Source organism: Macrotis lagotis, chromosome 5, assembly GCF_037893015.1.
Source record: "Macrotis lagotis isolate mMagLag1 chromosome 5, bilby.v1.9.chrom.fasta, whole genome shotgun sequence".
Lineage (NCBI taxonomy): Eukaryota > Metazoa > Chordata > Mammalia > Peramelemorphia > Peramelidae > Macrotis > Macrotis lagotis.
Window position 1 is genome coordinate 205,159,248 of NC_133662.1, and position 72,089 is coordinate 205,231,336.

Genomic DNA, 72,089 nt, shown 5'->3' on the forward strand with positions numbered 1-72,089 from the left:
CCACTTGGGAGAAAGAGTCTCATAACTCTTGAGAACTGTAACTCTATTAGAGAGAATATAGATAGCCATAAGTGATGGACACTCAAAACTTTTCTGTGACTCAGAATGATTTAAAAGCAATACCTCCTTAAAAAGGGGGGCAGCAAGGAGAAGGGAGGTTGGAAGGAGACTGAATGAGGTAAAACTAATTACATTAAGAGGTACAAAAGACCTATTGTAATTGAGGGGAATAAGGGAGGAGGTGAGAACCACCTAAATCTTCATCTCATCAGACTTGGCTTAAAGTTAGCTTAGACACACTTAATCAAGTTAAGAAACTTACCTTACCTTTCAAGCATTAAAAGTGGAAAAGAGGACGAGGAAGGGGAGAAAGGGGGGGGGGGTTACTAACAGAAGGATGGGAATAAAGGGGAAAAGGGAAGTGGGGCAAAAGAGGAGGGGGGTTGATTTAAGAGGGCAAACACACTGAAGGTGGTGGTATTCAGAAACAAAACACTGGGGAATATTGATAAAGGGACAAAAGGGGGGAAAATACAAACAGAATGAAGATAGCATGGAGGGCAATAAAGAGTTAGTAATTATAACTTTGAATGTGAATAGGATGAACTCTCACTTGAGAAGTAAGCAGATAGCAGAGCAGATTAAAAACCAGAATCCTATAATATGCTGCTTACAAGAAACTCATTTGAAACAGAGAGATACACATATATAGAGTAAAGGCAAAAGGTTGGAGCAAAATATATTTTGCTTCAGCTGAAGTGAAAAAAGCAGGGGTAGCATTCCTTATCTCAGACAAAGCAGCTGCAAAAATGGATAGTGTTAAAAGAGATAAGGAAGGGGGTGGCTAGGTGGTACAGTGGATAGAGCACCGGCCCTGGAGTCAGGAGTACCTGAGTGTAAATGCAACCTCAGACACTTAATAATTACCTAGCTGTGTGGCCTTAGGCAAGCCTTTTGCCTTGCAAAAAAAAAAAGAGAGAGAGAGAGAGAGAGAGCTAAGGAAGGAAACTATATCCTCCTTAAAGGTACCATAGACAATAAAGTAATTTTAATACTAAATATGTATGCACCCAATGGGACAGCATCCAAATTCTTAGAGGAGAAGTTGAAAGAGCTACAGAAAGACATAGACAGCAAAACTCTACTAGTGGGAGACCTCAACCTCCCACTCTCAGATTTAAATAAATTCAATTATAAAATAAACAAGATCGAAGTTAAGGAGGTAAATAGATTGCTAGAAAACCTAGTTATGATAGACCTTGGAGGAAATTGAATGTGGATAGAAAGGAATATACTTTTTTTCTGCAGTACATGGCACTTATACAAAAATTGACCATGTACTAGGGCATAAAAACCTAATAATTGCAGAAAGGCAGAAATAGTGAATACATCTTTCTCATATCATAATGCAATAAGAATCATATGCAATACTGAGACAGGGAGATATAGACCCAGAACTAATTGGAAACTAAATAAACTCATTTTAAAGAATGAGTAGATCAAGCAACAAATTATAGAAAGAATTAATTATTTATTCCTAGATAATGACAATAATGATACAACATAGCAAAACCTATGGGATACACTCAAGGTGGCTGACAGGGGATACATTATATCTTTGAATGCTTACATGAAGAAATTAGAGAAAGAAGAAATTAATGAACTAAATATGCAACTAAAAAATTATAGAAAGAACAAATTAAAATTAAATTATCAAATTAGAAATTCTAAAAATTAAAGAAGTTAATAAAATCAAAAGCATGAAAACTATTAAACTAATAAATAAAACCAAGAACTGGTTTTGTGAAAAAAAACAATAAAATTGATAGAGCTCTGGTCAATTTGATTAAAAAAACAGAAAGGAGAAAACCAAATAGCTAGTATCATAAATGAAAAAGGTTAACTCACCACCAATGAGGAAGAAACTAAAGTAATAATCTGGAATTATTTTGCCCAACTCTATGCCAATAAATTCGACAAACTAAGTGAAATGGACAAATACTTACAAAAATATAAGTTGCCCAGATTAAATGAAGAAGAAATAAAAAAGATACCCTATCTCAGAAAAAGAAATTCAACAAGCCAGTTTTGAACACTCTAAGAAAAAATTTCGAGGGTCAGATGGATTCACAAGTGAATTCTATCAAACATTTAAGGAAAAAATAGTTCCAATTCTATATAAACTCTTTGGAAAAATAGGTGAAGACGGAACTCTGCCTAACTCCTTCTATGACACCAATGTGATTCTGATACCTAAACAAGGAAGAGTTAAAACAGAGAAAGAAAATTATAGACCCATCTACTTGATGAATATAGATGCAAAAATCTTTTTTTTTAGGCTTTTGCAAGGCAAATGAAGTTAAATGGCTTACCCAAGGCCACAGAGCTAGATAATTATTAAGTGTCTGAGACCGGATTTGAACCCAGGTATTCCTGACTCCAAGGCTGGTGCTTTATCCACTGTGCCACCTAGCCTTCCTGATGCAAAAATCTTAAATAAAATCTTATCAAAATGATTACAAGTTATCACTAGGATAATACATTATGATCAAGTCGGATTTATCCCAGGAATGCAGAGTTGGTTCAATATTAGGAAAACTGTTAGTATAATTAATTATATCAATAACATACCTGTCAGACATCATATGATCATATCAATAGATGCTGAAAAATCTTTTGATAAAATACAGCACCCATTCCTACTAAAAACACTAGAGAGTGTAGGAATAAATGGTTTGCTCCTTAGAATAATAAGCAGTATGTATCTAAAGCCATCAACAAGCATTATATACAATGGGGATAGGCTTGATGCATTCACAATAAAATCAGGGATGAAACAAGGATGCCCATTATCACCACTAGTATTCAATATCATATTAGGAACTTTAGCCTCAGCAATAAGAGAAGAAAAAAGAAATTGAAGGAATTAGAATATGGAAGAAGGAGACAAAACTCTCACTCTTTGCAGATGACATGATGGCATACCTAGAGAATCCCCAAAAAGTCATCTAAAAACTACTAGAAATAATTAGCAACTTTAGCAAAGTAGCAGGATACAAAATAAGCCCTCATAAATCCTCAACATTTCTATATATGACTAGCAAGATACAGCAGAAAGGGCAAGAAAGAGAAATCCCATTCAAAGTAACCTCAGACAAAATAAAATACCTAGAAGTTTACCTGCCAAGGCAGACCCAAAAACTTTTTGAAAACAATTACAAAATTCTTCTCACATAAATAAAATCAGATTTAAATACCTGGGCAAACATCAATTGTTCATGGATAGGTCAAGCAAATATAATAAAAATGACAGTTTTACCAAACTAAACTACTTGTTTAGTGGCCTACCAATCAAAATTCCAAAAAAATTACTTTAATGAGTTAGAAAATGTTGTAAGTAAATTTATATGGAGAAATAAAAAGTCAAGAATTTCCACAGATTCAATGAAAAAAAGTGTAAGGAAGGTGGCCTAGCCTTACCAGATCTAAAATTATATTACAAAGCATCAGTCCTCAAAACTGTCTGGTATTGGCTAAGAAACAGAGTGGTGGATCAGTGGAATAGACTAGGTGCAATAGCAGAAAATGATTATAGTAATACGCTGTTTGATAAACCCAAAGAGTCCAGCTATTGGGATAAAACCTCTCTCTCTCTTTGATAAAAACTGCTGGGAAAATTGAAAGTTAGTATGGAAGAAACTTAGATTAGACCAACACCTCACACTCTATACCAAGATAGGATTGAAAAGGATACAGGATTTAGACATAAAAAACCATATTATAAGCAAACTAGAAGTTCAAGGAGTAGTTTGCCTGTCAGATCTATGGAAAGGGAAACAATTTATGACTAAGGAAGTGATAGAGAACATCACTAAAAACAAACGATAATTTTGACTACCTTAAATTAAATAGCTTTTGCACAGACAAAACCACTGTAACCAAAATCAAAAGAAATGTAGTAAATCAAGAAACAATTTTTGCAACTATTGTTTCTGACAAAGGACTCATTTCTAAAAAATATAGAGAATTGAGTCAAATTTTCAAAATAACAAGCCATTCCCCAATTGACAAATGGTCAAAGGATATGCAAAGGCAATTTACAGTTGAGCAAATCAAAGCAATCCATAGTCATTTGAAAAATTGCTCCAAATCATTACTGATTATAGAAATGCAAATTAAGGCATCTCTGAGATACCACCTCATACCTCTCAGACTGGCCAATATGACCCGAAAGGACAATGATCAGTGTTGGAAGGGATGCAGGAAATGTGGGACACTAATACATTGTTGGTGGAGCCGTGAACTCATCCAGCCTTTCTGGAGAGCAATTTGGGATTATGTCCAAAGGGCAACAAAAATGTGCATACCTTTTGGCCCAGCAATACCACTACTGGGTCTATACCCTGAAGAGATTATGAAAAAGGGCAAAAGCATCACTTGTACAAAAATATTTATAGCAGCCCTATTTGTGGTGGCAAACAATTGGAAATTAAGTGAATGCCCTTCAATTGGGGAATGGCTTAACAAACTGCGGTATATGTATGTCAAGGAACACTATTATTCTTTTAGAAACCAAGAGGTTTGGGATTTCAGGGAAGCCTGGAAAGATTTGCATGAACTGATGCTGAGTGAGATGAGCAGAACCAGGAAAACATTGTACACCCTAACAGCAACATGGGGGTGATGATAAATCCTGGGGACTTGCTCATCCCTTCAGTGAAACAACCAGGGGCAATTTTGAGCTATCTGCAATGGAAAATACCATCTGTATCCAGAGAAAGAATTATGAACTTTGAACAAAGACCAAAGACTATTACCATCAAATTAGAAAAAAAAATTATATTATTATGTAATTTTGCTATCTCATACATATTTCGTAAAATAAAATAAAATAAAAAAGTAATTAATTAAAAAAAGTAATAGGGAACCAGTACAGTTTGTTGAGTAGGGGAGATGGGATGGAAGTGCTATGATCAGATAAACAATATAAAACCATAACATTGATAGTTATTTGAATAATCTATTGAATGCAAATACTGAGAACCTCAGGCCTGTAGGCCATTTTGTTGTGATGTTGACAAGACAACCACAAAGAGAGCAGGGCTTAAAATTCAATAAATCTAGCATCCTTAGGAGTGAACTAACTAAATATTTAAGCAAATATAATCCATCAAGGTTGATCATCACCCCCATGTTGCTGTTAGGGTGTACACCTCTAGATTAGAGAAAGACAAAGTATATGGAAACCAATTAGAAGGCTACTGTAACATACTAGGCAAGAAATAATCAAGGCTGAGGACTTCTGGGCAAAGCCAACATGGCATGAAGCCAACAAGATCCTGATGCCTTTCCCTACAAAAGATACAGGGAGCCTCTACCCTGACATTCACACTACAGATCCCATCAAGAAAAAAGAGAAGATTCAAAGAAGTTTTCAATTGTGGACATCATAGAGGATCTTCAGTGAAGGTCACTTTGGGGGAAAAGGGAAAGAAAAGTCCAGGAGGTAGGAGAACAGGGAAAGCCAGCAGGAGGCTTTTAGCCACAGTGCAATCCAGGTTCTTACAGCTTAATAATAACAGAGGTCCTAGCAACTAAATATAAAGCCAACAGGGAGGATCCTAACCCTAAACAAAGTCTGAACCCTGAAACACAAAGGTAAAAGACAGAGCTGAGTTGTGAACAATCCTCTGTTAAGTCAGAATCTGGACAAAAAGAAGAGGGGAAAAAAACCTCTGCAAAGCAAAGACTTGGACTACATAGGCAATACCTTGACCAACAATGTACCAGGGATCAGACCCAGCCCCAACAAAATTAAAGCTTGTATCTATAATCCATATACCCCAGAAGCAGATTTAAAACAGCAAAGATGAACAAAAAAAGCCAAAAGGGGGTTCACTATAGAAACCTACTTTACAGACAAAGATAACAGCAATGCCATGTCTGAAGAAGAAAGCAGTGAAAAATCACTCACAGGGGAAGTATCAAAACAGTCTATAAATTGGCCTCAAATACAAAAGCTCATCAAAGAACTTAAAAAAGAATTTAAAAACCAAAGAAGAGAGGAAGAAAAATGGAAAAAAGAAATGAAAGTCATGCAGGAAAATTGTGAAAAGTTGACTAAAGAAATCAACTGGATTAAAAGTAAAAATAACCAGCTGGAAAAGGATACACAGAAGCTAATTGGAGAAAATAAAATTCTAAAAATTAGAATTGAACAATAAGAAACCAATGAATCTATGAAACTACAAGATTCCATCAAACAAAATAAAAGGCCTGAATAAAACTGAAGAAAATGTAAAGTACCTTCTAAGGAAAATGACCTGGAAAAATAGGTCCAGAGAGACAATCTATGAATCATTAGACTACTAAAAAGCCTAGACCAACAAAAGAATCTGGAAAACATCATACAGAAAATTATAAGAGAAAACTGCAGAAATCTACTACAACAAGATAACAATATAATCATTGAAAGAATCCACAGAACCCCTCCAAAAAGACACCTCAGGATAAAAACTCCAAGGCCTGTAATGACCAAATTCCAGAACTCTCAAATAAAGGAAAGAATATTGTAAGCAACAAAAAGAAAACAATTCAAATAGAAATGGAACACAATCAGACTAACACAGGACCTATCAGTCTCAACATTGAAGGATCAGAAGAACTAGAATAACATATTTTTGGAGAGCAAAGGACCTGGGATTACAATCCAGAATGTTCTACCCTGCAAAATTCAGCATATACTATCAGGGAAACAGATGGATGTTCAATGAAATAGAAGACTTCCTGACACAAAGACCAGAACTGAACAGAGAATACAATCGCCAAATACACAACTGAAGAGATGCATAAAAAACGTAAACAGAAAGGGAACTAAAAAAACAAACCTGTTTTGAAAATGTTGGTTGACTGTCAAATTGTATGTAACCCTAAAAGGGAAGATATAACACTTCTAATTCTTCAGAACTTTATTTCTCTAAGGAAAATTAGAAGGTAGAATATAATTGAAGACAATGAACCTAAAGGATATAAGTATAATTGGGTCTTGTCTCTCATTTGAATAAGTCCAAGATGATATCACTATGATTGAGACCAAAAGCCTGTAAAAATAAACAGGGGTGTTAACTTTAACTTAAGTGCCTATTTGATTAAGGATTCGGTATTTGCTCCCACAAAATGAAACGCTCACCAATTTAAATGATTGATGATGAATTTATTAAAGACACTGAAGCAAAATCATAATAACATATATGGGATAGAACACTTTCTAAAAGCACAGCATAAACACACAAATAGCAACAACTATCCCACTATGATAATTAAGGTAACTATAAACAAAGAGGAGAAAGAAAGAGAAAACATCACCATTCAGGGGAGCACCAACATCTGAATCTACAGTGGCTGGGGAATTACAGGAGCTACAGCCTTCAGAGTCCAGATTGGGAAAACATACCAGGCAAAGCGTCCTTTCCATGGGTGAAATTCCAATGAGCTACTCAATGTTAGGGACTTTTAAGGGGTCCCAGACAAAAGTGGCACACTGCCAAAAGGCTTATATAAGCTTTTTTTGGCACTTGACTAGGACATGTGGAGAGTATGTGCATGACCATGTGAAGAGTACATGCATGACCTGTGAAGACTTGTGGACAAGGTTCTGAAATTAATTAAACTTTGAACCTCTGGACAGGTAGCCAACCCTCCCAGGATTCAACCTACAGGAATGGCTAGTTCCTAGAGGGAGTATCTGGCACACGAAAAGACAACCAAGTTCATGCAAAGGAGGTGGGGTCCTTGGGTTGGGGAACCAGCATGTGGCCTTGCCCAGGATCAGAATGGGTATTAACCCTTCAGTGTCTCATTAAACATTGACTCATTTTAATCACAAGTTACTAAGCACCTTTTCTAATGAGGGCATCAAGAACTGTGAGAACCTGAGACAGCATCTTTGTTACTTACAATCAATTGTAAAGTTTTCACATGAGACCACCAGGGCCTCCCAGTACTTAGAGATCTTCAAGATTCTCTCAGTTAATTAGATCTGGGTTTGAATTTACTGGTGCTTCACTTAACAAGGGGTTAAGTACCCTGGTGGGGTGGGGGTAAAGTGAGAGAGACAATAGACCTTGATTCACTTAACACAATGTTAAATACCTTGGGAGGGGAGGTAAATTGTGAATGAAAATTGGCCTGGAGGAAGAGGCACAAATAATTCAAGAAATGATATGGCTTTGGATGATACTTTGGCATGTGAACAGGATTGTGTGTACTTGAAAGATACTTGAAAAGGGGATAAATAATAAATGATTATAATTATAATTTGATAAAATTTGAGTTAAGGTGGCTTATCAAACAATCAAGTAAACAATGTGTGACGATATCTTGATAACAATAGGAGCTTATCAAGCAATAAAATAATTGAACTGTGATTGGTGAAAGCTGATTAATTATATTAGAGAGATAAATAACACCAAGGGAAGAGGCTCAAAGATTTATAATTTTAGAGTGAAAGAAGGGAGAATGTGAATGCTGTGTAAATTCTATTAAATAGATTTAGTCCAGTGAGGGAATAAAATATATTTTTACTTGGGTTTAAAAATCTAATTTAATCTATAGGGAAGGGAGGGAACTGGGAAAAGGAAAGATGAGGGAAGAAAGGACTGATAAAAGGGAAGGGAATGTATAAGTGAAAATAAACTGAAAGAAATTTTTTAAAGAAAAATCAAAGGGGAAAGGTAGTAAAATTTTGGTGGGGAGGAATAAAAGAAAAGGAAAGAGATAAATATAAATACAGAAAGATAGTATGGAGGGAAATACAGAATTAGTAATCTTAACTGTAAATGTGAATGGGATAAACTGTCCCATAAAGTAGAAGTGGATAGCAGAATAGATTAAAAACAAGAATCCTATAATATGTTGTTTACAAGAAACACATTTGAAGTAGAGAGATACACTCTATCTGATAGATGGGAAAGGAATAAACAAGAATTAGAGTATATTATAAACTGTAAAATGAATGATTTTTGGCTATATTAAATTAAAAAGGTTTTCACTAATAAAATCAATGCTGCCAAAATTAGAAGAAAAAGCAGAAAGCTGGGAAAAACAGTCTTCACAACCAGGAGTTCTGATAAATATCTCATTTCTAAAATAAATAGAGAATTGCATCAAATTTATAAGATCACAAGTCATTCCCCATTTGATAAATGGTCAAAGGATATGAAAAGATAGTTTCAAATGAAGAAATTAAAGCTGTGTATAATCATATGGAAAATGCACCAAATCACAACTGATTAGAGAAATGCTTAAAATTAAAACAATAATGAGGTATCATCTCATACCTATTAGTTTAGCCCAGATGAGAAAAAGGGAAGATGATCAACACTGGAAAGGTTGTGGAAGGATTAGGACATTGATGCTTTGCTGGAGGAGTTTGTGAATGGATCCAACCTTTCTGGAGAGCAATATGGAACTATGCCCAAAGAGCCATAAAACTATTCATACCGTTTGACTCAGCAATTCCAATTCTAGGACCATATTCAAAAGAAATTGTAAAAATGGGGAAAAGCATACATGTTCCAAAATATTCATAGCAGCTTTTTTTGTAGTAGCAAAGAACTGGAAATTGAGGGGGTACCCTCAAATGGTTAATGACTAAACAAGTTATGGTACTATGAATACTATGGAATATTATTGTTCTATAAGAAGCCATAAATGGTTGGATTCTACAGAAGTTTGGAATGACTTACAGGATCTGATGCTGAGCAAAAGGAATAGAGCCAAGAGAACAACAAGCACGTCAACAATATGAGATGAAGAACATTGATGGAAGTAACTCCTCTTGACAGTCCAGAGAAGTAGGACAACTGTATTTGACTGATTATAGACGATATCATCCCCAGCCAGAAGAAGAAAAACAAAACAAAACACACAGAGAAAAAAAAATCCTTCCAAATCTAATGAACACTTTATGAAAATTATCTCTTATGTATGTCTTTCCCTCAATCTTAATTCCTCCTGCTAAAAATTACTAATTTGTAAATATATTTGGCAAAAAGTGTATATAATGCTAACTTGATTATTCCCTGCTGAGGGAAGAGGAGTAAGAAGGGAGGATAGAGAGAAATTGTGTAACTTGGAAATATGTATATACAAATGGTCGCTAATAAATAAACAAACAAACAAACAAACAAATAAACAAATAGATAAATGTTTTTTACAAAAAAGAAGTAATCAGGACTTGAACTAAGAGGGTGATTTGGTGAATAGAGAAAAGGAAATGTATTTAGTAGATGTTGTATAGTTAGAAAATACAAAACTAACTGAGTATGTGAGGTGAATGAAGAAACAAGAATAATACTGATATTGATAAACAGGGTAATTAGGATGATGGCATGCAAAGTAATAACATTAAATTTTAATGTCTGAAATTCTGTGATTTCATCATTTGACCCTACACGAACAGGCAAAATGAAGGAAGGAGGATCTCTAGATGATTTTCTCTAGAATTGGAATTGAATTTTAAGGATTACAAGAGTAGGGATTAGAAGTATTAATAATTTTGTCCAATTTGTTTCTAGGTTTAGAATATTCTAAAAGTTTTCAGAGAGGCATCACACAAATAGCAAAACTTAACAAAAAGAAAAAAATCTTCTGTGGCAACTCAGTATGAATTAACAGATATATTTTCAATTTTATTTTTGTGAGCTATTCTTTATTTGTTCCAGAATCATAATTTCCTTTTGATGATCAATAGAATTTTATACCAGAAAGTAAAATGCCTACAAATACAGCATATACCAAAACTATTACAAAGTAATATCTGGGGTGGCTAGGTGGCGCAGTGGATAAAGCACCAGCCCTGGAGTCAGGAGTACCTGGGTTCAAATCTGGTCTCAGACACTTAATAATTACCTAGCTGTGTGGCCTTGGGCAAGCCACTTAACCCCATTTGCCTTGCAAAAAAAACCCCTAAAAACAAAAAACAAACAAAGTAATATCTGATCATTTTCAGAATCCATTACCCAAACAGTGGGATGTTTTCTATTTGAGGAATATTTTTTAAAATGTAAAATATGTTTAATAAATGCATTGCATATATTTGTCACATGAGGATACAGTGAGATGCTATGCTGACCAATATACATTGCAAAAATCAGGGTTATTTCCATTTTACTTTTGCTAAATGTAAAAACAGATGGGGACAAGGAAGAGGAATGTGATTCAAAAGTTAGAAGTTTGTCGGCTGTTAGTTTTTCTTTGACCCTTACTCAATGCATGGCAATCAAAGAGAAAAGTAGCTTGTATCTCACCCCCATAAAGCCTCCACAGCTTTTATTGTATTGAGGTTGTTTTTTTAATTCCCTGAAATGAATTTGTGTGGGTACAGGATCCTTATAAAGAGTTAAATGAGGGGTGGCTAGGTGGCGTAGTGGATAAAACACCAACCTTGGAGTCAGGAGTGCCTGGGTTCAAATCCGGTCTCAGACACTTAATAATTACCTAACTGTGTGGCCTTGGGCAAGCCACCTAACCCCATTTGCCTTGCAAAAAAAAAAAAAAACCCTAAAAAAAAAAAAAGAGTTAAATGACAGTTAAAATAATTGTCTAGTCCTAAGTCATATAGTTGTCAGGAATCAGATACTGACATTCCAAAGAAGTAAATAAAACAGGGATAATAACAGCACCTAATTCTTTTTTTAGAAACATTTTATTTTGAGATTTACAATTTTTTTCCCATTCTTGCTTCCTTCCCCCCACTCCCCCACAGAAAGGCATTCTGTTAGTCTACATTGCTTCCATGTTATACATTGATCTCAGTTGAATATGATGACAGAGAAATCATATCCTTAAGGAAGAAAAATAAAATATGAGATGGTAAAAATTACTTAATAATATAACTTTTTTTCCTAATTTGACAGTAATAGTCTTTAGTGTTTGTTCAAAGCCCATAATTCTTTCTCTGGATACAGATGGTATTCTCCATTGCAGATGGCCCAAAATTGTCCCTTCTTGTGGCCCTGCAGGGATGAGCAAGTCCATTAAGGCTGATCATCACTGTTGGGTTTACAATGTTTTTCTGATTCTGCTTATCTCACTAAGCATCAGTTCATGAAAAATCCCTCCAGGCTTTCCTGAATTCCCATCCCTCCTGGTTTATAATAGAATAATAGTGTTCCATTACATATATATACCACAGTTTGTTAAGCCATTCCCCAACTGAAGAACATTTACTTAATCTCCAGTTCTTTGCCACCACAAATAGGACCGCTATGAATATTTTTGTACAAGTGATGTTTTTACCCTTTTTCATCATCTCTTCAGTGTATGGACCCAGTAGCGGTATTGCTGGATCAAAGGGTATGCACATTTTTGTTACCCTTTGGGCATAATCCCAAATTGCTCTCCAGAAAGGTTGGATGAGTTCACAGCTCCATCAACAATGTATTAGTGTCCCAGATTTCCTGCATCCCTTCCAACATTGATCATTGTCCTTTCTGGATATATTGGCCAGTCTGAGATGTGTGAGGTGGTACCTAAGAGAAACAGCACCTAATTCACATGGCTGTTGTCAGAATTTAGTTAGATATTTGTAAAGTGCCTACCACATAGAAGACATTGAATACATGCTTGGTGATTGATGGTGAACTCCATGCACCTTCTCAGACCACAATGAAGATACAAATATTTGTTACTTGGTCACATATATTCTTTCTCTGTACATACCCTCTCCTCTATGCACACACACAAGTGGTAGTGACCCATGAGAAAATATAATTCATGTGAAATGAGGGGATTGCTCTATCATCACCATTTGCTATGCTGCTTGACTGAACATTATTTGTTTAAAATTCATGTATTTTCTGGATAGCTGGTAAAAATAAAGATTCTTCTGGCAGTTCATAAATTGTGATGTTGAGTACACATAGAACCTCAAAAAAAAAAGACTTGAATTTAGAGTAGTTTTTCTAGTGGTCCAGTGTGAGAAGGATTGCTGACCAGAATACAGTTGCAAGAGATGTAGTTTCCTCAGTTAACTACTTCCTCCAACCAACCACAAATATTAATGATTCAGCACTAATTTTTTTTGTCATTCATTGAATTAAGAGACTATTTATCTTTCTTTGGTGGAAGCTTGATGATTTAGAAGCCAATAATACTTACAATTTTATATATGCAGACAAAATGAAACCAGCAGGTTAATATTACTTACTTAAAAGCATAAGAGTTGTAAAGTTAAAGAATTACACTTTCTGAAAGGGAATGATTATCTGCCATAAACATTCCCATTTGTTTTTTAAAATAAATATTTCTGAACAACTGAGATAATGGCTCATTTTGTATAGTGTGAAAATATAATATTATTTGCATCATAAAAGTCATCATCCAAATATGCAGGACCAAATGGAGACAGCATATGCTCTCAAACATTAAGCCATGTCTAACTCCCACATTTATTGAGTAAATGCTTGGAAAAATAAATTTCATTATTGGAAAGGGAATAGTGTGTTGAATAACAACACAGCCTTATCGCATGTAAATGACTAATCTTTTGTTTACTATAGAATGGGAAATTCAGGAGCCCAACTTCCCACCAAGAAAACCTTCAGAGCATCTGTCAGAATCTCAATTGACAGCTTCAACCCCAAGCCTTTATTTCTGGAATTCTGACACCACCAGGTCAGAGAACATAGAGCTCTCACTCTGAGGAACTTCCAAACAAAAATATATACATATACCTACACACACGCACACATGCACACACAAGTGCACACACACACACACACATACACACAAACACTCTTAATTCAACAGATTTTATTAAGTACCTACCATGTGTTATGGGGTGGGGGGCAGGGAAGATGTGCATGTACAATATAAGAAGAAAGAATTAGAACGACTTTATTAAATCTGGAGAAGTAGAAATAGTTTGTAACTGGAGTTGAGGGAATCTCCTCATTTATGAACCTTTACAGGCCTTAACCACTCACCAAAGGTAGTGGGATGCAGCGAAAAGAAACTGGCTCTGCAATCAGAAACAGAGTTTGAACCACAAGTGTGACACATAACACCTGTGTGACTTTGTACATGTGTCTTAATCATCCTCTGCTTCAGTTTCTTCATCTTTAAATAAAGGATTTGGAACAGATGATTTGAATTTTACTTTTGGGCACAGGAACCACTGAAGATTTTTTGAACTGAGGATGTATTTAGGCATAAGATTATCCTGGTAGAGATATGAAGGATGTCTTGGAAGGGAGAGTATAGAGGCAGAAAAAAAGAAAATGGGGCTATTACAAGAGTCTTAATGTAAATGATAAGAGTCTGTATTTGATTGGTGGATGCAGAAAAAGAGAGGAGAATGATTAGATTTGAAAGCTATTATACAAGTGAAGTTGATAGAACTTTAAAACTGAGAGGAAAAAGTCAAAGATAACCACAAAGAATGAAACTTGGGTGACTGAACAAAATGGTTCATCTACAGTTCAGAATAGTATGTTTAGGAGAAAAGAGTTTGGTTTGAAGTATCCGTGGATGGCTTGTAGGTATTAGGAGATCAAACATCTAGAGCTGAAAGGGACTTAGGAGGTCAACCTCCTCATTATTCAGTTGAGGATACTGAAATCCAGGGAAGTGAAATATTTTTTTTCCTCAAGGTCAGTGAGTAAATAAACATCAAATACAGGATATGAACCCAGATTTTACCACTATAGAATAATTTTGTTTTTTCAGTGTAGCATACTGTCATGCTGAAACATTTAAGAAAGATCAATCACTCCAAAAATTAATAAACATGTATTAAGAGTCTACTATGTGACATGCACTGTGATAAACACTGGGGATACCAAAGAAGGCAAAAGATAGTCCCTGCTCTCAAGGAGCTTACAATCTAATGAGGCAACAACATTCAAACAAATATATAAAAAGGCTTTATTCAAGGTAAATAGGAGATAATTGATGGAGTGAAGACACTACAAGTAAAAGATTGGATTTTGAATTTAATTGGATTTGAATTCAAAAATTTTGAATTTAAAGGAAGCCAGAGCAATCTATAGATGCAGTAGATAGAGGAGAAAGAGCATTCCAGGCATGGGAGTCAGCAGAGAAAATGCCAGGAGCTGACATTGTTCCAGAGAAGCCAGGAGATCAATATTATTGAATCATAGAGTCTATGTTGGGGAGTAAGGTGTAATTAGGCTAGAAAGGGGTAAGGAGTAGGGAGCTAAGGTTATGAAGGATTTTAAAAGCAATGGATGAAGACCAGGAGAGATAAATGGGAGTCATCTGTGTAGAACTGATAATTGATTAGCAGGCAATTTCAATAGAGGGGGGTGGGAGCAGAATTTTGATTACAAGAGTGTATTGCAATAAAGTTGCCTCAACACTATGATGACTTAAGCAGGTTTTTTTATATGTACAAAGTCATCAGTAGGTGGAGCTTGAGTTCTATCAAAAAATCTTTTCCAACTCTAAAACTGTTACCTAGAGAAATGTATCCAAATGGACTGAGTGCAGATTTAAGCATGTTTTGTTTTTATTTTTCATGGATTTTTCCCCCACAATATTTCTACTGTGAAAATATTTTGCATGATTTCATATATATATATATGAAATATATTGAAATATTGAACTGACTTCTCATTGGTCAGGGAGTAGAGAGAAGGAATAAATAGAACTGAAAATAATTTTTAAAAAGATAAAATGGGGGGGGATCTCTTCCAGTTGAGCAACTTTGTAGTGATAAGCATGACTGGTTTGTTAGGGACTTCAAACATCCACCACTTATCCTACATCAAAGCAAATATAATCGTGAGGCAGTACAAGAATGATTGATGATTTTTTAAAAAAAAGAGTTAATACATTCAAAAAGTCATTCTATCTAGAGTAGAGTGCTCCTCCATCTCTGGGATTACTGTCTCTTTTAGTTGCTGAAAAGCTGAGCTCTGCAGTTCCAACACTGTCTTTTTCCCATTAACCATAAATTTAGACATTGTCTCCTCCATTAAAACATAAGCTCCTCCAGTGTAGGGACTGTTTTTATTTATATACCCTATGTTTAACACAGTGCACACAAAGTAAGTGCTTTTATAACTTTTAAATTCATTAACTGCTACTTAGCCTTCAAATTAAGCAGTATCTTGGAAAACTGGTGATAAGTGGTAGATTGCTTCCTCTTCATACTCCAGCTAAAACTTAACAGATCCATAAAATTTAACCATTCACTGATCATCCCTTTGTCTCTGTGATTCTGGGTCCAATCAGGTAAGAAGTCTCCTTAAAAAAAAATAAAAACAACAGTCCAGGGGTTTGAGTCCTGAGAAAACTGATTTTTTGACTGACATTTGAGCATTATTTCTGAAATTAGCTAGATAACTTTGGACATAGAATCACAAAGTTAGAATTTAAAAGGTAAACAGGATAAAAAAAATCTACTTCACAAATACAGAGTATGGCTAGAAACAGATCTTGTGAAAAAGATATAGGAATTTTGATGAACTGCGAACTCATGAACATCCAAGGTTATTTGACAATCCAAAAAAGCTAGTGATGGTACTAGGCTTATTAGGAGAGACAATGAAGGGAGGGATAGGGCATAATTATGAAAAAAAGTGTCAACTTTAGAGAGGTAGATTTAGGTTTGATGTTAGAAATAGCCTTCTAATTACGATATATGAATGTGATGGAGGACTATTGTCCTGCAAAATATCATGATTGGCATACTAAGGAAAAGCAGAGACCAACCCCTCCATTCCAAATACTTTTAAACCCAAAGGACTCCAAATGTCTTTTAATAGTGACTCTAAACAAATTCTAGAGAGGCAGACGCCAAAAAGGGATGGTGTAAAATATTTTTTCCAACCCAAAACAACTTGGAAGAATGGAGGGAAAGGTCTGGGGTGAGAGCAGAGCCAGCTCTGTCATGGACCACTTCTAGAAATCCAGGAACAGGAAGTGGGCAAACAGGGCATCAGGGCAGTGATGGTTTCCAGAACTCTCAGTCCAGATATTGCCATGGACTACTTGAAAAGTCAGCAGAAAAAGTCTGTCTCACCATAGTGAGAGTGGAGCACGATCCAGTGCAGACCTCAGCAGCACAGACCTGGACCCACAGATCAGGAACAGTCCTTGGGAGACACTGAATCAGGAATGGTGACTATTGCTTTAGGAGATCTTGGTCCACAGATGGTAAGGGGGGGTTAGAAAGAAATTACAAGGACTTTTTGCTGTCACTGAGACAGGACTCTGTTGATTTGCCCATACTTGGATCTGAATCTCAGTTGTGGCTCACAGTTCCAGGAAGAGGAGGAGGAGTAGCACAATAGAGCTTGCTGCCACAGGGGAGTGAGGACCCTCCTAACAATTCTAGGGAAGAAAAGGGGGGCTTGCGGTTACCCACAGACCAGAAATATGAATAAAATCTTCTTAGTAGCATGGTCTCTGGTCTCCTTAGTTCATACCACCTTGCAAGAACTGAAAACTTGCAGGTCCCTAGAAGGTCCCTGAAAACAGCTACAAAAACCCCCCAACAGCTTGTGACAGTTCAACCTCCACCCTTTAAGAAAAACCTCACCTTAACAAGGAATTAAAATCAAATCACAGGCTAAGGTAATGAACAAACAACAGAAGGGAAAAAAAAATCTGACCATATAAAGTTATTGTGGTGATAAGGAAGTTCAAAACACAAACTTAGAAGAAGATAAGAAAGACAAATCTCTTACATTCAAAAACTCCAAGAAAAATATGGATTGATCTCAGGTTATGGGAGAGTTCAAAAAGGATTTCAGAATTCAAGAAAGGGAAGTAGAGGAAAAATTGGAATAAGAAATGAAAGTGATGAAGGAACATCATTAAAAACTTGTTAGTAGTTTGGTCACACACACACACACACACACACACACACACACACACACACAATCAAACCTGAGGAAAATTACATCTTAAAAGACCAGTCTGGGCCAAATGGACAAAGAAGTACAAAAAAACAGAGAAAAAGAATGCTGTAAAAGGAAGAATTGGCTAAATGAAAAAGTTGCTACCAAAATTCACTGAAGAAAATAATTCCTTAAAATATAGAATGAAGTGAAGGGAAGCTGATGATTCTGTGAGAAATCAATAAACAATAAAAACAAAGCCAACAGAATGAAAAACTTGAAGACAATGTGAAATATTGCATTGGAAAAATAACTGATCTGGAAAATAGATCCAGGACAGATCTTTAAAAAATTACTGTACTACATGAAAGTCATGACTAAATAAAGAGCCTAGATATCATCTTTCAAGAAATTATCAAGGAAAACTTCCCTTATATTCTAGAGCCAGAGAGTAAGAAATAATCCACTAGTCATCTCCTGAAAGAGTTCCCAAAATGAAAACTTCCAGGAATATTATAGCTAAATCCCAGCTCAAGAAGAAAATATTGCAAGCAGTAAGAAAGAAACAATTCAACTATCCTGGAGCCACAGTCACTAAAACACAAGATTTAGCAGCTTCTTTGTTAAAGGATCCAAGGGCTTGGAATATGATATTCTGAAAGATAAAAGAGCTTGGATTACAACCAAGAATCAACTACACAGCACAATTGAGCAGTACAACAGTACAAGGAAATAGGCAACTTTCAAACTTTTCCTGATGAAAAGACCAGAGGTGAAGAGACAATTTATCTTCAAATATGATACTCAAGAGAAGCATAAAAAGGTAAGCAGGATAGGGTTATCATAAGAGATGTACTGTTGTTGCACTTTTTATAATCCTGCAAGGGAAGTTAATACTGATAATTCAAACTTTCTCATTTATTAGGGAAATTAGATAGAGTGTGAATATATATATATATATATATATATATATATATATATATATATATATATATATAGGCAGGGCATAGGTGGGAACTGAATATAAAGGGATATTATATTAAAAAGATGGAGCTAAGGGGTGGGAGAGGAATGGTAAAATGGGGGTAAGTTATTTCACATAAAAAAGGCAAGAAAAAGCTTTTGCAGTAGAGTGGAAGAGGGGAAAGATGAGGGACCATGAGTAAGCCTTATTCTCATCATAATTGACTCAGAGAGGGAATAACAGACAAAGTCAATTGTGTATAGCAATGTTTCATACCTTACAGTAAAATAGGAGGAGAAGAGGATCAGAGAAGTGGGTGGTGGTTATAAAAGAGAGGACATATTGTGGGTGAATCAGAAGCACAACACTTTTTAGGAGGGAAAGTGTGAATGAAAAGAGAGAGAGAGTAGAATAAATGAGGGGTTATGGGGAATATGATGGAGGAAAATACAGTTAGCAATAGTAACTATGGAGAAAAAATATTGACACAAGTTTCTCTGATAAAGACCTCATTTCTCAAACATAGAGAATTGAGTCAAATTTATGAAAAATTAGACATTCCACCAAAAATAAATGATCTAAAGATACAAAAAATTCATATGAGGTTATCAATTCTTATTTTGTAAAAAGAATTCCAACTCACAATTGATTGGAGAAATGCAAATTGTAAAATTCTGAAGTACAATCTTATACCTAATGGATTACTAACAGAAAGAAAGGAAAAATGACAAATGTTTCAGGGGATGAAGGGAAAATAAGATATTAATGCATTGTTGGAAGTAATGAAATGATTCAACTGTTCTGTAGAGCACTTTGGAATTAGACCGAAAGGACTAAACCATGCATACTCTTTGATCTAGAAATGCCACCACTAGGTGGAGATGAAAAATTCCATCTTTTGATTGTCAAACCAACCCTGAGATGTAAGTGCTATTGTGATAATGAGAGTCTATGGCTGGGTGGAAGCTATAGGAAAGAGAGGAGGTGATACATATGAATTTTATTATATAAGTGAAGTTGATATGATTTTATAACACTGAATATAAGCTCCTCCAGTGTGGGGACTGTTTTCCTTCATATACCCTATGTTTAACACAGTGCACACATAGTAAGTGATTTTACAACTTTTAAATTTATTAACTGCTACTTATCCTTCAAGTTAAGCAGTATCTTGGAAAACTGGTGATAAGTGGTAGATTGCTTCCTCTTCGTACTCCAGCTAAAACTTAATAGATCCATAAAATTTAACCAATCATCCCTTTGTCTCTGTGATTCTGGGTCCAATCAGGTAAGAAGTTTCCTTAAAAAAAATAAAAACAACAGTCCAGGGGTTTGAGTCCTGAGAAAACTGATTTTTTGACTGACATTTGAGCATTATTTCTGAAATTAGCTGAGAGAGAAAAGAATCAAAGATAACCACAAGATGATTGAGTGAATGGTTATGCTACAGATATCAATAGAAAATTCAGAATAGTATATTTAGAAGAAAAGAGTTCAGTATTGGATATGTTCAGTTTGAAGCACCCATGGTCATGTCTTGTAAGGAGGAAAGCCAAGAGATATGCCACTCAGTTGCATATTATTTCATCCAACTCAGCAATAGCAACAGGGAGGATCAAAATATGACTTAGAAGAGGACAACAGGATCAAAATAACTACAAGCATATATATATATATATATATATATATAGTTCTTTAGACCAAAAAAGAGCTCCAGGAAGAAAGCTTAAAAAAGGAATTTTAAAAGGTAAACAGGTAAGTGGAAGAAAAATTAGGGATAAAACAAAAATAATGTAAGAGAATCACAAAAAAAAAGTTTGGCAAAAGAAACACAAAAATGGAAAATAAAGATATACAAATATTCACCAAAGAAAAGAAATCCTTAAAAGTAAAACTGGTCAAATGGAAAAGAAGGTACAAAAGATCACTGAAGAAACTAATCCCTTACAAATTAGGACTGGGCAAGTAGAAGCTCATGATTCAATGAGAAATCAAAACATGATAAAGAATAGACAAAAGAGAAGAAAATATGAAATTTCTCAATGGAAAAACACCTGACCCGGAAAACAGATTCAAGGAAGATAATTTAAAAAGTATTGGACAACCTGGAAACCATCAATCAAAAAATTATCAAGAAAAACTATTTTGAACCCCAGAACCAGAGGGTAAAATATAAGTTGAAAGAATTCATCCATAATCACCTGAAAGACATCCCAAAAGGAAAAGTCCCAGGAATATTATAGCCACATTCCAGAGCTCCCAGATCAAGGAGAAAATATTGAAAGCAGCAAAAAGAAACAATTCAAAAATCATGGAGCTACAGTCAGGATTACATAGGATTTGGCAGCTTCTTCATTAAAGAATGGGAGGGCTTGGAAGGTGATATTCTGGAAGGCAAAAGATTTAGAATTACAATTAAGAATTACCTGCCCAGCAAAACTGAGTATAATCCTTCAGGGAAGAAAAAAGGATATTTAATGAAATAGAAGACTTTCAAGCATTTCTAATTAAAAGAACAGAACTGAATTAAAAAAAATGTGATCTTCAAGTATGACAAGAGAAATATAAAAAAGTAAAAAAGAAAGATGAGGAAAACATAAAATATTCAATAAGATTAAACTCTATTTAAACAACCTTGTGTGATGATCAACTATGATAGACATAGCTCTTCTCACAATACAGTGATCAAAGGCAGGTCTAAAAGTCATGTAATGAAAAATGCCATCCACATCCAATCAAGGGTCTCTGGAATCTGAATGCAGCTCAAATTATACTACTTTCACTATTTTCATTTGTTTTCTCTCTCTCAAGGTTTTTCCCTTTTGTTCTGCTACTTACCTTTTTATTCTTCTCTTGAGTCTCATACTTGAAGATAAATTTTTTGTTCATCTCTGGTCTTTTCATCAGGAAAAGTTTGAAAGTCCTTTGGGTATAGTTCCAAAGTGCTCTACAGAATGGTTTACTGATTGTATTACTCCAACAATGATAGCATGACTAAGAAATGTGTGTAACAAGACTGCAAGCAAAACCTAAAAAAAAAGATTAAACTGTTTATATACCTCCATATAAAAATGGGTCTTAAGAACTTTATCACAATAATGACAATTAAGAGTAAACATGGGAAGAGGGTACAGTTATGAAGGGGTGAGAAAGAAGACTACATTGGGAGAAGAGGAAAGGGGGAGAAAGATTAGGAGAAATTATTTCATATAAAATAGGCATGAACAGGTCTTTCATTCCTAGCTATTTTAGAGGAGGGGAAGATGGCAGAGGTAAGGGATGGTGTTTGAATGTTTGAACCTCAAAGAGGGAATAATATACACACTCAGTTGGGTTTGGAAATCTATCTTACCCTATAGGAAAGCAAAAAGGAGTGGAGATATGAGAAGAGGTAAAGACTGATAGAAGGGAGAGTGGATTGGAGGAGGAAGTGAGCAGAAGTAAAACATTTGTGAGGAGGGAGAGAATAGAGAAGACAAGACAAAGAAGAATAAAAAAAAGAGAAAATAGGATGGAGGGAAATATATAGTTAGCTATCATAACTGTAAATGTGAATGGGATGAACTCACCCATAATAGAAGTGGAGAACGGAAGGGATTAAAAGCCAGAATTCTACAATATATAGTTTATAAGAAACACATTTGACAATAATAAATACACACATAGCAAAAATAAATGACAGAAGCAGGATCTATTATGCTTCAGCTGAAGTTAAAAAAAAGGCACAGGCAACAATTATCATCTCAGACAAAGCAAAAACAAAAACAGGTCTAATTAAAATAGAAAAAAGGAAACTATATCTCCTTTGAAGAACTGCTGACAATGAAGTAATATGAAAACTAAACATATTTGCACCAAATAGTATATCATCTAAATTTTTAAATGTTATTAAAAACACTAAGGAAGATAGGAATAAATAGTTTATCTTGAAATGATAAATAATATTTATCTAAAAACAACAACAAGCATTATCAGTATTGGGTACAATCTAAAGACCATCCCATTAAATCAGAGTGCAAGGATTCATATTATCACCACTATTATTCAGCACTGTACTAAAAAATGCTGGCTATAGCAATAAGAGAAGGAAACGAAACTGAATGAATTAGAATAGACAATGAGGAAACAAAATTACATATCTTTGCAGATGATATGATGGTATACCTAGAGAATCCAAAAGAAGCAACTAAAAAATTGGTTGAAATAATTAACAACTTTATCTAAGTTGCACGATACAAAATAAACTCACATAAAGCATCAGCATTTCCTTATATTTATTACCAACAAAATCTAGCAACAAGAAAGAGCAAAAGAAAGGAGAAATTTTATTTGAAATAACTGAAGATTTTATGACATATTTGGGAGTCTACCTGCCAAGACAAACCCACAAACTACTTGAAGAAAATTACAAAATACCTTTCACACAAATAAAATCAGATCTAAACAACTGGAAAAATATGAATTAGTCATGGAGAAGTATCAAAATAATAATAAAAGTGACCTAAAGTAATTTGTTTTTCAGTGCTATATCACAGTACCAAAAAATTACTCTTTAAAGCTAGAAAAAATAATACCAAATTAGTGACCAAAAGGTCACTAATATCAAGGGAATAAAAAAGTGTGAAGGTGGCTTAGTTGTACCAGATCTAAATTTTTTTAATAAAAAGTAAATATCAAAACAATCTGATACTAAGAAATAGAGTAGTGGGATCAGTGAAAAAGATTAGGTATACAATATCTTGCAGTAATTGACCATAGAATCTAGTGTTTGATAAACTCAAATATCCATGTTCTTGAGACAAGAATTAATTATTTGGCAAAATTTTGTTGGAAAAACTGATAAAGCAGTACTGCAGAAAAAAGTGTTGACCAACTTGTCATCTACCAAGATCAGGTCAAAACGATACATGGTTTACATATTAAGGAAAATACCACCAGTAAATTCAAAGAGCATGTAATAATTTACCTGTCATAATGTGTAGTAATGGAAGAATTTAGGACCAAATAGAATATAAAGAATATTATGAAACGTAAAATGATTATCTTGATTATATTAAATCAAAAGGGTTTTATAGAAGCAAAACTTATGCAATCAAAATTAGAAGGAAAGCAGAAAATTTGGGGAAACAATTTTTATAGCAAGTATCTCTGATAAAGGTTTCATTTTTCAAATATATGGAGAACTAAATAAATTTGTAGAATAAATTTGAGAATTGATCAGAGCATATGAACAGGCTGTTTTCAGGAAATAAATCAAAGCAACCTGTCGTCATATGAAAAAGAAAATGCTGTAAGTTGCTATTGATTAGTGAAACACAAATTAAAACAACTCTGAAGTTCAACCTCATACCTACCAGATTGGCTAATATGAATGAAAAAGAAAATGATAAATGTTGGAGGAGATTTAGGAAAACTTGGACACTAATGAATTGTTGATTGAGTTGTGAATTGATCAACCATTCTGAGGAGCAATTTAGAACCATAACCAAAGGATTGTAAAACTGTATATACCCTTTCATTCAACAATATCATTGTAAGTCTGTATCCCAAAGGAATATTTATAAAAAGCATGGGGAGAGAGAAAAACCTATTTGTACAAAAATATTTATAGTTGTTCTTTTTGTGGTGGATAAAAATTGGAAATTGAGGTGATGTCCACCAATTGGGGAATGGCTGAACAAGATGTGGGTATGTGATTGCAACGGAATGATATTGTGCTATATAATAAATGACAAACAGGAAGATTTCAGAAAAATCTGGAAATACATTTATGAAATGATACAAAGGGAAATGGGACGAACCATTCTACATTATACAACAGTAATATTATATGATGAACTATGAATGATTTAGTTAATCTTACAAATACAATTCCAAAGGACTCCTGATGAAAAATGCTTTCTGTCTCCTGAGAAAGTACTGATGCCATCTACGTACAGACTGAAGTATACTATTTTTATTTTACTTTCTCCCTTCCTTCTTTCTTTCCTCCCTTCCTTCTTTTTTTAATGCAAGGCCATGTGGTTAAGTGACTTGCCCAAGGACATACAACTAAGTAAATTTTTAAGTGTTTGCAGCAAGATTTGAATTTAGGGCCACCTGACTCCAGGGCCAGTGCTCTATCCACTGCTCTACCTAGCTACCCCTCCTCTTTCTATCTTTCTAAGTCATGTAAAAAAATGAATATGGAAAAGTTTTTCATGATTGAACATGAGTAACATATATCAGATTGTTTACCTTCTCAGGGATGGGATAAGGGACAGAGGGAGGAAGGGACACTTTGGAACTCAAAATATTTTTTAAAAAATAAATGATAAAATTTGTTTTTAGATTTAATTGGGAAAATAAAATATTATTTTTAGATATGCATATAAGGATATAGACACACACATATGTGTGTGTGAATGTGTCAGGGAAGGAAAATTATGTCTTTTCCTTATAAGGAATTAAAACATTTATGATGTTAAAAATTATTAAGAAAATTATGTTCTAATAATAAAGTTGGTTTGTCCTAATAAAAGAATAAATTGACTTTTCTTGAACTTCACCTAAGAAATCACAAATTAAATATAAAATATCTGCCTTAAATAACAAATATTTGAATGAGCTCAATTCTTTACCTCATGAAGGCAGATGAGATAATTACCTACCATAAATCTCTTTTATTCTTCTCTCTCTCTCTCTCTCTCTCTCTCTCTCTCTCTCTCTCTCTCTCTCTCTCTCTCTCTCTCTCCTCTCTCTCTCTCTCTTTTATGCAAGGCAATTGAAGTATCTTACCCAGGATCAATTGTTTTAACTCAGATCCTCTTGACTCCAGGGCCCAGTGTCCTTATCTACTGAGTCACTTATCTGATCCTTTTCTTTTTCTTTTCTTTTCAACACATTTTCATTAAATACCTACTATAAGCATGATACTATATTACCTATGTTGCATCCAAAGGTAGCTAACATCAGATTCTCATCTTTGAGGGTGTTCCTAATCTATTTGAAGAGACAAATTCAATTTCATTCAAAAGCATTTACTTAGTCAACAAGTCAAGAAACACGTATTTTAAAAAAACCTTATTTATACAGCAGGTACTGTGCTAAATGCTGGAGAAACAAAGACAAAATGATAGCTCTCATTTTACTGTCAACCAATATTTATTAAACACTGTCATGTGTAAGGCATTGTGTATAAGAAAACTATTTTGATTCTAAAGTTAGTAAGAGAAGTTTAACTGGAAGGAGAGTTTTTTGATACCTCACAAGTCTGCTATGAACAGAAGATATGACAGAATATTTCAAATAAGGTACATAGTATGAGAAATAGAAGAAGTCTACAATGAGCCAAGTATACACAAAAAGTTTGGTGGTAGAAAACAAAACTAGACTAGCTGTAGAGAGGAAATGGAAATACTGAGAAATTGCATAGATATATTAGTTTTGTTTATTAGAAATCCTTGAGAAGGATAAACTGAAGATTTCTAAATTATAGAATATCAATGGTCTTTGAAGACATCTATTCCATCCATCAACAATGTACCTGACTAGTGATAATCCAACAATTGCATCAAGTAAGTGGGGATCCCCTTCCTTCCAAAGTAGTCCATTCCACCTTTGGATGGCTCCATTTATAGGGAAATTTTTGTTTCCCCTAAATCTGTCACTTTATAATATACCAACTCTATCCCTAGTTCTGCCCTCTAAAGCCAAATGACTAAGTGAATGAATGTAAAAGGATTATTAACTATCTACTTTGTGTTTAGCACTTACATTGCTAAGAATTGAGAATATTAATACAAATGTTTTTCTTTCAAGGAATGTTCATTCTGTTAGGGAATGACTACACAGATAGGGCAGCAAGAGTTCAAAAAGTATTAGGAGTAAAGGGTGAAAAGGGTACTTGGAAGGCAGAAAGTTCTGGTGAAGGGGATCATTTTGAATTACAGTGAAAGAAGAAGAAATTTAATCTCTCTTCCACATGATAGTATTTTAAATATTTCCCCTTGAAATCTTTAATGGATTTTTCATAGAGTGTGATTTTGAGGCCCATTACCCTCCTGGTTGCCCACCTCCAACTGCCATTAAGTACAAATTTTTCATTTTTATAAATAACAAATTAAAGCCTAGAGAAATTTAAATGTGATCTAATAGTCAATACAAGTACTTGAGCAAGATAAGTGACCTTTTCCCACTCTAATACATTTCTAACAATCTGACCATAGAATATAAATAGTTTGTCAGTTTAGAATTTAATTTCTTAAAATTGCTAGTTTACATTTCTCTAGGCTCCTGCTTTTGTATTTCAAATATTGTTTGGTTCTGGTCTTTTCATCAGGAAGACTTGTATGTCTTCTATTTCATTAAACTTTTTTCCTCCTTCCTATAAGATTATACTTTATTCTCAGTTTTCTTCCTAGGTCTTTTGCCTTCTGGGATATCATAGTCCAAATTCTCTGTATTTATTGCAGTAGTTACTGAATCTTGTGTGGTTGATTGTGGTTCCTCAGTACTAGAATTCTTTCAGGCTGCTTCAATTGTTTTTCTTGCACTAAGATAATACTGGAGTTTTTATTTGGAGATTTCATTCAGGGGTTTATTCTTTTGATTTCTACTTTGTCTCTTATTTCTAAGAGATCAGAATAATTTTCTCTTAAAATTTGTCCAAGTATAGTAGTGATTTTTAAATGACTTTGCTTTCTTTTCTACATCCATTATTTTTACTATAAAATACTTTACATTTTCTATTTTTCCAGTATTTTTTCTTTTTTTATCTCATGAAGTCATGAATGACCTTCTGTACCTTCTGTTCCAAGCTGTTAATTTATTTTTCAAATTTTATTTCACATAGTTATAATTTTTCCCATTTTTCCTCTACAGTCATTTTTTAGCCTTTCCCCCCTCTTTTAACGCTTGATTTCTCATAGAAATTCTGGTTGGATTTGTACCAAATCTTTTTTTTTAATGGTGTTTTTCAGTCTTTGGCTTCTTCTGAGATTCATCTCTGCCAGCATAATACCTCTATATAATAGATTTATTATCCCTTCCCACCCCCACCCCCATTCTTCCAGCTTACTTTCTGATCTTAAACTTTATTTTAGGTCAGACTGCAAAATTCTGAGAAGAATGTCTCAATTTAACTTTTGTCCTCTTGGGTCCTTCTGCTGTTTCTTGGGTATTAAGTGTTGATTCCAGGATCACATGACTTGGATGGAGGCCAGGCAGACTTTCAGGTCTCCCTAAGTGTTCTGATCCAGTGTCAAGTCTGATCACTGTCTTCCTGAGCCCTCTAAGTTCCTGACCTGGGTTTAAGTCTCCATCACAATACTTTTGTCTTGGCCCTGGTTGGAAGTTCTGGTAGGCTGCAGCTAGACTTAGCCACTATCAATCAGCTGGACAGTACTGCTGATTCAAAGTAATAAGAACTGCAGGTTCCCCTATTCCAGGTTTCCTTTCCTGGCTATTTTGCTGCACATTTCAGACTGAATTTGAAGCCAGAGTTGAGATATTGTTCCACCCCTGGTGTCAGAGCAACATCACTATTGTTAATATCTGAATTTTTTCCTCACTCTATGAATACTGAGTGTGTTCCTAGGGTGTTCTTCACCCTAGAATGACACCCCTAGACAAAGTTTCTCTCTTAAGTACATTCTAGATTTATGACCCAGAACTGTGTTATAAGCAACATATTTGCTAGTTATGTTAGGATGTTCTTGCTTTTGGGCATAGAGTTAGTCCTCTTTCAGTCTTTATGTGCTAAAATACTGCATGCATCTGGACAGATCTATCTATCCTTGGACTTCTCTGGAAAAATACCTGATTTTTTTTCTTTGATTTCTCTATCCATATTTCATCTGGGGTGTTTTTTAGATCTTTGTGGAAAAGGTATGTGGGATAGTTCTGCTGTCAAGAGGTCAAGTTTGAGGATTGAGGAAAAATCATTTGTTAATTAAAATTCTCTGGTGACTTCAGAAAAAAAAGTTTCAACAAATGATGAAGTCAGAAGCCAAATTTCAGAGGATTGTGGAAGTGAGAGAAGAAGTGGAGACCTTCAATGTAGAAGGCTTTTTCAAGGCATTTCAAGGGCAACAGAAATATAGGATGATGCTAGCGGGCATATAGATTCTTGAGAGGAGTTTTCAAGGATAAGAAAGACCACATAATAAAGAGAAGGAGCTAGTAGGAGATTGATGAGAGAATCAAAGTGACAAACTTATAATATCTTATTTTTGTAAGGGTATGGATAAAAAGTAAGTTATATTAAAGATCATAACACAGAATAGCAAATTTTACCTCATGGATATTCCTGAAACTTGGCAAGGCTAGACCTTTGACTGGAATGTGGCTCTGAAAATATAAATCTATTCAAAAGGAAAGGTGGGGTATTGTGGAGGGGAGAGATATTTAAAAAAATATATAAGAGCAAATTCAGGAGACGGTGAAGGCACATGGTGAATTGATGAATACAAAAAAGAAGTAATATTGTCATTGTAGTTATTGAAGACACTTAGAGTGAAATTAAATGGTAAGTTCAGGATACATATTATGAGCCTAAAGTGACTCCTGTATTGATGGGGAATGTTAATTATCTAGATATTTTTTGGAGCTCTTGATGTGTAGTAAAGGCAGATCAGATAATCACTTCTTCATTTCATTTAATAAAATTTCATCTTTCAAAAGGTAGAGGTGACAAACACGAATATTTTATACTTGGGTCTATTTTTCAGCAGAGAAGACCTATTTGCTTAGGCTGAAATGATGTAAAATTTGGAGAAAATTGACCATTCTGGCCTAGAATTTGTAATAAGGAGAGGAAAAGTGGGCTGAATCTGACATATACCTTTGAAATGGGTGAAAACATATGAAAGAACACAGAAATGAAAGAATTCTTACCTATACATACACATAGATGCCTTTATTTACATACATGTATGTATGCATGAGATACATATGAGATATGTGTATATATATATATATATATATATTAGAGGTATTTATGTTTCTTGAGTGGATCTGCTAAATATGGTTGCTAACCATTTACTAGAAACTATAGATAGATAAATTTTATAATTTATTGTATTTAGGCCTTTGTTTTGGATATGATGATAATAGCTTACATTGCTTCTACACATACATAAGCAAGGGATGTGGTTCGAATGGCATATCACTTTCCAATGTCTTTAACCTTGGACTAAAGAAAACCTAGGTTCAAGTACTGCCTCTGCTTCATTTCAGCTACTCGACCATAGGTAAATGACTTCTCTAGTCCCTAGGTAACTTTATCTAAGTCTATAAATTGCCATTGTGGAAAGAATTTCCATACTAGCTGCTCCCTTCATTAGTGATATCAAATATAGAGGAGCTGTATGTCTGTCTCTAATTAATACACCCACTTACACACATATGTGTGTGTTATATTAATGTTATGTATGTGCACAGATTCTTCTATTTGTGTGTGAATGTATGTATGTTTATAAGCATATAATGAAGCTGAACATTATTGCTCTAAGTATTTAAATACAAGGAATGCTATTGTACCCTTAAGTAGATGATCAGAGTTTTCAAGGAGAAATGGGCATTACATGGAAACTTATGGAATAGAGAATATTTAGAGAAGGGAGAAAAGCATTCCAAATCAGGAGTTTGATTTGATATTTGTTATTGCCAGATATTGGGAAATAAATTAATTAGTTTTATTTGCTCTCTGTGACTTGGAAATTGACAAATTTCCTAGGAAAATTTGATGATATGCAGTACTGCAACTTAGATAATATTGGAATTATATATGTATGTCAATGTATACATATGCACACACATGCAGAGGTATGAGATAAATGCTTAAAATTCAAGTCCAAATGCCTCGTTTAAGTTTATTCTTCATTGTTAAATTTTCTCCATCACTTTTTAAAATCTAATCAGCAAAACAAATCATTCCCTGATTTGTAACAATTATTTCAAAAGTGAAAGTATTCATACGCCAAATTTAACAACTAAGGGAAAATGGGTTAGAGTTGATTCTAGTACCCCTTAATATACAGTTGATTCTTGCATCCTTTAATATATACCAATTGATGAGATTTATTTTCATCTGATTATCAGCATAAAGAATGTCATTTGCCTTTTTTTGTAGTTAGTAATTTAAATAAATTCTACTCAGATTTCTTCCTGTCATTAGAATATGAAGCATGTTGGTAATTACTTTTGAAATTGTTATTTCTGAGATATAAAAGAATATAAACATCTGTTCTCAAATTAGAATGAAGCATTAAACAACAAAATAGATATTTCCCCAGCAGTTTTAATTTGTGTTGTTCTATATCATTTTAAAATTTATAACATCTAATTAAATTATATTAGTTATATTCTCCAAAGAGCTTTTAGCTTCTCCCTTTCTTTTGAAACATCTAGGTGGTACAGTAGATAGAGTGCCTAAAGTCAGGAACACTCATCCTTGGTGGTATATTAATTACTTTCTTTGTAAGGAACCAATTTGCAAATCATGAAATTCCTCCATTCCTTGAAGCTCCTCCTTGCTGTTGTGGAGCCACATCTTTTATATATGATCATAAGTGGGAAGGTGGATCATAGAACAATTAGATTTGGGGCTTGAGTGATCTTCCCAGGACAATCCCACATTTCAGGACAACACAACAATTACATCACTTGTGACTATCCAAGTAGGAGTCCTGTGGGAATGACAAACTGATTTAATGGATTTTATATCATATGTACAAGTTACACTTACCACAAGCAAGAAAATGTAAGAATTTTCATAATTAAAACAAATTTCTACTGTTTTCATCATTTCTCAGACCCAGGACCTGCCTGTGAAATGGATCTCTAGAAACTAGTTTATTAATTCATTACACTTATCATATTAATCAATCTAAAAATCATAACTCTTGGTAATCTCAATTCCTTAAATTAAGCTCCTTAATTTATTATCTTTGCTACCTGTGCTCTAGGTATGAATGTCCAGATACCTGCCCCCTTAACTCTTTTTTCTATTCATTGTCTCTATTTTTTTTTCATTGCCCTTACATTACTCCTATATAGTCATAAATCTCCACCTACAATTTCCTTTCCGTTTCATCAACCAAGGGTTTTGAAGATCACAGGAAAATCTAATAATACAGGGGATTGGAAGGTAGCCTGCTCCTGTACTTAGTTTTCTTTCCTGTCGCAAACCATCCACTATTCCTAGAAAACATTACCTCTTCATCTCCCTCTCTCAGAATCTTTCCTTGCCTTTAAGACTCAAGTTGATACCTCCCCAATGAAGTTTTCTCTGTTTTCTCCAGGATCCAGGACTAACAGCCCCAGCTCAGAATACTGTCCCAGTCTCCACCTTGTCACTGGCTTCCCCTGTGTCCTAGAAGATGAAATTTGTCATCCAGCCAGCAGCTCTATTCTCCTGCTTGCTGCCTTAGGATTTCCATGGCCCACTTGGTCCTAGGCTCTTTCTTGGTACCACTTACCCAGAAATTTCTGAGAAGTTTTAAGTAGATGTTGATATTTTTGTGTACCCTTTTAGGGGCTTTGTCTTTTCTTTCTTTCCTTTTTTTTTAAAGTTTTTGCAAGGCAAACAGGGTTAAGTGGCTTGCCCAAGGCCACACAGCTAGGTAATTATTAAGTGTCTGAGACTGGATTTGAACCCAGGTACTCCTGACTCCAAGGCCTGTGCTTTATCCACTAAGTCACCTAGGCGCCCCTGGCTTTGTCTTTTCAAAGATCTCTTAAATAAATAGAAGTCATACTGCCCTTCATATGCACAAGAAAAAAAAAAAAAGCTAGGGTTAGTCAGTGGTCTCTCTCTCTCTCTATTTCTATCTCTGCCTCTGTCTCTCCTATCTCTTTATCTTTCCCCTTATCTTTCTCTCCTTTGTCTCTTAGCTCCCTCTGCTCTCTGTCTCTGCCTTTTCAAATGACCTCATATTTAATTAGCTTGTACCTTTACTCTGAAACTTTGCCTGCCAACTCTCTGACTCTACTAACCTCAGCTTATTACTTTTGATTACTAGACCTTTTAGGGATGGAGGAAGGGAAAGAGTCTTTGGGGACAGGCAGAGGGAATAGGAGGGAAATGTTCATTTTTCGACATTGGGCAGTTCCTACTACAGAACCAAGCAAGATACCCCAGCTGATGAGCAATTGAAGGCAGTTTCATTAATTAGCAGGTGAGGTTGCAGATGTGAACAGTCCCTGCTTTGAAAAAATTGAAGTTGGTTAAGTTTTTTAAATTGTTTAAATGCATAGTTTGTACAGATTCTTCTGTTGAAATAAGTTGCTTCTGTGTATATAAGTTGATACAGCTCAGTGTTTTGAAATATTTTTCAGGCTTGTTGACAGCTAAGTATTTGTGTTGAAGTCCAGGAGCAGAAACATACCCATATGGCAATGATGGTGTGTGTATATATATATATATATATAGCATTGATTATATATCTGTGTGTAGCATTGATGATATATATATGGGGCACTGATTTTATATTTTATATATATATATATGTCATTGATGACATGCATATGTGACATTGATGATGTGTGTATGTATTGTAAAACATACATTTCTGAGGCTAAAAATGAAATAACAAAGTTAGTTTTTTTAATAAATGAAGTTTTATTCTCTAGGATCTTACCAAAAATCTCACCATGGGTGGATGGCATCCATACAAATGCCAACACTGATACAAAATCCTGGGGGCATTTTATACATAAAGGACAAAGAATAATAAAAACTGAGTTAAGTAGCCAGTGAGATTTCACATAGATGACATGGTTTTTACAATATTATCCTCTCAAATCTTATAATATGTACTTATGATTCCTATTGATAAGAATGTCACTTAGACTGGAGGGTAAACTTTACAGATAACAATAGGATTCCTCTCTCCTCATCCAAGAAGTCTCTTATCTTGTTGATCAGATAAAAGGAATTAATTGGTGCTATCATTCAGATGACCAGAGAGTATTGACACAGACCAAGTCAACTTTTGGGTTGTAGGAGGCCTTTACATAGCAAATTGACATTTTTTATACTCTGAAATTTATAGCTATTATTTAAAAGTTAAGAGACTAATTTTTGATCAGAAAAATATATATATATATATATATATATCAGAAGCATTAATTTCAAATTAAAGAATAACATTAGATTATTTATATATATAAATATATATTTGTGGCATTCATGGTAGATAGATAGATAGATATGCACACACATATAGATGTATAGATAGATGCATTGATGATCTATATATGTCATTGGTAAGGGTAAGTGATAAGGGGGACCTCCAGGCTCACAGAGTGGATAGTGTGCTGAGCTCTGAACATTCTGAACTTCGGTTTTCTCATCTGTAAAGTGGGGTTAATAAGACCTGCAGTATCTATCTCACAAGATTATTGTAGGATTTGCCCAAAATAATGGTCCTGGATGATGATGATGTTTGTCCTCTTGTCTTGAAGAAGGCAAAAACATCAGGGAAGTGATGCCATGACAATCACATGAACCAGATATGAATCAGGATGACTTAAGATGACCCTGGATGGGAGGCAATCAGGGTTAAGTGACCTCCCAAGATCACACAGCTAGTAAGCATCAAATGTCTGAGGTCAGATTCAAATTCCTGTCCTCCTGGCTCCAAGAGTTCTCTATCCACTGTACCACTCACTTGCCCTATCTCCAGTCATCCTGATTCCTATCTGACCCAGATGGCTCTGAAGTAGAAGGTGAGGCTGGTGACTTAGCACAGGCCCCCCCGCCCCACTCAAATACAATTCATGCTTGTCATGGCATCACCTCCCTGATATTGTGGTCCACTTTGAAAATGAAGGACAAACATTATTACATGAAATAATATATATGAAGCAATTTGCAGACTTTAATAACACTATGGATATACATGTTGTATCCAGTGATTAGATTGAAATCTCTTTAAAGGAAAGGTTCAGGTTCCATTTTATTTTGTGTCACTAGCATGGTGCCTGGCACATAGCAGGTAAATTACTTAAATGTTTGTTAATGGTGGATTGATGACATAAGTAAAAAGTTAACCCTTTGAAGATAGAAATTATTTCAGCTTTTGACTTCATACCCTCTCCATCCGGCAGAGAGCCTTGTGCATCTTTTGTTGTTTTTATTTTTTTAAGTTTTTGCAAGGCAGTGGGGTTAAGTGGCTTGCCCAAGGCCACACAGCTGGATAATTATTAAGTGTCTGAGGCCTGATTTGAACTCAGGTACTCCTGACTCCAGGGCCAGTGCTCTATCCACTGCGCTACCTCGCTGCCCCAAGCCTTGTACATCCTAATTAATATTTGCTGAATGGAAGAAGTGGTTTGACAGAATGGAGAAAGTGCTAAACTTGGAATCCTGAAGACTAACATTCGTATTCTGCCTCTGGCACTATTACTTGTGTGACCAATTCTCATCTTTAAATGACAGGGTTGAACTAGAATCCCTTCCAACTGAAATTCTATGATCATAATGAAATGAAAATTTTTAGAGGAATACTGAAAAATCTAACAATTATGGTGGAAGGGATGAGAAGTATTAACTAAGGAAGTCTCTGGAGAGCAACAATTAGTTATTTGGTATCTCTATTGATTAGTTTGATAAGAAAAATCATTCTGTCTGGCATTCACCTAGACAAAGGGTAAAATTGGATAGCCTATTTCTTTCCAGCCCAATGATGAGTAATTCATTGGTAAACTAAAGAGATTTTTATGACTGGCTCTCACTTAAGATGGAGTCAGATTGTGGAGTGGAGGAAGACAGAAACACTATGTCAAGAGCTGAGATTTCTGTCCTGAGAGAGAAAGCTATGTCCAAAAGTCCAACTATTCTAGACATATACTCCTGCAACAGAGAAGTGAGGGTGGTGGGAGGAAAAAGGTAGGTTTTCCAAAAGCTTTCTATGTTCTTGTTGATCTTCTCTTTGGTCTTCTAATAGAGGGTCACTTTTCTTTTATTACCTTAGAAGAAAACTAGAAATGATTTTCTAATAAAGATTAGGAAGAAGTCTGGATTAATAAAATTTATTATGTTAAACAAGTTTCCTAATCTGGGGTCTATGAATTTTTTTTAAATTTGATATTTATTTCAATATCAGTTTTCTTTGTAACCCCATATATTTTATGCAATAAAAATATTATTCTGAGAAGTGATTCATAGGTTTCAATAGACTGCCAAAGGGGCCTGTGACACACACACACACACACACACACACACACACACACACACACACAGAGACAAAAGTGTTAAAAATAGCTAAGATCAACCCTTAATTGACACTGGAATGTCTTCTTTTAATGCTAACACTGCATATATTATCTTGTATATAACTTATCATCATAGCTATTGACAGAATTGCTATTATTAGTCTCATTTTACAGAGAAGGAAACTGAGGCACAGAGCATTTGCTCAAGGTCATATACCTGAGGAATGATTTCAATTAGAATTTTTCTGTTTCCAAGTTCAATACTTTATGCATTGAGTTGCCTAGCTTGATTTAGATTTGAGACTTTTTCCTATTTCAGTAACTTAATACTTTTCAAATTGCTTTAAATAAAGTCCTGGATGACCAGAATTATTCAGAATATATATATATTTTTTTCAGTAGACAGAACCACAGTGTCAGAGAAAAGACAGAGATCACCTGAACTCTCTTCCAAACCACTTCAAATACATTTAAATAGTGACTAAATACATGTTAGAGCAGAACCCACAAAAAGATGGAACGAAATAATTTTCTAGCCCAAGAAAACTTGGAGGAATGTCAGGAAAATTCTGTTGGTTGAGAGAAAAAAAGCCCAGTGTAACACCTGCAGCTCAGACTGTCCCCAGCCCACAGACAATGGGGGGGGGGGGGTCTAGGGCAGTGGCAGTTTCCAGACTTTTCAAGGACTACTTGGAAAGTCAGCAGGAAAGGATGTTGCATCAGGTTCAGAATGGTGTCCAACTCAGGCCTCAGAAGCACTGATCTGGTCCAGTGGACCAGGAGCAGTCTTTGGGAATCATTGAACTGGCAGCAGTGGCAGCTTCCAGAACTCTCAGTTCACAGATAGTAAGGTGGTCAGAATGAGATTACAGAGGTCTCTTTACAATCACTGAGGCAGGGCACTGTTTTTTTTTAGCCCGTACTCTGATCTGGGTCTCAGTCTTGGGTCACAGTCCCAGGAAGAGGAGGAGTAGCATAACAGAGCTTGCTGCCCCAGGCAAGTGGGGACCCTCCTCACAGTACCAGGGAAGAAAGGAGCACTCGTGGTTACCAGGCCACAAATCTGTCCTTAGATCATATCACCTTGCAAGAAGTGAAAATTTGTAGGACCCTAATAGTATCTCTGAAAGCAACTACAAAATTCTCCAAAAACATGGGACAGTGCTCCCTCCACCCTGGAAGTACAACTGTACCTTAACAAAGAATTAAAATCAAGTTATACCCTGGGGAAAGGAAAAAAGTCTTACCATAGAAAGTTAGTATGGTGACAAGAAAGATCAAAACACATAATCAGAAGATAGAAAAGTCAAAGTTCCTACATCCAACACATTGAATATAAATTTGTTTTAGGCTTTGGAAGAGCTCAAAAAGAATTTCAAAACTCAGGGAAGGAAGGTAGAAGAAAATTGGGAAGAGAAATGAGAGAAATATAAGAAAATCAGAAAAAAGATTCAGCAAGGTGGAGATACAAAAATATACCAAAGTTAATATCTTAAAAACTAGACTGGGCCAAGTGGAAGAAGAGATTTTAAAAAGCCAGTAGGGAGAAGAATGCCTTAAAAAAGCAAAATTGGCCAAATGGAATGGGAGGTACAAAAGCTTAATAAAGAAAATAATTCCTTAAAATATACAATGGAGCAAAGAGGAGCTGATGACTTTGTGAGAAATCAAAAAAAAAAAAACCCTAAAGAATGAAAAACTAGATGACAATGTGAAATATCTCACTGGAAATATAACTGACCTGGAAAACAGATTCAGGAGAGATAATTTTAAAATTATTGCACTACCTGAAAACCATGATCAAAAAAAGAGAGAGCCTAGACATCATATTTCAAGAAATTATCAAGAAAAATTGACCAGATATTCTAGAAACGGGAGGAAAAGATAGAAATTGAATGAATCCACTAATTACTTCCTGAAATAAATGCCAAAATGAAAACTTCCCTGAATATTATAGCCAAATTCCAGAGCTCCCAAGTCAAGAAGAAAATATGAGCAGCAAGAAAGAAGCAATTGAAGTATCATGGAGTCACAGGACAAGAAAAGATTTAGCATCTTCTACTTTAAAGTATCCAAGGGCTTGGAATACAATATTCTGGAAGGCAAAAGAGCTTGGATTATAACCAAGAATCAACCACTCAACAAAACTGAGCATATTCTTTCAGGGGAAAAGCTGGACATTTCAATGAAATAGGGAAATTTCAAACTTTCCTGATGAAGTCCAGAGCTGAACAGAAAATTTGGTTTTCAAAGAAAGGACTCAAATGGAGCATGAACAATTAAACAGGAAAGGCAAATCATAAGGGACTTAATGATGTTAAACTGTTTTTATTTCTATATAGGTAGATGATCCTAGCAACTCATAGGAACTATCTTATTTATTAGGTCAGTTAAAGGGATATATAAAAATAGGACCCAAGTGGGAGTGGAATGCTAAGGGATAATATAATAAGAAGATGAAGTTAAAGGATGAGAAGAAATGTACTGGGAGAAAGAGCAAAGAGGAGGTAAAATGTAGCATGTTATTTCACATTAAAATGGGCAATAAAAAAGCTTTTGCAGTGGAATGGAAAAGTGGGGGTGAGGGGAAATGAATGAGACCTATTTCATCATATTTAATAAAGAGAGGGAATAATGTGGTCATTCAATTGGGTATAGAAATATATCCTACCCTCCAGGGAAGTGGGGGGGTGTGTGGAATAAGAGAAAGAGGAGGGGTGATAAAAGGGAGGACAATATGAGAAGGGTTAATTAGAAGCAAAACACTTTTGAGAAGGACAGGATGAAAGGAGAGAGAGAATTGAATAAACAGTAGGAGGGGATAATAGGATGGAGGGAAATACAGTTAGCAATAGTAACTGTGGGGGAAAACATTGAAACAAGTTTCTGTGGTAAAGGTCTCATTCTCAAACTTACAGGACTGAGTCAAATTTATAAAAAAAAATAGCCATTCCCAAATGATAAATGATCAAAAGTTATGAACAAATTCCTAATGAGGTTATCAATGCTATTTATGGCCATATTAAAAAAAATCTCACTTACTATTCACTGGAGAAATGCATTTCTGAGGAAAATACCTTATACCTAGGGATGTTAATAGGACAGAACAGAAAAATGACAAATATTGGAGGGGATGAAGGAAAAATGAAAGTCTAGTGCACTTGTTGGAGGAGATGAAAAAATTCAACCATTCTATAGAGCAAAGGACTATAAAACTATTCTTACCCTTTGACCTAGCAATGCCACCACCAGGTCTATATTCCAGTAAAGATGAAAAAAGGGAAGGAAAAAGGATATGATATATATGGATGGATATTTAGAGCAATTCTTTCATTATTGACTATTTCCATCATTTGTTATCTTAGCTGATTTTTTGGATGTGATATGAAACCTTATTTTAGTTCTTGTTTCTCATATTAGTGATTCAGAAAATTTTTTCATGGGTACATTAATAGTTTGTAATTTGTCTTCTGAAAACAGTTTGCTAATATCTACTCAACCATTTCTCCACTTACATGACTAAATTCTTAGATAAGTTTTTCATGAAATACTACAACAAACAATATCTTTACAAGTACAGATTTAACTAGGTGGGCAGATGATTTTCTAGATTTGTACCAATAATATTAAAAGGAACTACTTATATAGGAAAAAATAGGAAAAGGTATGACCTTTTCATCTAATTCATGTGTATTCAACTCTAGAAAGATTTCAGAGATTTGAATGAAGAACTTTAAATATGAGTGAATAGAAAGATTTCAGAGATTTGAATGAAGAACTTTAAATATGAGTGAAAAGCTTTTTTCAGGAAAAAAATAAAGGATTGAGTAGTTTATTCTCAGTGAAGGATCATGACTTCAATATTTATTAGTAAATATGTAATATGCTCAATTGACATTGACTATTATTTTTCTTCTGTGAGTGAAAGATCTTAGAAATAAGGTCTAATTAACAACTGGATCAATATGGTCAGCATAAATATGAAGTTACAGACACTTAAAAAGTCCACTATTATATGAATGAGAAAACATTAAGTCCTAAAAACGTTATCTCTGGTTATAGGCTTGGGAAATTTTACAGACTCTTTTCACCTGTTGAGTTTTGTAGTACTTGTAATCTTTTTCAGAATACAAACAAGTCTGAGTTCCAAGTAGATATCCATTCAAATTAATATTTGCTAGTTTGTTTCTTGTAGATGTATAAATAGTTGCTGAAAACAGTGGTGAGTACTTCAAAGCAAAATGAGGTTCTTGCTGTTGCTTGCAGTCCTTGGGGTCTGCTGGGCACAGTATGATCCCCAAACCCAATCTGGTCGAACATCTATTGTCCACTTATTTGAATGGCGCTGGGATGACATTGCTCAGGAATGTGAGAGGTACCTAGGTCCCAAGGGCTTCGGGGGTGTTCAGGTATGTGCATTTCAAAGTTCATTTGATATTCATGTACTAAGCACAGTAAATCATTTTAATTTATGTCTGTAGCTAGAAAGAAACTACAAAGAAAAGGGGATAAAATGAAGGGGTTGTACTAGATGAGCTGAAGATACCCCTCTAGTTGTAAGAACTAGACAGTGCAGTGTTTATATCTGTTTGCTCTGGGACCTGGAGTCAGAAAGAACTAAGTTCAAATCCAGCTTCAGATATTGTGATATTGGGCAAATTCTTTAACCTCTATCTACTTCAGTTTTCCCATCAGTAAAATAGGGGTAATAATAACAGATTTTATTATTACCTATCTCCCAGGTGAGATATAAAATGAGTTAATATTTGGGAAGTGATTTGCAAGCTTTCAAGTGCTATAAAAATGTGAGGTATTATTGGTAATTCCTATCTTAACAAGCACTATGGTATAGAAATGAAGTCACTGGTTTGTTGTTCAGTTGTATCCAAATCTTTGTGACCCTATCTGGGTATTATTATTATTATTGTTATTATTATTATTATTATTATTATTAATTTATTGGGGGGGGGAAGAAACTGGAGTGGTTTTTGCCCTTTCCCTCTCCAGCTCATTTTACAAATGTAGAACTAAGGCAAACAAGGTGAAGTGACTTGCCCAGGTTCATACAGTAAGTGTTTGAGGCCAGATTTGAACTCAGGCTGATGAGCCGTCTTCACTTCAGATCCAACACTCTATCTACCATCCTACCTACCTGCCCTAAAAGGACTGGACCTGGAGATAAAGGATCTGAGTTGAAATCCTGGTTCTGCCACATACTACTTTTGTAAGCTTGTTCAAGTTATCTTGAAGCTTTGTGTTTCAGTGTTCTCATCTGTAGGTGATTGAACAAGATACCTTTCTGTTCCCATTAGCTCCAAATCTATGATTCTATAAGCTAATATACATAAAAGGAGCTTTAAGAACTGTTATGATGCTGTGCAAATAAGAGTTTCTACCGAAGTAAATGAATGCTCCCTTGTTTCTATCTTTAATGTTATATCACAACTCATTGTTTCAATGAAGTCTGAGACATTTTTGAATACAACACAAAAATGTGAACTGCATTTTACTGACTCCTTATTCTTCCTGAACTGTAGGTCTCACCTCCAAATGAGAATATAGTGATCCATAACCCTTCCAGACCTTGGTGGGAAAGATACCAACCGATTAGCTACAAGTTATGTACACGCTCTGGAAATGAAGATGAATTTAGAGACATGGTGAAGAGATGCAACAATGTGGGAGTAAGTGGATAACAGGTTCTTTAAGTCAATGGTTCCTATTCTGGAGTCCACAGATCCCCAAGAGGTCCGTGGATAAATTTAAGGGGGTCCATGTACTTGGATGACAACTTTATTTTCACTAAATTATAACTGAAATTTAGAATTCCCTTTGGTTATTTAAAATTATTATTCAGTGAAGGGGTTCACTGGTTTCACCATACTGTCTTAAGGGATCACTGACACAACAATTTAAGAATCTCTGTTCAGTAGTTCAGGAGATTAAATTGTTAACTTTCCCTGCCTCATACATGCTGACTCCATCTAAATTGTGATTATTGAGGTGAGACTGTTTGATGTCTCTGTGACCTCATGCTACTACAGATTTTCTCCACTGTAAGAGTTGAGCCCTATTGTCTCTGTCGTCTGTGTGAGTTTGTACCCTCTAGTTCAAAGATAGTAGCTACCTAAAAGTCATCATTTCTAAATATTTTGAACCAAAGAAACTTGATGATTGTAGAGTTGACCTGTGCTGTTGAAAAGATACTCCTTTTCCAAATAAAAACTAGATGTTGCCCATCAGTCTTTGAAGGTTAACTCACTGCTTTTACATTGTATGACATAGATTAATGAATGTATTATGCTTTTGTGCACAAATGGTATATTATTCACCATAATCCATAATCTAACCTCTGATGATCACCTTATGTTCAATGTACAGATGAGATGGTAAAGGGGTTATTTAATAAGTCTTTCTAATTTGAAACCTTTTACTCCCTTAACCAACCTGTTGAAAGGCAGCATGAGAGACTAATAATGTTTTAAAGATTCTCTAATAGGAAGCAAATAGACTTAAGCTATGTCTACAGCAAACATAACCAATATAGTCAGTATAACTAAGCTGATTTAATGAAGTAACTGACTTAATTCAATTGACCATGGAATTTAGTCAAAATAGATGGATCAGTCATGTAGGTTATAAATACGAAAGACAAATAAAATATGTTTAATCTGTTCTTTTGGGAAATAGTTCTAGGGAAAAGGCAGAAAAAGGAGAACATTTGTTCTTTGAATTCTGGATTGCTTGTTTTTGTCTTTGTGTTTCTAGTGACTTGCCTTGAAATGGGACCTGCCAGGGTATTTATTGCATTATAAGTGGAAGTTGGGTTCGTTGTCTATTTTAATGTTCAAAATTCTAACTTCTAAAAGAAATCTGTGATCCTGTCAAGCATTTATTAATACCTGCCATCATTTTGACAACTGGTGGCTCAGAGGACTGGACCTGAAGTCAGTAAGATCTGAATCAATATTTGATCCCAGAAAATTACCAGCTGTGTGGCCCTGACCAAATCACTTAGCCACTGTCTGCCTCAATTTCCTCATCTGTATAATGAGAATGATAATAACCTCTAATTCCCAGGTTTCTTGAGAGGATCTAATGAGATAATAATCGTAAAGTATTTTGCATAATGCCTGGAACACAATAAATACTATATAATTGTTATATTTTTATAATTATTATTATCCTATTAGTTTTATATCTCTTGTTTGCTCTATTCTTCTGGTATTCAGTTGTGGGTCTCTTATGAGAGACAATGTGGTATGATAGAAGAACCCTGGATTTGCCATCAGAAGATTTGTTTTTGAACCTAACTCTTATCTTTTAACCAGATGATCTTGGTCAGATCCTATTCTCCCCAGTGTTTTGTTTCCTTGTCTGTAAAATAAGTATAATACTGTATGCCCTGCCTTCCTCACCGGGGAGGGGGGTGGGGATTGAATGGATCAAATGAGGCAATACATGTGAATCTACTTTGAAAACTGTAATGCTTATTACAAATGCAAGTTGATATTCTTGTGGTTGAGTTAGAATCTGGGGAGATTGTGACGTTTTTCCCATTCAATGAGTCCTCTCTTCCCTTGTTATAATAAAAATAAAATCTAAAAAGTAGCTAAAGAAAACCATCTGAGACAATGGTCCTGAGTGATATCAACATTCTGTACCTATAGTACCCAACACAGACTAAGACTGATCATTACATTTCATCAGAATCTGGCTTTGCTTCAGTGCTCTTTATTTTTTTTTATCTTTATGGTCATTGAGTATATCCTCCTCTTATTTCTGTTTACTTCACTCTTAAATAATTCACACCCTATTTATATGCAGTTAGTGACCCAGCCCAATTTATTTAAAGTCCAGAGGCTAAAGACAAAGACAAAATTTCATGACTTAATTACATAGCTCCAGGAAGACAGATTTATAAACTAACTGAAAGAGATGTTGTCTAACTGTATTAACATTCACGTTAGAAGATGTGAGGTTCAGTTTTTTCAGTGATGTTTCTCATCTGCCATACTCAGACCCAAACCTTGTTCTTGCAGGTGCGCATATATGTGGATGCTGTGGTGAATCATATGTGTGGGAATGCTATGGGTGCTGGAACAAGTAGCACCTGTGGAAGTTACTTCAATACCGGAGCAAGAGATTTTCCTTCTGTTCCATACTCTGCCTGGGATTTTAATGATGGTAAATGTAGCACAGGCAGTGGGGATATTGAAAACTACAATGATATGTATCAGGTAAATTTTTAGTAGTTTATCTGAACCCTATTTTTATTCTGCACCTGGCTTCCCTAGCTAACTTGCATAATCCCTTGTTTCTACTCTCTGCTTCCTAGGTAATTTGTGAATACAAATATCAATCTCCTCCTCTCCTAGACTATTACAATAATCTCTTAATTGGGCTCCCTGCTTCCAGTCTCTCCACTATGATATTTTATATAACTGCCAAATTAATATTTATAAATCAAGGTCAGACTATGTCACCCATTTGCTTAAGAATCCTCAGTGGCTCCCTTTTGCCTCTTGGATCAAATACAAATCTTTCTTTTGGCATTTAAATCTGTTTCCTATTTGATGCCAGCCTATCATTCCAAACTGTACATATTTCATGACTCACCCATCCTATTTTCCAGCCATACTGATCTTTCCAAACACTGTTCTTTGTCTGGAATGCTCTCCCTCTTAATTTTATATTTTGGAGTTCCCACTTGCCTTCCAAATTTAGCTCCTGTACTACCTCTTACATTATTTCAGTTCTTCTCTCCAGTTTTTAGTGTTTCATATTCACTCCCCTCCCCCAGTCACTATACACATATTTATGTTTGTATATGTTATTTATATGCTTGTTTTATTACCTCAAAGCATGTAAATTCCTTGAAGACTGTTTTGCCCTTTAGTTTGTAGTGCAATGTCTCTTACATGGAAAATTCTTAAGAAATACTTATTGGGGAAATTGTGTGTAGACACTGACTTTGGAGTCAGATGCTGAGTTCAAATCCAACATCAGACACTTACTAGTTATGTGACCCTAGATAAGTCACTTATTTCTGACTGCCTCAATAAAAAAGAAAAAAAAGAAAAAGGAAGAGAAGGGAAGTAGGAAGGAAGAAAGGGAGAAAGAAAGGGAGAAAGAAATGTTTATTCAATTGAACTTCATCAATACAGGGAACTCCTAGGAGAACTGCAGTACTCTTTGCTTCACAGGAATGCCCTAAAGGATAGAGGATAGATCCTAAAGGATAGATTCTTTACTTGCTCAGGATTAGGATTTTAGCTTTTCCTGACTATCCATAATACAAGCAGCCTCTAAACAAACATGAAATTTAGTATCATAAGGGCTGAAGCAAGAAGGAAACACTGCGACCAGGTAATCCAGCCTTCTCATTTTACAAATGAGGAAACAAAGATCAGGGGAGGATAAGGAAGTTGCCTAACTTCATACAAGTGGTAAGCATCAGAAACAGAATTTAAACCCAGTTCCCTTGAGTCTGAAGCCAGGGCTCTTTTCATTGTATCACACTAAAGAGAAATAAATGTTAAGATCACCATAGCCAAAATTGCTTAAGTATATTTTGTCTCAGACATTTATTTAAAATAAGCACTTAAAAATTTGGAGGTTAAAGATGATGCTTCCCATGTATCACATGTATAATTATTGTTTTTGCAGGTTAGAAACTGCCGTTTGGTCGGGCTTCTTGATCTTGCCCTGGAGAAAGATTATGTCCGTTCCAAGATTGCCGAGTATATGAACCACCTGATTGACATTGGTGTGGCAGGATTCAGAATTGATGCTTCCAAACATATGTGGCCTGGAGACATGAAGGCATTTCTGGATAAACTGAAGAATTTAAACACAAACTGGTTCCCTGGAGGAGCCAGACCATTCATTTACCAGGAGGTACTAAGATAAAATATGTGTAAAAGCTGAGAACAGAGGTTGAGTGAAAGGATATACATACCCTGATTCTATTTATTGTGAAAAAATGATAATTTTGATTAAATGTGTATTTTCTCTATTTTCTATGTTTTTATACCTAATTATGAACTAATCTGGTTACACTGTCCCAGACTGGGTCAGCATTTTCACAGGATAAAAACAAAAATGCCTAGTTACTGATACTTTTTAATAGCTTCCCTCCAGAATGGGAAAACTCAAATCATCTCTTAAAATAAGAAAATTAATTTGGAATATTTTAATAGTATTTAGAATTAGTATTGTTGGCATAAAATGTGAATATGATGAGTAAAGTATTTTTAGAGTTTCTATGCAAAAAGTCACGTTCTTTTTCTGATTTCCACTAGGTAATTGATTTAGGTGGCGAGCCAATTAAAAGCAACGAGTACTATGGAAATGGTCGGGTTACGGAATTCAAATATGGTGCAAAGCTAGGCACAGTTCTACGCAAGTGGAATGGAGAAAAGTTGTCTTATTTAAAGTAAATGAAAAAGGGGATTCACCTATTGCTCAATGAAATCTTCTAGTGGGCAGTAGTTTTTAGGCATTTATTTATATGTTCCCAATGTTAACTGGGATAGTTTTGCATTGATATCAATTATTTTTACTATACATAGATGTCAATTCAAAAAACATGCACTTTCAGAATCACTTGGTTTTTGTTCAATCATGATAGGATGGAATTCTGTTTGGCTAATGGTCATTTTTTATAAGGTACAAAAGCCACATTAATGCAAGCATTTAAAAATCACTTCAGTATAAAAATGACATGCTGGAGTCTCACTATGACAACCCTTACTTTCATCCAAATTCTATAATATTCTTTTCCTATACAGAGTTTCATAGAGTATATGATTATTGTATAAGTATCTAACATAAAAAGGGTCCATTAGAGTTTCAGTTTAATTCTAGAATGTTAGGGCTAAAAGAAACTTTTGGGGACCAAACTCATTTTACTGATATGGAAATTAAGACCTGGTATGGTGAGGTGATTCATTTGAGGTTAAATTGTTAGTAAGTTGTTAATTCAGAATTTTATCCTAGTTTTTTTGGGGGGGCAAGGCAAAAGGGTCAAGTGATTTGCCCAAGGTCACTCAGCTAACTTGAGACTGGAATTGATTTCAGGTTCTACAGGGCTGATGCTCTATCTACTGAACCACCTAAATGCCCGTATCCTAGTTCTTTTGACTTATAGTGTAGTTCCCTTTCTAATATACTGTGGGCATTCTGGATGAAGTTTCTTGTTCATTTAGATTAAGGAGTACCCTAGAGGGGGAGAAGGTCAGGAAGGGCCTAGAAGCCATAATAAGCAAAACACTCATTTCTTTATTCAGGAACTGGGGAGAAGGTTGGGGCTTCATGCCTTCTAACAGGGCCCTGGTCTTTGTGGATAATCATGACAACCAGAGGGGCCATGGAGCTGGAGGAGCTTCCATTCTCACCTTCTGGGATGCTAGGTAGGTGGTAGATACTCTATCTTTTTTTTTTTTTTTAATCTTCCTAATGGTCTCCAAAATTTTCTACTTTTCTTTGATGGCCATACATTATATCTTCCAGACTGTACAAAATGGGAGTTGGATTTATGCTTGCTCACCCTTACGGATTTACACGAGTGATGTCAAGCTACAGATGGCCAAGAAATTTTGTGAATGGAAAGGTATTTTTAATATCATCATTTAGAAAGTACCTACAATATAAAGAGTTCTGTGGGGAGAAATGTGGGAACGATATAATCAATCAATAATCGTTTAATCCATGAACATTTATTGTTAACTATATGCCTACTGTACTAGGGATTTGAAGCAGTATCAAAAGCTAAATTAGAAATACATCTTTTCCTTATTGAATTCACAATCAGTTGAGAAAATACAACAGATAAATTTAGAATGAAATTATATTCAACAGGTATAAGAAAGAGTGAGCCCAATCAAGTTCTTTTTCTTTTTGTAAGGCAATGGATTTAAGTGATTTGCTCAATGCCATGCAGTTAAGGTAATTATTAAGTATCTGAGGCCGGATTTGAACTCCGGTGCTCCTGACTCCAGAGCTGGTGCTCTATTCACTGTGCCACCTAGCAGCCCCTCCCAATCAAGTTCTTTGTGAGGTCTGAAACAGGAGAAAGACTGTAAGTGACTGTAAGAATCAGGAAAAGCTTGGTGATGGAAGTAACTTTTGAACTGAATTTCAAAGTCAGATGGAAACTATATTGAGTTTTAGGTACAATGAGTGACTTTGAGTTCTCTGCCTAATAAAGAGAGTATTGGAAGTATTTAAGGGGATGGAATTAGTGCAGTTTGATTAAAGAATAGAATATGTGATAGAGAGTAGTAAGAGATAAGATTGGAAAGATATAAATGGCCTCAGCCTTGGACTGTAAAAGTTCTGAATATCAGATTGAGAAGTTTAAGTCTTGTTTAATAGAAAACAGGAAGTTACTGAGGAATTTTAGGAGAGTGGCAGAAACTGAGAATAAGATCATAGATTGAGAGCCAGAACAGACTTTACAGATCATCTGATTTTCAGATGGAATTTTAGAAGATTATGTGGCCCAGACTGATTTGTCCAGATTTACATGAGTAGGAAATAGCAGAAGCAGGACTCAATTCAGCAGTAATATAAGGGAGGGGGGGCCAATAAATGAAGTCACTGATTTACTTTCTATGTTTTGACAAATTAAGGATGTTAATGATTGGATTGGACCACCCAATGACAATGGAAAGATTAAACCAGTAACTATAAATCCAGACAGTACTTGTGGCAATGACTGGGTTTGTGAACACAGATGGCGTCAGATAAGGTAGGAAAGATGTGTTGCCTGACAGCAGTCTCTTAACAACTAATTTACAGGTATCCCAAAAGTGTTAGTGCTGTATTAAATGTTAATATCTTAAAACTGCACTAAGACTTTTGGTTTGTATGAAAATATATACACATCCTCACAAAGGGAGAGGTGGGGGAAGGAAGGGAGGAGAATACTCAAATCAAATACATTTACCATTTTTTAAATATTTTGTTTACAGGAATATGGTTACTTTCCGTAATGTTGTTGATGGTCAGCCTTTTGCAAATTGGTGGGATAATGAAAATAACCAGGTGGCTTTTGGTAGAGGGAATAGAGGATTCATCGTATTCAATAATGATGACTGGTAAGTGATAGTGAACTTTTTAAAATTTCATTTAAATATATTCTTGATTAATCGCTTTTTCTAATTCTTGATATATTTATTGACTTTCTGAAAGATAACTGGTAAGTCTTAGAATGAGTGCTGCCAAATTAAAAGAGAGAGAGAAATGAGAAAGAAGTTGGAGACAGAGAAAAATTTTTTCTAAAATAAAGACTTTATAAAATACATTCTCAGATCACATCTAACTTGAAGGAATAGCCTCTTTTAGCCTGTTTGTATATTTCACATTATATTTGAAATCAACAAAGGGCATATTAATGAGTAAAAATATTACAATCCATCTTCCATCCCCTCTACTAAAAGAATTTCATACTTTTTAGACGGTTTTGATCTTCATTTTTATTCCTAAAATTTCTAAGCTTACTCATTGTTTTTAAAATGTTTTATAGATAACTTTTGTTTTTACATCCCAGTTCTTTCTTAACATTCCAATTCTGTAGAAACATTCTTTGCATAAACAGCCACAATTACAACTAAATACACAATTAATAAAAACAAATTACATCCATGAACATTACAGTGAATGATTTGAATAGTAGATAAAGCATCATATGCAGTGGTTCCCCACCTCTCTACATAAAGGTGGGAAATGTGTTTTTGTTCCCAGACCCAGATTGTGCATAAATATTATTGATAGTGTGCCTTGTTTTTATAGTTACTTTCATTTAGATGATTATAATAATTGTATTTATGATTCTGTTTTCCTTACTCTATATCATTTCATGGGAGCTTCCCATGGTTCTTGAAATTCCTCATACATGTAATTTCTTTTGGTCCTTTGGCACATTATTTTTTCCATATGTCAAAATTTGTTCAGCTATTCCCCAGCTAAAGTATTTCCATGAATCTTTTGATATATATGAAATCTTTCTTTGTGGTCTATGACCTTAGGGTATATACTCATAAGTGGAGCTCAGGATCAAAAGGTAGAGACAGTTCACTCATTATTTTGTACATTTCAAAATTGTTTTCTAGAATGGTTAGAAAACTTCCTGGATCTACCAATAGTATTATCATGATTGTATCCAATATTGAATTTTCTGGTTTTTGTTTTGTGCCAATAATCTGGATGAAAAATGAAACCCTAAAGTTGTCTTTTCTTTTTTCTTTTGCTATTTTTAGTAATTTAGAACATCTTTTGCTTAGTTTTTAATACTTCCTTTGAGAACTTTTGTTTATATACTTTGCTTACTTATCCACTGTTGAATGGCTCTTGTTTTACAATTCCTTAAGCCTATAGGGTAACATTTCTCTCAGGGATAACTGGGACAAACATTTTCCCCCAATTCATGGTTTCTCCTTTTAGTTTATTTCTATTGTTTTTTTTGTGCAAAAACTTGCTGATTTCATTTCATTTAAATTGTTTTTGTTTTGTGCTCTTCCCAATCACTTATTTGAATTTGAATTTTCTCTCTAACCGTAGTTTTTGAAAGGTATTTCTTTTCATTTATTCCATTTAAATGAAAAATAAATCTTCAGTTATCATTATATGGAGATTCCTTTTATATGTGAACTAAAATGTCTACTGGACTTCCTCTCAATTATCCAATTCTGTGGTTCTTTTGCTTTTGTTTTATGAGTTGCCTTTTGTATTCATCCTTTGAAACCTGAAGTAGAATGTGGTAAAAGCTGCTTGTTTAAACACATTTTTAACTAAAGTGTGTTCTGGTTTTCCCAGTTCTTGTTTAACTTTCCTGAAGGACTCTATCTGACTTGTTGAACCCTGTGTTACAGAGTTAGATTCTCCTTCATTCCCATTTCCCTAGTCTATTCCAATAATCTACTTTTCTATTTTTTTAAACAGTACCAAATAGTTCTGATAATTACTACTTTATAATTTAATTAGAGTTCGGCTTTTTTAAAAATAATTTTCTTTGAGATTACAGATAAAAGAAAAATATTTATATACATGGTTTTGGGAGAGTTCAATTGATAGATAACACTTTGGTTGTGGGTGATGGTCATAGTGATTAACACTGATAAGGGAAGAAAAGGAAATATGTATTAGTGATTTATGATATTTTTATAGGTATAAAAGATGTTGATGATCATGAAAAACTTCTGTATAAATCCTGAACTCCAAAATGAAGCAGAGTATAGAGTGAGAGATTTATTGAATAGGTTAAGTCTTATGTAGCATACCGAGAATTATTACAAAACTCTTTACATATGTTAATTTATTGCTCCTAACAACAACTTTATAAAGTTTTTGCTATTATTACTGGGAATAATTTTGCAGATGAGGAAACTGAGTCAAAAAGTAACTCTCCTATGGAAACACAATCAATGCCAGAGGCAAAATTTGAACCCAGATCTGATTCCAAGTCACACATTTTACCTAAACATCTTCAGCCTCAGTTTCCTGGCCAATCAAATGAGTAGGTTTGACTAAATGACCTTAAAAAGACCCTTTTAGTTCCTTTTTATTATCAGCAATGAAAAACTGTTTCTCATGCGAAGACCTTTGTGTATATTTCAGCTGTGCATTTTTAAGAGGGCAACAGATTTGTGAACAGGCAGCAAATGCTGAAGGAATAGGAATGCTTCATCATTATTATTTTGATATATGAATGTTATAAGATTTCTGAAACTTTACATGCATTATCCTATTCGATTAGAGGAAGAAGGAGGAAATCAAAATAAATAAAAATAGGATTAGTACTTACAGATTATACAAAATGAGAAAAAGGGGGTGAAAAAAGAAATGGCAGTGTTTAGGATGGGATAGTGATAATACCAGGTAAGGTTGGATAGTTGTGTCTTTAAATTCTGATTTAAACTTAGGGAAACATAGCCTGAGTAAAAAGATCTCACTGACCTTCCAACATCTCACAACTCTTCTTAAAAGTGAGTAGGTTGGGGCAGCTAGATGGCGCAGTGGATAGAGCACCAATCCTGGAGTCAGAAGTACCTGAGTTCAAATCTGACCTCAGACACTTAATAATTACCTAGGCCTTGGGCAAGCTACTTAACCCCATTTGCCTTACAAAAATCTAAAAAAAATATTAAATTAATATAAAAAAGTGAGTAGGTTGACAGTAATAATTTACAAAGTGCATGTAAAGCTTTTGTGATCCTGTGACCAGGTGGTTATTCCTTATTAGCATTTTAGATAGTTTACCAAACTTGTATTAATGAATCTTCCTTATATGAAACTGACTTTCCTCCTCCAATACTTAGTCTTCCAGTATATATACTGACAAAACAGAAAAAAAAATCAATCGAGTGTCCTGCCTTGTCAAAAATTGCAGCTGTCTTTCTAATTCATATCTTTCATGCACTACGACATCAAAGTACATTGACACTGTAAGAATTTACAATTTAGTAACTAAAACACAAGATTTCTATTTCTTTTTTAGCCTTCACTCTGAAACATTTTTTTTTTTGCTTCCTTAAGGAAAAAATAAAAAATGATTACATTTAAATTGCTGAAAGTAATCCATCTTTCGTTAATGGGAACAACTAGTGCATGCATTTGAAACATTTTCTTTTAACAAAAAGATTAAAATGAAAATCTTTTGTAGATACAAATTTTTTGAATTCTCCACTCGTCCTTCAAAATCTTCATCTTTGAATGCTCACCACTGGCTAAGAAGATTTATCCCATCCATAAGGTTTCTTTAGCTTGTTTGAAGACTGCCTTGATTAATTTAATATAGCTTAATCTGGAGCTCTCCATTTTTCAGATTTTTATTTATGGAACATACATAAAACTTAATATTTAGAGTGGCCATGCTTGTATGATTTTCAAAATATGTTTCATAGTCTTGCTTCCTAGTGATGGTTTGACATTTGTTTTTACAGGGAATTGTCAACAACTCTGCAAACTGGTCTCCCTGCTGGAACCTACTGTGATGTTATTTCTGGAGATAAAATTGATAACCAATGTACAGGGATTAAAATCTATGTTTCTGGTGATGGTCTTGCTCACTTCAAAATTAGCAATACTGCTGAAGATCCATTCATTGCTATCCATGTGGATGCTAAAATAAATAGCTAGAATTTCCAGAAACAATAAGCTAAATCAAATATCATGATGATTATTTCCCTCTTCTTGGACACACAGCTGTATTGAAAAACAAGAAATTCTCTGCTACATGATGTTAAGAAATACTATTAAAGATTATTGTCATGTACTAATTAGAATGTAATGATTACATCTTCTATTAGATCAAATTAAAATGGCATGTAAAGAAGAGCAAAAATATTTGTGTTTATTATGACTCCTATATTGTTATTCTTCTGTTTTTATTCCTTTTTGAAGGAAAATATAGGCCTTTATTTTGTTTTGGTTTTAGTTCATGGACCACTTTTATGGGGGCAAAATACATAAGACTTTCCCCCCCCCCAATTTCATCTGCAAAGGAACATTACTACAATTAATAGGCAAAATAGATCTGCTTTTGGTGAAACAGTATATAGACTTATGAATGCATCTCAAATGGAATTATAAAGTTATGTATTCCAAAGCCTCACCCAACAGATGGATTTTTCCATAGTTGTCTTTCATTCTGCTTATTTCTTTAAAAGATGTATTAGATCTCATTTGTAGATTTGAGTCATATATGAACTTACTAAATATTCCTTCCATGTCTGCATAGAAGTCATTCATAAATAACAGGTAGCATTATTTAAACCTTGAGGGTTATAAAGTACCTTGCAAATTTTGTCCTCAAAGCAGCCCTTTGACTTAGATAGCATTATTATCCCTTTTTTAAGGATACAAATAGAAGTTAAGTGACCTGCACAGTCACAAAGTTGTGCATTATTTAAAGTCTAATTTGAACTCATTCCTTCTTGACTGGGCCTAGAACTACTTTCAGTGTGTCACCTAACTGCCTAATAATTATATTAAGTATATCCCTTAAGTGTGACATTAACAATCAGTCAACAAATATTTATTAATGGTTTATTATGTATCAGATAGTAAAAATGCTTGTAAGGTCTAGTATTTGACCACAGTGTACATGCACCTACACACAGTTTCTGATAAACAGCCTCCAGCTAATCATCTTCACTCTAGTCTCATCATAAGTAAATTATTAATTTATACAAGAAATAAAATTATTTCCAAATTATAATCTTTCTAGAGAATAAATGCCCCACCCCGGAAAGAACACTGAGAATCACTGCTCAGTGTTATATTATAGTCATAGAAGTCATCAGTATTACTAATAATAACAGTATAATATTAATAATATTAATAATTTTAATAATTAATAATATTAACAATATTAACAATAATGTATGGATAATGACATTATTTCATTTGTAATTCACAATCATTTGTGATAGAGAATAGTATATATATTTATGCCTTCTATTTTATAAATAAGATTTTTCAGAGGCAATCTAGTTTCAAGGAGAGCCAGCTAGGTTGCAGAGTGAATAGAGTGCTGGGCCTGGAGTCAGGAAGATTCATCCTGCTGAGTTCAAATCTGCCTTCACACTATCTAATTGTGTGTCCCTGGGCAAGTCACAACCCTTTTTGCTTTAGTTTCCTCAGTTATAAAAAGAACTGGAGAAGGAAATGCAAACCACTCTAGTATATTTGCAAAAAAACCCAAACCCCCCCCCCAAACCCCAAAAAGGATCATGAAGAATTGCACATGACTGAAGCTATTGAATAAGACTTAGAAGCTGCAGGGAAAAGGATTCACTAAACATAACAAAGTTGCTAAATGGCAGAGCAAAGAATCCTAGGATCTCAGATTTAGAGAGTTTAGAGTTTATCCAGTCTAAAAGCAGCTCATTTAATTCTAAGTTGTAATTCTTTTTCCATTATGCCACACTGTCCCTCAAAGTAGTTTTTCTAATCCTTTCATTTCTATGGGTCCCCGTTAATAACCCTTTGAAACAAACCATTGGTAAATCCAGACCACATTTCCTAAATCATTATTTTCAAAATTTTTGATCATGTTATGTTATTAAATTTTTTTCTGAGAATGCAACCCTATTTATTTAATAAATTCTACTTACCTAGGAACATATATGCATGTATTGATGACTATGCAGATAATTATATATATAAATGAAATTTATGCAGAAATAGAAATTTCAAAGAGATGAGATAAAAATAAAATAATATTTGATTTTAAGTATTTAGAGGGAGACACTGGAATTTATGGAATAGTAGAAGAGTTTCAAACTTTCTTCCAGTTTCTAATTTTAGCAATACATGCATCACACTATGTTACCTCTCCAAATACGCATAAGGATAATGACACATTATTTCATTTGTGCTTCCCAACCCATTCTGATAAATTTTTAAGTATATATCTTAAAAAATTATTCATGAATTTTCTTTCTCTGTTACAAACATTTACAGATTACTCAACTTTGTGAGATATCTCTTGTAACAAAGTAAAATAGTTAAGTAAAATTAAGAATATAGTGATTTCATCTGAAAATGTATGCATGTATTCGAAATCTATGTATTTATGTGAAAATGTATCTCTGTTTCCTCTCCCTTATGCCTACCTCTTTGTAAAAAAAATATCAAATTGAGCTGTATATAAAACAAATCCCTTAGTGAGTATATACAAATATATATATGATATTAATATATAATATCACTAAATAATATGTAACATTGTTGAGTCCCTTTCTGGACTCCCTCAACCTTTCCCAGATGAGTGTTGAAGGGGCGGGAGACATGGAAGACAAGTTCTTTATACACCAAGGTCTCTGTTTATTCACCAGAATACAAGTACTTAAATATCCTTCCCAGAACCAATCCATTCCCACTCCCATGCCACTTAGTAAATCAACGTTATGATGTTCAAGGGCACCAGGGGATGAAGATTCCCACACACAACATTCCCTAAAATAACATAACATAACACATATGTGTGTCATTCCACAGCCTAAATCCATTCTCTCTCATCAGGAATATTATGTGGTAATTGTATTGATCATAATTAAGCTCCATTGAATGTTGAATGTTGAAATTATTGGATTAAATTTTTTTCATCCTAGTTCTACTCATTTCATTTTTCAGTTATTAAAAAAATTCTCAAGATCGCTCCCTTTTTTAATATTGATACTATGGTATAAATTGTGATGGTTCTTTTTTTTACTCTGCATCAATTCATATGTTTTTCTCCAACTTTTTGAAATCATCTATTTATTATTTCTTATAGTTCATTTCTTAAGCTGTATCACATTCATATAATACAGTTCATTTAATTGTCCCTCAATTAAAAGGCATCCATTTAGTTTCAATTTTTTTAAATTAACACAAAAACAAAAATTCTGTTATAAATATTTTTGTACATAAAGAATTTTTTACTTTGTTTAATCTCTTTTATATACAGACCTATACATGATATAGCTGGGTCAAAAGACATGTATTATTTAGTAACTTTTTTCCTTTATTTTTATATTTGTTTATGGGATGGTTATACTCATTCACAGGTCTGCCAGTACATTAATGTGTCTGTTTTTCCATAGCCCATCTAACAGTGATCATTTTCCATTTCTTTAGATTATTTATCAATTGGGTAATGTTTATTTTTCCTACAAATTTGAATCCATTTCTTATATATCTTGGAAATGAGAACCTTTTACAGAGAATCTTGTTGCAAAGGTCTTCCCCAGTTGTTTCCCCTTTTAATTTTTCCCCTATTAGATTCATTAGTACAAATATAGATGTGTTTAAATTTAAGTGATCAAAATTATCCATTTGATCTTATGGAATCCTCTCTATTGTTTGGTCAAATTCATAGGGAGGAAGCAAAAATCAAGAATCTCATGAGAAATAACTAAGGAAATGAGAATGAAGGGTGCCTACAATGCCATATTTCAAAAAATATAGTAAAAAGTAGCAATTATTAAAATATTTGATATTAATTAGAAAAGAAATTAATCACTGGAAGAGTAGGTATATATACTATAATGGTCTAGTATACTATTATTAGACATACACAAAGACTCCAAACTCAAAAACCTATAAACACAATTATTGGCACAAGAACTCACTAGAGAAATTTGAATTGTAGAATGGAAGATACTAGATTTTTACCAACATTTCATATCTTTTTATAAAGACAAGTTCCAAATAGATATATAACCTAGATTTAAAAAAGACCACATTATTTATCAATTATAAAAATCATATGATTAATGAATTGGAGGAAAAGTTCATAATTTGTAACTTTGGATGAGTTGCTTAACTTTCCAGTACTTTATATCATGAAGATGATAAGTTGGGAAAGAAAGTGATGACTTTCATTGATAGAGGACTTTTCTCACTTGGGATTTCCTCATACCAATGAAATTCCAATTCTTAATTAAAGTGATTAGCCCTCTTCTGACAAATTAAAAGCCATTTTTGCCTTTCCAATAGACATTACAGAATTTGACTGGAGACAGACACCAGTCCCCACAGCTAAGTTGCAGTAGAGTTGAAGACCCAAAAAAGACAAAGGCTTGTTAAGGGGCAGAGGTACTTAATGAGCCACTCTGATAAGTATATTATCTTTTTTTGATATAAAGAGAGAAAAATACCAATGGGATTGCTTCAACCAAAAATAGAATTGCCATAAAAAAACAAAAATTTGCAGAGTTTTTTTTTTTTGGTGGCAATATATGTGACATGACTAAACACACCTCTGTTTTGAGGGAAATGCTAAGAAATTCTAAGTAATAAAATCCCAGAATTGAGAGGGGAATGTAGGGGTAAACTCTTTGAGAGCTCAATTTTCTCTTAGAAATGAATAATCCAAGAACTGAAGAGATAAAGACAATTTCCCAGTTCACTCAGAGAAGGGCAGATTTGGGACTAGAATTTAATTCTCACTACCATTTTCTGCTCATTATACCATCCTACCCTTCTTGGATTAAATTGAATTTCAGTTTTTTATCTGTGTTTCTATTCTTCAAGTCACTTTATAGAGTCAAAAGAATTTCTAAGTATAAAGATGCCAATTCTACTTTGTCATCAAAAAAGTGAGGGGAATAAAGGTTAAAGAAAAATAACTTAAAAGAGTTCCAGTTAAAAACAGAACAAAAAAAAAACCTTCTTTTTTCAACCAAAGGGAAAAGTTTAAAGAAAAGATTTTGGGGGCTGCTAGGTGGTGCAGTGGATAGAGCACTGGCCCTGAAGTCAGGAGTACTTGAGTTTAAATCTGACCTCAGACACTTAATAATTACCTTCTGTATGACCTTGGGCAAGCCACTTAACCCCCTTTTGCCTAGCAAAAATCTAAAAACAACAACAACAACAACAAAACAACAAAAAAAGAAAAGACCTTTAAAGGCTTTCATCAGAAATTGAACAGATGGGCAAATATACAATCTGCTTGCCCTATTTGCCCTTTGTCTTTGAATATAAATTTAGAGTTGGGGGAGGGGATGATTTAATGTGGCACAGGGCCATTGGCACAATTTGTTTTTAAGTAGAAATGGAGTTATCAAAGAGTTTCAGGTACAAAATACACTAGACTCAGATTGGGATGAGAAATGGAATCCTGAATCCCCCCCATTCCCACACCCCAAATCTACAATATGCAGCTAACTTTGTGTTCTTAGATTTCTTTAGGGGCATTTTGTGTTTCATATCTTCATTTCCTGCCAGTTTAGTTTAATATATAGTTTAAGTCATGATCTTTGATTTTTAGTTTGGTAATATGCTGTACTGAAGAAAGCCATATGTTATTCCTTAATTTACCCCTCCCCCCAAACCCATATTTTGAAGTCTCTAAGAGATATAGGCTGTCAGAACTGGACGGTAATTTGGAATAGATCTAGTATTGACTCAATTTTCCACAAAGTCATCCTAGACAAAACTCTCTTTTTTCTGACCTCGCCCATTCCCATGGCACCCACACAAAGGATCAGGTTAAAAGGTATTGTAGTAGAAATGGAAAAAAAAGCCTTTTTTTGAGATTAGAGTAGAGAGCAATGCTCAAATACCTTCATTTCAACATATTACATCAGGTAGTATTTCTCATCCCATTAGAATGATGGCATTAAGAACAGCAGTAGATTGTCATTCTCTATAGCATTATATGTACATGTATTTGTTTATATAATACAGTAATTCTACTTTATATTCTAAGACTTAAAAATAAATTTTCTTCACAACTACAGAGAAGTAGGCTGTACAAATCTTTTTATCCCCATTTTGCAGATGGGGAAACAGTGATTTGCTGACTTGCCTATGGTCATATGGGTAGCAAACAGGAGCCCAGGTCCCCTAACTCTGTCAAGTGCTTTTTCTACTGTACCAAGATGTTCTCCACCCCATCCCTTTATCTTTATTGAAGAGTTTTTGTCTATTCAACAGAAAGGTGTATGCACAAATTATTAAAGTCTTGGCAGCAAGAAGTTTCATAGAAAGAAAGAACTCAAGGAATTAGCTAGTTCAACCCCAACTCATAATGTAAATGTAAAAGCTGTGGTCAGAAATGGCATGATCTTTGCCCAAGGTTGAATTGGTTGAAAGCTTAAGAGTGGAATTCAAACTCATATCCTATTACTTCAAATCCAGCACCTTTTCCATGCTACCTATTCATGAAACTTGCAATGGTGTGCTAGTAAATGATTAATGGTTCTCTGGGGGAGAGGAGGGATGTATGCATAATAAACTTTAAAGTTTAATCAGCATTCTTAACATTTCCTACTATTTTCTTTTTTTAGGTTTTTTTTTTTTTTTGCAAGGCAAATGGGGTTAAGTGGCTTGCCGAAGGTCACACAGCTAGGTAATTATTAAGAGTCTGAGACCAGATTTGAACCCAGATACTCCTGACTCCAAGGCTGGTGCTTTATCCACTATGCCACCTAGCCACTATTTTCTTAAGACTAGACAACCAAACGAAACAATAAATCAATTCCTTAAAGTATTTCCTGATTTTAGTTGTAAATGCTCATATTGACATTTTAACAATCAACTCTTGCTCAAGTAAGTTCCAACACACCCCTGAAGTACGTAATAGATTTCATGAATTTCTGGTTCCAGAATGCTAGTGTGCAGCTAATGTTGCCACTATTAGCATACTCTAACCCCTGCCTTAATATAAATTCTCTATATTCAGACAGTGGCCATACCAGCACGCCAAGCATCAAAAAACATTAATCACAAGTTATCAGTAAGAGAATATTACAATTAGGTAGGATTCCTGGCTCTCCCTCTTTTCAAAACATTCCATGAAAAATTGGGCAATAAGGTAGTAAAATGCTTCCCCTCTTATTTCTGAGTTTTTTTTCTCAAAATTTGTTCTAAGGTCTACAGTTTGTAGGATTATTTCTACTGGGAGCTTTAGATCTAGCCAAGCATTGCTGTCATGTATTCTGTGGATGTACCTACCACAGGTTATGTTGGGTCATTGTGAAAGTTAAGCATATTTGAATGATGTAAAGGATATTTATAGATTATCAAGTCTAGTCAGTGCACCACTTTAGCTCTGTTAAGTATTTAAAAGAGGCATGAGAAATAGTTCATGACCTCAAACATCAACAATCTAGTTTTTGAGACATGACAGAAATATTTAAATAGTGCTATGTTTACTTTACTTTTGATATTAGTGATTCTTTCCCTTGTTCTGACTGCAATTTTGTTTTATATTCTAATCCAGAGTAGTTCTTTTGATATTTTTAATTCCTTAAATCCTTAATCCACACCATGTAAATTAGAATTTATCTGCACCATGAGAAGCTTATCTGGAGTGACAGAGAAAGATTTAAAGAATAAAGCAAAAAGATGATAAAGAGAGAGCGACAAAGCAAAGACAGAGTCCAGAGAGATAGAGAGAAAGACAGAAAAAAAGAAGAAACAAGAGATATAGAGACAGAGAGAGAGAGAGAGAGAGAGAGACAGAGAGAGAGACAGAGAGAGACAGAGAGACAGAGACAGAGACAGAGACAGAGACAGAGACAGAGACAGAGACAGAAACAGAGAGACAGAGAAGAAAAAAGTAAAAGAAGAAAAGGAGAGGAGAGGTAGTAAAGAAAAAAGATACAAAGGAATGAAGGATGAAAAGAAAAGAAAATTAAGTCATTCAGGATTTTAGTTATTTAAGATCACTTAAGAAATATGAATATCCAGAAACATTATGTGATGATTGACTATGATAGACTTAACTCTTTCAGCAATAAAGAGATCAAAGATAATTATAAAAGACCTGCAATGGAAAGTGTGATACAAATTCAGCGAAAGTGTATGGTCTCTGAATGCAGATCAAAACATCCTATTTTCACTTTTTTAAAATTTTTTTTTGTTTTCTCCTTCTCATGGTTTTTTTCCTTTTGTTCTGATTCTTCTTTCATAGTTTGACTAAAATGGAAATGTGTGGAATAAGATTGTATATGTATAACCAATATCAACTTATGTGCTTTTCTGGGTTTGGGGAGGGAAGATGAGGGGAGACAACTTTACAAAAATGAATGTTGAAAACTTTCTTTACTTATAATTGGTAAATAAATAAATATATCAAAATAAATATGATTATCTTTCTATTCCTTACTCTCCTTCCTACTCCTTTATCTTGCAATAATTTGGAGAGTAGTCAAAACAAGTCAGCTTCACCAAGAATTGGGAAGTGAGGGTGCTTCATCAGCACCTGTTTTATTCTACTGCCTTCAAAATTCTGAATCTTTAAGATGCTCATAGCATATGTGATAACCTGCTAGGCTGGTTATCTAATGAATGATCAGAAAAGGTTGTGCATCAGTCATTAGTCATTAATTGGTGACTGAACAAATATTTGAGAGCATATGACACTCTCAGGGACACTGAGATTCCAAAAAGAGCTTCCAACAGCTATACTTACTAACTTCAAGATGGTGAAAGAACCTTAGGTCAGTTTGAGGAACAAAGGGTGGAAGTTATAAGCAGACATTTTTAGATGATATAATAAAAACTTCTTAATAATCAACTATCCATGTCCAAGAAATAGCAATTGACTGAGCCATAATCACACAGCTGGTAAGTGGCAGAATGAGAATCAGAAATAACTTCTGAATTTTGAAGTTGCTAAGTGATACATTGGACAGAATGACAGATCTTCCTGAGTTCAAACTTGAACTTAAACTTTTATTGTGTGACTCTGGCCAAGTCACTTAAACCTATTTACCTTTTTTATAAAATGAGTAGGAGAAGCAAATGGCAAAACATATCAGAATCTTTCTCATTAAAACTCCAAATGAGGCAACAAAGAGTGACCTGAAAAATGAAAAATGAGTGAACAACAATTTCCTTTCTTCTTTTTCAGGTTAAAGAGCTGCTTTCCACCTTTGGTATTCATCTGATCCACTTAATTTTCATCTAAGACTCCAAAAAGTTGAATGTAATGTACTCAACAGTCACACCCTGGCAAACTATTTTAGCAGACAGACTAAACCAGGTTGAGGGTAACTGAGGGGTCTCAAGTATTTTAGATAACAAGGCACTGTTTTCCCAAAACATGTGAAGATTTCCTTTAATGGAATAGTCATATGAGAACAATTTGTTTCAGCCTCTTTGAAGACAGTTGAAGTAGACGCTGTGCAGTGCTTAGAGTTTGGTTAGATAACAAAGACAGCAAAGTCATCTACTGCATCCTGAGCTATCACTGCTCACCTTAGTTTTGTCTTGCTACTAGACTATAATGACCTGGAAAAGGGAGTGAGACCAGCAACTTCACGCAACTCTGTCTCACTTAAATCTAATTTATGAATGAATCAAATTATGTCACCCATGCCATTTTACCATTTTTATCTTAAAAGTGCTGTGGTGACAGACAAGTGATGAAACAACAGGTTCAGATACATTGGAAGCTGTGGCTACCATCATGCACATACATGGCCCAGGCCATAGGATTATTGTCTTCCCATTGGAAGCAGAAGTGGGATTTAGCAGCTATCTGGTGTCTGAGCAGCCTTTAAGGACTACACTGCTCACTTTCCAGTATGGGGAAGGAGCTATAAAAGGTGCCCTATTACTTTATCCAACTTGGCTTGTGGCAGGCCAGGATTCCACCTTGAGGTGGAAACACACAAAAAGTACAAATACTTCCACTCTCCATTAGGACATGGAATACATTCATACTTATGGTCATGAAATCTAGTAGATCTGAAAGCTGGACAGTTCTTTTTGCAAGAGAAGTTAGCAGGTATTGCACTCAAATAGCAGAGCTGAATGAAACAAGGCTGGCAAATGGCCAACTTACCTAAGTTGGAGCTGGATGCATGTTTTTCTGGAGTGGCTCCAGTGAAGAGAAGTACCATGAAGCTGGTGGAGGTTTTACAATCAAAACTAATCTAGTCAGGGGCGGCTAGGTGGCACAGTGGATAGAGCACCGGCCTTGGAGTTAGGAGTACCTGGGTTCAAATGTGACCTCAGACACTTAATAATTACCTAGCTGTGTGGCCTTGGGCAAGCCACTTAACCCCATTGCCTTGAAAAATCTTAAAAACAAACAAACAAACAAAAAAAAATAACTAATCTAGTCAAGAAGCTTGTAGGCCTACCAAAAAAAGAGTGAAACAGTGATGCAAGGTAATGAGATTGATACTTGCAGAAAAGTATCACATAGCTATCATCAGTGTGTATAATCTTACCATGACAAGACCTAATCAGATCAAAGAAATATTTTATAAAGACATGAAAACTCTTATCATCAATGGCCAAAGGGGGACAAGATTATAATTTTGGGTGATTTTAATGTAAGAGTACGTGCAGACTAACAGACATGGCAGGGAGTCCTTGGGAAGAATGGAATTGGAGGCCGCAAAAGCAATGGTCACTCCCTACTGAAGACTTGTCATCTTATAACCTCTTCATAACCAACACTGCCTTCCATTTACCTAAATACAATAAAACTTTGTGACTGAACCTTCACTTGATTTTTTTTTTATAAATTTAATTCAATTCTCCACATATTTTAGAAATGAATCCTTTACCAGAAACACCAGTTATAAAAATTGTTTCCCAATTTGCTTCATTTATTTTGATCTTGTCAGAGTAGGTTTGTTTAGGCAAAAGCTTTTGAATTTTATATAATCAAAATTACTTGAGAAAGATAAATGACCTTTTCCCACTCTAATACATTTCTAACAATCTATTTTCTAAAGTTTTATCTAACTTTATTTTACAGTTGTAGACAGCAAAGTCCCTGTAGGCAAATAAATGAGACTGGCTGGGAATAAGGAATGAAGAATGGAGCTCCAAGCTAAGATAAAGACTCCAAATTTCCAAATGCCAGAATTTCTATCCTCTCTCATTCGATCCTATTTAGACTGCAGTTCCCTATATTTTACTGATCATTCTAAATGCATACTTAGGAGAAAGAACAATCACATCTTCCTAACGTTGGCACAAGTATTTTTCTTCAAACCACACATTCTCTCCGCTAGTCCACTTAATTTCTGGAAGAGTAGGTTGAAAACTTAACTCATTGGATCCAATTTCATGCATAGATGCCATCTGATTGCCAGGTTAAGTTATTCCATTGGTCTACAATCCCAAAAGTTACTCCTAAAGATTATGCCCTACTCCTTGAGAGTCACCATTTTGCATTGACTCTGGAACCAAGATTCTGAAATACCAGAATTCTAATGTGCTCTCCTGACAACTTTTCAAACTCACTAGTCGGGAGGTTCCTCTAAACCCAGTGCCCCCATCTAGCACAAAAAAAGAAAGAAAAAAGAAAGAAAGAAAGAAAGAAAGGAAGAAAGAGAGAAAGAATGAAAGAAAAGAAAAGAAAAGAAAGAAAGAAAGAAAAAGGAGGAGGAAGAGGAGTGGAAGGAAGGAAGGAAGAAAGAGAGAAAGAATGAAAGAAAAGAAAAGAAAAGAAAGAAAGAAAGAAAAAGAAAGAAAGAAAGAAAGAAAAAGAAAGAAAGACTAAAAGGTCTAATGACTAAGGTCTGTTTCTCAGTGTGATATGACCCCACAAGGGAGAAGGTCCTAAAGTCATTTTCCTCCAAAGAAGGTGGCTTTTGCTAACAAGTCTTTTAAAACATTTTCAAAGCTAATCAGAGCCTTCCCCTTTACCATGCAGTTACTTATATGGAACAAGTTATAGAATACCTTCATATGATCCACAGTATCTCCAAGACCCTTCTCTTACATGTTATCATGATTCTACCAGAAACAAGTATCCTAGCATCCTCCATGTTGAAATGATGTCTGAAGTCAAGAGAGCTAATGGGATCTATGCATGCATCACACCCCAAACAAAAATAGCATGTATGTTCTTGTAATAATTCGAATAAACTGGAAAGTTATTCCTGGACATAGTCCTAGGTTGAATTTCAGTTCTAGCACTTCTCTCTCTTCCCTTAGATATTGCCTCTGGCTTTGAGTGAAACTAGTACTACAAACTGAAAACAGCTTAAGACTGCGGAAAGATAATTGGAGGTATAGTCAAAAGGGATGAATTTGGCTAAAGGGACGGCTAAATAAAGGTAGAAGTTGGGTAAATCATTTAACCTCTCTGGTCCTCAACTTCTTTCATAGAAAAATAAAGGTATTGAATCATATGGTTTTCAGATCTCTTAAAGTTCTAAATTCTTGAATCCTAAAATTTGATCTTTTGAGGAAAAAATATCCTGTAGCTATGTACAAAATAAATTAGGAGAAGAAGCCAGAGGCAGAGACACTGGCAAGGGGGTTATTACAGTAATCCAAGAATGAGTTCAAATAAGGCTACTAACAGTAGAGATAAGGAAGATAATTAGATCTAAGAGTCATTATGGAGTAATGACAGGGAACAATTTTGTAACTAATGACACAGGGACAAAGGAAAGGGGTAAGCTGAAAATTACTTTTAAATAATGAAAACTCATCATCTTTTGTTTTGATCAATATGACTGGAGGGGGGAAGATGGATATTTCTCCTTTTGCAGTGTATCTTAAGTTTCTATTATGCCAATAAGGAACCAATGAATCTTACATGTTTCCAACATACACCTTCAACCTGTAAAAGCTACAACTGGAATTGCTAAATGTATGAATTGCTGAAGTTAATGCTGGAAATTCATCTCCTTCCCTTCTCTATTTAAGGCAAGCAATGAGCCACAGTGATTGATGCCTTAGAAGGAGATGCCTTCTAATGATAGTTCATATTTATAAACCATTGAATATGTAAATGTAAGAAATTAAATAAGTAAAATGAATTTAGTCCATATATCCCTTAACTTTCACTCCATCATAAATCATGCATCAGCTCATTGCTGTCTTTCTAGTTAGCTCACCCTTGAATTAATGGCCTCCAGTTGTGGATGTGTAAACAGGTATCTCTTAAGTCAAATTGTCAAAACAGGCTGCCAAACTGAAAATGGTTTAGAGGCTTATGCAAACATCTGAAAATCATTTGAGTAAAAGAAACTACTCTGTTGAAACATGCCTTAAATAATGGGAACTGCTACTGAATATCCTTCTTGAAGTTTCTCCTTCCAAGGAATAAATCCAGAAAGAAGTCCCCTCTTCTTATATTTTGGAACCAAGCTTCTCTTCTTCTCCAGGAAAAGAATTACTGTCTCCATAGCTGATGATTTGAAGAGGTGCCACTCTCACCTGTAGACCCCTGTCAAATGTTTCCATGTCCTTCTGAGAGTTGGATCAAAGACTATATCTGAAGTTTCTTTGGACCTGTCAATGCAGGTAAGAGCTACTATTAAGTAAACATCAAGTCTAAACCTCAGACATCATCTAATCCAAGTTCTCACATTTCATAAATGAGGAAATTGAGAAAGAAAAAAATTAAGGGACTAGCTAATATTCACACAGTAGAATAGTAGAAGTAGTAGAGCTCGGAGGAAGAATTAGAATTCAGGTTTTTTTCTGAAATCCTGTTGAATGTGCCTTTACATTTCATCTCTCATGTGACTGAAGGGCTATAGTGGAGAAATCATAACATCCTGAAGCTGTCCTTTTGGATGGCTCAATTACTTGGAACTTTCTCCTAACACTGATCCAATATCAAGTTTCCTGTCATTTCCATCATCGATCTTCTTTTTTTTCTGTCCACTGGGGCTTTATATGTATACATGGTGTTATGAAAGCCAAGTGATGTTAAGTTATGTATACATGTGTACATGTACACTTACATATTCCCTCATGGCACTCCTTAAATCCCACCTGACACAAGTTATTTGCTTATTTCTTGAATCTAGAGATGATCTTTAAGGTTTTTTTGAAGATTCTTCTTGCCATTTTCAATCAATCAGTGAACAAATAGTCATTGAGTATATTTTGGACCAGATACTGTGCTAAGTGCTCAGAATATTAAAAAGACACAAAAAGCAATCCCTATTCTCTAGGAGTTTACAATCTAATTGGGGGGAGAAAATGCAAGCAAAAAATATACAAGGAAGAGATAAACAAGATAATAGGGTCTAATCGCTATTCCAAATAACAGATTAGGTGAAGACACCAATCAAATAGATGAAGATAATCATCATATCCCTCTTCAATCTTCTTTTTTCTAATGCAAACATCTTCAGTTCCTTTAACTAATACTCTTATTACATAGACTCAAGTGCCTTCATTATCTTGGTTGCCTTCCTCTGATCTCTCTATATAATATTATCCATGTTAAATGATGAAGCCCAGGACTAAATTATTTTCTTCTGGATAAGTAGTTTTAGTGTTAGTTGCCATGGTTTATTTTAATGGGAGATAGTGAAAAAAAGAGAAATAATTCCTTCTCAACACCTGATTTTTTTTGGGGGGGGGAAGGTGAGGGGGAGGGATATAGGGAAATTACCTTTGCACTGAAATAACAAAAAAAAAAATGGATAATAGCTAATTTGGTTGCCAAGGCTGGAGAGGGAAGGAAGAGAAAACTCATGTAGGAAAGAGTAGTATTTGAGGAAAAGCATAATAAAAAGATTGAAAGGAGTGGGGTGATAATAGTGGTGATAGCTTCCCCTACCCCTCCCTAACCTTTTCAGTTGTATTTAAATTAGATACCGCTCTGAAATGAAGTGGGGGAAGCAAATAGCCTCTATCCCCCCAAAATAATACTAACTATGATGGGGTAAAATGAAAAGACTTTTGAAGCCACTGAGGATATTCTAACACAGCAGTACCTATAGACAATCTTTCCATCTTCGACAAAATAAGGAAAATAGTTATCAGTAACAGTCTGTCAATCTACTGCTAATTAAAGAAATAAGCTATGCAACAAACCCATGGTTCTGACCTCTTTAAAATTGTATGCTATTAAAAACTATATTTTTTAAAAGCTATATAACAATAACAAGAAAAATCATCTTACCTGGGTTGGAAAAAAGTCTATAATATATGGTTTGAACTTTTAATGAATTTGTAATATATTAAGAAGAAAAAAAAGTTCAATCTTATCTTGTTAAGTTAAAATTCTCCCTATGTCTCAGTGTGACCATTTGTGGGAAAAAAATTAGCCTCCTACTGATTGCTATACAGCAGCATCCTGTATAATACTTGCTTTGGCCAAACTCATTTTGCAATAGCATCATTAGTGTATAATTAGCAAAACTAAATGTAAAATCTCAAAAACCTACTATAATATTGTTTGTTATTCAGCCTATTGGCCAAAACCATCTCAGTCCCTTTTAAGAGTACTCACCACAAACAAATCTATAACTAGAAATAACCTGGCTTAGGACATCGACCTCTAGAGTTGGACTCAAGATACCCTGGATTTGAAAAGTGTTTTGTCACTTACCAACTATGTGAGTACAGGAAAGAAATTGAACTTCTTTTAGTCTTAGTTTTCTCATCTATAAAATGCAGAAAAGAGTATCCTCAATATTTATATCATGGGATTGTTATAATGACCAAATAAGATAGTTCACGACTGGGAGACTAAAAAAAGATTTGCATATTTGTCCCTAGTGGACACTCTAAACAAAAATAAGCATGTATGTATAATAAAGGCAGAATTTGGGAAAAAAAAATGTTTCCATAAAGAAGACTATTGCGATTCTTGTTCCTGGATTTCTTTGGTCAGTCATTACTTGAATGGCACTGAAGGGAATCTTTTCACAAAAGTTCAACATACTTCTTTGAAATAGTGTCCTCAAGGGGTGGCTAGGCAGCGCAATGGATAGAGCACTGGCCCTGGAGTCAGGAGTACCTGAGTTCAAATAAGGCCTCAGACACTTAATAATTACCTAGCTGTTTGACCTTGGGCAAGCCACTTAACCCCGTTTGCCTTGCAAATAAAAAGAATAAAAGAAAAGAAATAGTGTCCTCAAAATATTTAGATGGGACAGACATGGAAAACTGGGGACTTGACAGGGACTAAATATAACTTTTTAATCTCAAGTAAGATCATAAGCTGTATCAAAGGGCTTTGAGCAACAGACAAAAAAGTGTGCATCAAGGGAACCATCTATCTTTGACAGAGAACAGTGCTAAATTAGTGTAATTTGAATTAGAGAATATTTTTAAGTGGTGCCAGTTCTGTTTGCAGAACCAGTATCCATTCCACTGCATCATACTGTTTGATAGCAATCCCTGGTGAAATGGCTTTAATAAATAAATCCTTGGCTTCAGAAACAGTTAAACTGGCATAGTGAACAAAATACAGGAGACCTTGAGTCAGGACCTTACTTCAAAGCTGGTCTAAATACTAGTATAAAGTACTAGCTGTGTGAACCTGAGCAAGTCTCTTAACTTCTTTCTGCCTCAGCTTCCTCAAATGTAAAATAGGGATAAAATGGCAGTGTTATTGTGAGGAGTAAATGAGATAGTATTTATAAAAAGCTTGGCATAGTATCTGGAATATAGTAAAAAAAAAAAACTATATTAATAGTCCTTTCTCATCCCCTTCTCCCTACACAGACCAGAGTACCAGAAGATGTACTTTACAAGGTACAGCTTCACCTCAGCAAATGACCATAAAGAAGTCAGTTAACACCAAAGTCATCTAGTTCCATGCCTAGCAGACTTTGGGAGTTTCAAATTCCAGCAGAAATGACATAACATGTGGCAGCTAGGTGGCACAGTGGATAGAGCACTGGCCCTGAAGTCAGGAGGACCTGAGTTCAAATTTGACCTCAGACACTTAATATTTCCCTAGCTGTGTGACCTTGGGCAAGTCACTTAATGCCTTACAAAAAAAGAAAAAACAAACAAACAAACAAAAAAATGACAAAACATGCAGCAGTTGAGAGAAATACATTACCTAGTAGAGGGAGCTATGATGCCATCAAGAGTATGCTGACAGCTTTATAACATCAGATATGAGTTTCTCTAACCCCATGTGTACAAACAATGTATTTGTGTCTGGCCAAATGTTTTCACTCCATTTGAACTCCTTTAAATATATCCCTGACCACAGGATTGTAGGAAAGTATAGATGAACCAGCTTGGATAGACCTAGATAGAGATATGTATAATCAGAATCAATCAAATCATCAGTTAACAAACATTACTAATGGTCTACCATGTACCTAGCATTGTGTTAGGTACTTGAAATATGAAAAAAAATGGAAAAAAACCAGTCTCAAGAAGAATATATTTCATTTTAATATGTTTTTTTATTTGTTGGTTTTTCCAAATCCATGCAATCATTTAAAAAAAATTTATCTAAGATAATGGGGTTAAGTGGCTTGCCAAAGGTCAAACAGCTAGGCAATTATTAAGTGTCTGAGGCCAAATTTGAACTCAGGTCCTCCTATCTCCAGGGCCAGTGCTTTATCCACTGAGCCACCTAGCTGCCCTTTCACCAATCATTTTTTTTGCAAAATTTTGAGTTTTTCCTTTTTCTCTCCCTCGTCCTTCCTTCCTCCTATCCACGATAGAAAATAATCTAATATAGGCTGTACATGCATAATAACCATGCTAAATATAGATTAATATTAATCATGTTGTGAAAGAAGAATCAAATCCAAATAGAAGGAAAAAAGCATTAGAGAGGGAAAAACAAAATGATACATAAGACAATTGTTAAAAATTGAAAATAGTAAGTTTTGGTCTACATCTAAACTCCATAGTTCCATGCTAAGTCTTTTAGAATTGTCTTTTATTATTTTACTCATAAAATGAACAAGTCTATCATAGTGGATCATACTCCAGTTGTTGTTGATGTGTATAATGTTCTTCTAGTTCTGCTCATTTCACTCCACATCAATTTATGCAAGTCTTTCCAGCTTTTTCTGAAATCCCATCCCTCATGGTTTCTTTTTTTTAATTTTTAAATTTTTTTTAAGGTTTTTGCAAGGCAAATGGGATTAAGTGGCTTGCCCAAGGCCACACAGGTAGGTAATTATTAAATGTCTGAGGCAGGATTTGAACTCAGGTCCTCCTGACTCCAGGGCCATTGCTCTATCCACTGCACCACCTAGCTGCACCCCACCCCATGATTTCTTATGGAACAATATTGTTCTATCACATTCATAAACCACAATTTGTTCTGACATTCCCCATTTGATGGATATTCCTTCAATTTCCAATTCTTTGCCACCACAAAAAGAGCTTCTTTTATATTTTTGTACATGTGAAATTTTTACACTTTTTTGTGATCTCTTTGGGTTTCAGAGCTCAAACTGGTATTGTTGGATCAAAGGATATGCAGTTTTGTTGTTCTTTGAGCATAATTCCAAACAGCAGCATACATTTCAATAAGAGAGATAACACATTTAATTATAAAGAGAATCAATATAAAATAATTAAATCCAAGGTAATTTGGGATTGAATTGGAATTGAAAGCACTAATAGAGAGAATCAGGATAGGCTTCATGTTAAAGGTGCTACTTGAGTTCAGTTGTGAAGGAAGAGAAGGATTTTGAGTCAGAAGTAGGGAAGAGAGTATCTTCCAGGTATGAATGACAATGAAAATGCATGGAGGGGGTCAACTAAGTGGTGTAGTAGATAGAGACTGGCCCTGGAGTCAGGAAGACCTGAGTTCAAATTTAGGTTCAGACACATAATGATTGCCTAGTTGGGTAACCTTGGGCAAATCGCTTAACCCCATTGCCTTGAATAAATTTTTAAAAAATTGATAA

The 72,089-nt window shown here is 34.7% G+C and overlaps 1 protein-coding gene across 5 annotated transcripts; it reads left to right on the plus strand.

The window, feature by feature from the left end:
* Window positions 1-27,552: 27,552 nt before the first annotated feature.
* On the plus strand, window positions 27,553-54,328 carry LOC141488315 (alpha-amylase 2B). 5 transcript variants are annotated; one of them, XM_074188295.1, is made up of 11 exons: window positions 32,296-33,219; window positions 40,229-40,442; window positions 41,571-41,717; window positions 44,076-44,273; window positions 45,703-45,933; window positions 46,338-46,471; window positions 47,325-47,447; window positions 47,548-47,647; window positions 48,669-48,787; window positions 49,011-49,136; window positions 52,980-54,328. In XM_074188295.1, the coding sequence occupies exons 2-11, from the start codon at window positions 40,275-40,277 to the stop codon at window positions 53,173-53,175; spliced, it is 1,542 nt and encodes a 513-aa protein (XP_074044396.1). In that variant the 5' UTR covers window positions 32,296-33,219; window positions 40,229-40,274; the 3' UTR covers window positions 53,176-54,328. The 5 variants fall into 5 exon arrangements, with proteins under 5 accessions (XP_074044398.1, XP_074044396.1, XP_074044399.1 ...); XM_074188297.1 differs by lacking the exons at window positions 32,296-33,219; window positions 40,229-40,442 and adding an exon at window positions 27,553-32,283 and having other exon boundaries at window positions 52,980-54,327; XM_074188298.1 differs by lacking the exon at window positions 40,229-40,442 and having other exon boundaries at window positions 32,298-33,219; window positions 52,980-54,327.
* The last annotated feature ends 17,761 nt before the right edge of the window (window positions 54,329-72,089 follow it).

Excerpts from the sequence above, each read along its gene's own strand:
- LOC141488315 (XM_074188295.1), top strand. The coding sequence starts at position 40,275 with ATGAGGTTCTTGCTGTTGCTTGCAGTCCTTGGGGTCTGCTGGGCACAG. Across the intron at positions 45,934-46,337 it reads GACCATTCATTTACCAGGAG|GTAATTGATTTAGGTGGCGA; the intron begins GTACTAAGATAA and ends GATTTCCACTAG. Across the intron at positions 47,648-48,668 it reads GAAATTTTGTGAATGGAAAG|GATGTTAATGATTGGATTGG; the intron begins GTATTTTTAATA and ends TGACAAATTAAG.